A 68,804-nucleotide genomic window follows, 5' to 3' on the forward strand; every position below is an offset into this window, starting at 1 on the left:
ATTATTATCATAATATAACAAAAATAAGTTTAAAGATTTTTAATGCTGTTTGTGCCAGCATTCCTATCCTGTCTAACTTTGAGGTGGCAGGAGTGAAAATGAGTCATCCTCAACATTTGTTGTGTTATGGTCTCAGAATGATGAAGACAGTTGTAGAATAGTTTGATACAAAATAGGATGCTCTACAGGATGATTTCTTTTCTTTGGTAAATATCATGGTTTTCCCAAATGATGTGCAGGTTTTTAGGCATTCTACTGTATTATATCAAATGTCTTGAAAAGTAGTGCATATAGCTGCTGTAACTGGGAAAAAAAAATCTCCCTGAGGTACCATGACTCTGAACCCCCGCCCGTAGGTTTGGTCTGTGCTGCGTATGTTTACAACATCTGGCTCCAGCCCTGGTGAGGTTCATTCACATTTAATGCAATCTCTTCTCATGCTATAAATACTAATTCATCATGTCCCACAAAGCAGCAGAAAGTCTGAAATGCTTAAACGCTCAGAAAGAAGGGAGTGTCCAAGGTTGTAAATTCCATTTTTTTAGGGAATTTAAACGGTCCTCTCAGAGTCTGCTGCCACAATCACCCAAATGACTGAGCCCCATTTCATACAAACACCCACCTATTACCTCCTGAGACGTCAAACAAAACTAATAGCTGGGTGGAAGCCATGTATGAGGAGAAATGATGTGATGGCGGTGTGGTCTGCAGTGTGTAGGTTGATCAGTATCCTTCTAGTGAAACTCCCCCAGGTACAGTATGTGATAGCATTGCCATGGAAACAATATGGCCAGCTGATATTTTTAACCCTAGGGGTCTTTTCCTGACTCCCACACAGCAGCGTTGGGTTCAAGTTGGAGTCAGATATCTTGTTAAAAAACAGACCCAGGACTCACTCTGTATCTGTGGTCAGCTGCATGGCCACATTTTCAGACTCTGTAATTTCATGTGGTCTTTTGTGGACAGGAAACAAGATTTATGGGAGGTACTGATGCCTCATACACACACTAACAGCCTCAAAACTATTCACTTCTACCTCTCACATACTGATACTTATGAAAACACAGAAAAACTAATGTGCAGTATTACAGAGTGTAACAGGACTTAACAACTCTGTATGAAGACAATGAATAATAAACTTTCAACAAAATGTATTGTTTGTCTCACAATGACAAAAATGAACTAAGGACATAAGTTAATGAATAAATAAACCATGTAGTAATCTCCCTAGGACATATCACATCCAATCTTTCATATTACCAAGGCGTGAGGGGAATTATTGTCTCGTTAGCTGCAGGCGCCAATGGGAATTTCCATTAAAAGCAGCTACTTGGACAAAATAAGCTTTGACGCGGCAGCTTTCGCAAGTCATGCGCCAACGTCAGCTGAGGAGCTGTGACACGAGAGCGAGATGAGGGAAGAGAGTGTGAACAAAAATGAGAGTGAGAGAGACAAGACACACAGCAAGAAAAACACCTGCTAGTGGGAGAACTTAGCTCATGTATAAATTAGCAGCTGGGGAGGATTGCTTTCTTCTCACATGAGCGTCTCTCTTGAAGATGTTTGCAGGCACTAGCTGATCTTTGAGCCAGTGGTCCCCAACCTCTTCTGTCTGACATACCCTCACAGCCCCTTACTGATGAACTCAAGTGCCCTTTCATCTACACTATCAGTGAGTTTCCATGTGTGTCCATGTGTATTGATGTGTGTGTATTCGTGTGTATTGTCAAGTTTGTGTTAAGCTGGACATTTCTGTCTACTTTTAGCAATTTCAGCTGTTCATATTGTAGGCTACTTTAAGCTAACTATTTCAGTCATTTATCAATTACTTTTAGCTCTCTCCTGCTCCTCCTCCAACATTACAAGAGATTGGTAAGGGCTACCTCTGCGGTTGAGATAGTAGAACAGACGGAGATGGGCGTTTTAAATGCAGTTTGAATTGTAACAATCTGTTCAGCCACTGTGGAGCTATCAATGTCTAGTCAAGAAAACTGTCTCGCCCACAAGTCTGCCAGTTTCAAAGAGTATAAAGTCAGTAGACTCTAAGCTGTAAGTGGGCAACTTCAACATATTGACCCAGGCAAACATACGTTGAACATTTGACCTGGAAAAAAACATATTGCTGAAAACATACAAGCCTTTGAAAGGTCTCCTCATAGTACAGGTTTTTTTTTTTTTGCTCACTTGCAAAGTTTTTATTCACTCCCAAATGCAAGAGTGGCAGGCAGGTGTAAAAGCTGATGCAATATGTGTACAGCCTGTACACACACCAAGGAAACTGCAGAAGTGCTCCCCGAGATACAAGTACATATGGTTGGGAATGCTCTGAGGAAAGGCCTTGATGTCCTCTTTGTGTCAAACACACACACACAACTTTAGATTATTTACAGGCTTCAACAGAACGTAGGTTGTACCAACTTCACTTTTTAATGGTTAAATAGGAGTTCTCATGCAGCACAGTGTCTGGCTGTCTCACATAATTACAGATACTCATTAGAGAGAACCAGTGGTGCCTTAAATGTCCTGACAAAGCAGCTGCACCAGAAAATTCAGCTTCAGATGTCCACATGCAGTGTTTCTCAAGACTATATGGATTTAACAACCCCAAGATGAGTCTGGGGCCTTTTAGTGTCTCTTGAGTAGCCCTGGGTATGCTGCTTGATTTAACACAATTTCGGGTTCTGCTTTTAAGAAAATTTGTTTGTTAGTAAGTCGTTCTGAAATTACGTCTGGAGGAGATAAAAAAAATTCAAGGTCGAGACTTTGAATAAACCAGATAATCCTCTCTGCCACATGCCTCACGAAGTCATACTGCCCAGTTGGTTCAACTGAAGCAGCTCCACAATAATATGCTTGAAGAAATGATTTTTGTGAAACACGAGGTAAAACAGGTACAACTGCAGATGTAGCAGATTCAATTTTAAATTCACCCACATTGTTTAATAGTGTGTGTGAATCGAAACATGCTTTAAATACCATCTATGTGGGATAAATCCATTAGTAGCCCAACACCAAAAAGCCGCTGTGAAGACCCAAGGGTGATATTACATTAAAGAGGGATCACATTGACGAGCAGTTACTTAATGAGAGGCTTTCATCTGGAGACACGAGGCCCATTTGTTGAAGAGCATGGGTTTCATACATCGAGGTGAACTCTTGATCATATCTTTATACTGTGCTGGAACATTAATGCAGTAAGATAATGATTCTATATTTAAGCCATACAAGCATGTTTGTCAAAATTAATCATGATGCATGTCCTATTTACTGAACAGACTTACCTTACCTTCTGCCTGATGTCACCCTGATCCATCTCCCCCTGCAGACTGTCTCATTATGGAAGCTAGTGTATTTTTCTAATCACATGAACAGACTTGAATCAGTTTCACACTGCATTTTAAAACATACCTAACAAGGGAGCCACTCAATTTGGCAGCAAATTTTAGGATTTTTAAGCAATACTGCCCTCTTGTGTTTACGTAAATTCCTGCTTTCATATCATTTCACACTTGTTCTATACAATCTGAACCCTCTCAATACAAGCTATCACCTTGTCAGGACAGGGCAAAATGAAGTTGCGTGTCATGGGATATCAGAAACAAAAGCGTAACAATAATGATGCGTGATGCTGCAAATAATTGACAAAGTCTCCTTGTCAGTAATTAAAGAATGCCGTCTGCATCATGCTCATTACAACACACGATCCTTGACTGCCCCCCAGCTTTCTCAGAAATACACAAGAGACAAAGTACCTTAATATATTGGCGGAAGCTCACCTTACAGCCCAGTCGCCAGAGGAAAAATATCGGCAATGTACATTTCTGCAAACCACAAATATGTCACATTTTGACATTTCATACGGATCTTCTATAGTGATTTAGTACATGAGCTGACTTTGTCATCAGGAGGTGGAGGGGATGGTAGATGGCGTGACACCTTGGCGACACACCTGCCAAGCTGCAGATCACCTTTCGAGACAAACAACAAAACCGATAGCGAGTCATTGCTGTGTTTCCAGTGGATTTTTAGCCACCAAACATGGGTGATTTTAGCAAGTTGTTGCTGCTTTTCCAGCTGGGCTTGTGCCCCCCAAACCTGGGTATTATAAGTCAAAACATGATCTTTTCCTCACTATAACCAAGTGTATTTTGTGCCTAAACCTCACCACACGTTCACCACAGTGTATCCACCACATAATGTATACATGGTTTGCAGAAACGTACAATGCCAACATTTTTTCTGATGATTGGGTTGTGCCTATCTATTGCAAAGTGAAAAGAAATTTCATCACACCAGATGTAATAGAGATATTTATTTATTGTAAACTTTTGGAAAGGCAGGGCTGAGTGAATACATCAAACTGAACCTTGTGGCAAGCAGTTACATTTTCAAGTAAATCAACATTGGGAGCCACGTTACTGCATCTTTTGCGATCAGGAGATTGGACCTGGAATCACAACGGCCAAATCATTGTCAAACTTCACTATGACTCAACTATTCTCTGTTCAGCACTCCTGTCAATAAACATCATTACTATAATCCATGGCCTTTTTGGGGGATGGAAAGCAATGTGGAGAAGTCGGCCTTGTAATTCTCTTGTATAGTAAGTCTTTAAACACTGGAATGTGGTCGGAAATTTTGAAGCATGCAAAACACAAAATGTAGAGAGTGGTTGTAAAGAGTCGATTTTAAATATCTTATCACACTAACACACACATACACACACACACACACACGCATGAGCTGATGGATAAAGTGACAAAACTTGGGAAGACAGGAGAGAGAGCAGCAGAACCTTTACACATTCACACCCACTGATCAAACACCGACCTGCTCAGATGTGCAAACATTACAAAAACTGTGCATCCAAGCATTTGGCCCTGAAAGGCAAACCAACATCTGTCAATGTGAATATTCAATGCTAATGTTTGTATGAGTTCTAACCAGGCTGTGAAGCTAATACCTTTGCATTCAGTTTTTTGAGTGTGAATCGTTTCTGACAAAGACAAACAAATGTACAGTTTACTAGATTATATACACTATTTACAGACTGTTCAGTCTAATAAAAGCATCAATGTTATTGCAAACCTCTCATATCACAATCCCTATCACGACTGACACCAAGTTCATTTCAATCAGCAAGCAACCAAAAAATAGCTATACATGTAACTCACTACGGCTCGCTACGGCTTACCCTCATTTGTTATATAAATATAGATTTATTACTTTGCAAAAAACTTGCAAATAAACAAATTAAGCAAATTAGCAATTTTGGTACAAAATTAAATATTTTTCTATTTTATTCCCGAGAGGAGAATTTCACAGTGGAATGAAAACGCAAAAAATAAATGTTTGCTAAGGTAAGCCTTCACACTTTTTTCTTTGCCACCAAAATATAACTTTTTTTTTCATTTGGGACCCATTAAAGGGATAGTCCACCCCAAAATTAAAGAATACATATTTTTCCTCTACCTGTAGTGCTATTAATCAATTGTAGATTGTTTTGGTGTGAGTTGCAGAGTGTTGGAGATACCTGCCATAGAGACATCTGCTCATGAATGAGAGGCTTGTGACATCATGTGAAGTAAACATTAATGGCATCCTCCTTGGCTGAGCTATAAGGTTAGCTAGCTCAGTGGTGCTAGGTGAGCTAGCAGTAGATGTAAGTGTCCTTCTGCATGGTGATACAGTTTGTGAGTGTAGTTTGTTAGAGAGAAACTAGTTCTACACGAAACTGCTCTGCGGATTATCTTAAGCAACCAGGTCATGACTTCTGGAAAGAGACATTGCTGTTAAATTTTTCAAACGTATTTTTTTGGCGCTTTGAGCACCACAAGGCAAGTGCCATCTAGTTCCATCATATGGGAGAGAACGCAGACATCTCTACGGCCAATACCTCAAGCACTCTGCAACTCACACCAAAACAATCTAGATCGATAAACAGCACTACAGCTAAGAGGGAAAATATGTCATTTTGATTTTGGGTTGAACTGTCCCTTTAGGATACAGAACCAGGACACATTTTCAATAGATTAAATACCAAGTGGGTAAGCCTAATGCTGTGACAGGTCATTTCAATAGATTAAATACCAAGTGGGTAAGCCTAATGCTGTGACAGGTCAAAATAGCTCTATATGTACCATGGGGTGAAGAAGGTTGGACCAGGGTGTCCCGAGGATCACCGTGGTTTGAGCAGCACTCTGTACATGGCGAAGCCCAGCACTGCAAACACCGTGGCCCCGACACTTGCTCTGAGCCAGAACGTCGAGCTCTTCAGGTCTGTTTGGCTTACATGTCTGCTGAACAGAGAGAAGCAGAAACCGAGAGGTAAATACAGAGACAGGGTGAAGGGAAGGACAGTAAAGAGATAAAGAGACGAGGTGTTGCTGAGAAGGATGATGTCAAAATAAATAACATGTACGTAAAGAAAATAAGAATGAAATGACAGAACAGGGGTGCAGCCTTGAAACATCGATATATATGCTGGAGAAAAAGTCAGTCAAACAGATGAGGGACATGACGGATTGTAGTTATGACATGAGAAGACAGGAACAGAAATCAGCTTTGACATCTCTGTTAGATGAGACGGCTGAGCTTCAGTGACATGAGCAAAGAAGACAGCAACAAGGAAGTTGACACCGACTGAATGACAATGGGACTCAGATCAAAACAGAAAAGTACATGCTTTCAATTCAACTGTAGTATAGACGCTCACAAGCAATATAAAAGAAGGCGGACAGAAAATGAAGATATCAGAATGGTTTCTTAGATGGAAAATGACAAACTCAAAGGACTCTGACAGCATCAAACAAGAGGACAGGAAAAAAAATATAGCGGGAAATTATGATGGAGAAAATGCGAGTGACTGGTTATCTAATTTCAGGGAAACTGTTGGCTAAAGATATAGTTTTGCAAAGAAAATGAGGAGAAATGAACGGGAAAAGCTTGAGGCAATGACGTCGACAAAGTGAAGCGATCAGAGGTAAAGACAGGGTTGTAAAAGACGTAAAGAGAACCTTCGGAGTACAACAGCGTAGAGTTTGGCCCTGACCGTCTGCAGCAGCTCAGAGTTGAGGAAGTTCTGACACATGCAGAAGGTGCACCGGTTACAAGTGCACATACAGCGCAGCCGGGCGTGGCTGAGGAGAGATATGGGGAAGACAAACACCAACACCACAGTTTATATATCAAACACCCAAAGATGAGGAAAGGTAGAGCTAAAAGATGCCACCACCATGAAAGGAGTAGCTTGTGGCTCATCACCTGAGAGCCAGAATCCATAAATGACAATAAAATAGATAAGCCTTACTAAAATGAGATGCAATGGGCTTATTTAACTATTTGGAAGAAGGAATGAGGTGCACTTTAACTTTAACTTATTATTGTTGTGATCCTGTCAGAAATCATATGTATTACAGCCCCTTTAAACAGTAACTCCAACTAGGAATATAAGTAATTTTCACAAATCGAAAATACTCTCCTCCTGCAGGAGGTTGTAACAAATATTTGTTTAGACTGAAACACAACTGAATCTTAGAATAGTAGTTGACTAGGCTGTGGATTATACACATGTAACTATGTAACCGTGTGGTGTTCAGAGAGGCTCTGTGTGTCGACAGCGACACTGCAACCTGACTGACTGCAGGAGTGTGAGCCTCTGGGAGAGATCAACGCAACTGCTCAGCAGGGAAACCCGCCTACCCACAGTGCAAAACACTGTGGCATCAGACTTGAAAGCAACAAATCCAGAAGGCAGTGAAGTGCATTAATGTGGACTGAAGTACATGGTGTGTGACACTGGCACTGACACTGACACTGCAGAGAGCAGGAGCAACCCCAAGGGAGCAGGTTTATCCTGAGGCATGGAGTAAAGGCACAGACATCACACGCAGTAAAGCTTTAAATTCAAACTGTAAAATGATAAATAAGGTGGACTGCAAAGTCAAACAAGATATCACATCTACCGGTTTCAGACAGGGTTTCCTGACAATTATGACCAAGCTGCAGAATTGAATCTCACAATGTACAGGAAACACTAATTAAAACTGACTATTAAATGACTATTAAATGATTAAAAGACAACTCTGTCTGTTTAAGAGCAGCAAACAAGCACTCAGTGACTGAGCAGCTTCATCACCTCAGGCCATACGAACAAAAACAAATGTTCAGATGATCTGTCACTGAAAATTTACAGGACCGACTGGCTAGTGCAATTTTCCACAGACCCAGGGGGCTTAAAAAATGTATCATGTGAAGACATAGGCAATTATAAAACACAGGCCCTCTGTAATCTTTTGAACAAAATTGCAATGCAGCTGCAGTTACCATACTGCAACTCCTTTTTTTACACTCTTAGGGAGCAAAAATGAAAAGTCATCATGTGGTAAATGATGATTTGCACTAACCATCATATCCTAACATTACAGTTTTTCATTAGCTGGTAGGTTTACCAACAAGACAAAGCTGCCTAAAACCAATACAGTAAAACACTGAAGTCCTGCAATAAATCCTACCTTGATGAAAGATATACTTTTCAGTTTTTATTAAAACTGTTGTTTATATCAATGAGGGTATGGTTACTAATAGGGGTGGGAGAAGAAATCGATACAGCAGAGTATCGCGATATTTTTGTGTGGCAATACTGTATCGTCACACAGCGCTAAGTGTCAATTTTTTATTATTTAAATAATCAATATGATAAATACATTATTGATTAAACTTTTGGTAGCCTACTAGAATAATGTATTCCAATGCTTTTTCAGTCCAACAGGTGCAGTTTGCGGGTGTGATAAAAATTTCAGCTCCAAATACACTAGTTGGATCCATTTAAATGGCTTGTTAGTAATACAGTAAAATCAGTAAACTCTGCCACCATTTGCATCACCTAGTGTGCAAAAAACAACAAGTGCATGTTTAACAAATCTACAGCAAGTGTCTCCATACTTACGGGTACATGGCCATAGTAGTAAGTTTGGTGTAGATGTCTCTGCTGGGTGCTGCTGCTGTGTTACAGGTGAAGGACTGGGGAGGTGGCATCTTATGCCTCCTACAGAACTCCAGCGGACTGCAGCCGTACATCTGTTTAATCTCTGGTAGATCTGACTTTGCCGCTATCATCATACATGGAATCTTGCTGTCCATGAAGTATTGCTGAGGATGGAAAGAGAGGGCGATGAATGATCGAGGTGAAGATTAGAGATGTGTGCGATTAGTAGACCATCCCTAAGTAAAATGTTATTTGTCTTTTGATATAATGTACACACCTTGAAGACTTTGGCGCAGTATTCAAAGGAGTACGGGTTGCTGACATCATAGACCAAGCAGACAATGTCACAGGCCAGATCAGCATCAGACAGGTAGTCGAAGTCAGGGAACACTTCATGAAGCTGAGAGGAGAGGAGGAGAGGAGGGGAGACAGTTAGAAGAACACTGCTAAGTTTCAATATTAGTCACCAGTGAGATAATGTATCACTGTAGTCAGCTCTGGTGGCCTGGTTTACTACAGACATTAGGTGACATTTTCTGGCATTTATGGATGGTGAAAGAACTGCAGGGAGAGTTTGTCTGGCTTTAGTCTTGCCACTTTATTCTCTCTACTTCTGGAGGCAGAACTGTAGCTCAGCAATAACAGCTGAGAGTGGATATAGTTTGACCAGCAGGACTTCTTATTAAGATACACACAGGATATGGATTAGTCTCCTGTTGGGGATGTTCAACAAAGAGAAGCACATGCTGCTGTTTTAATGATGCAGCAGCATCATGAGCAGCTATAAAGACTGAACCACACAGGAGCATCTGTACTCCAGTTGTTACAGAAACCAAGTCACTGTGCTGCAGGGTGTTTCAGTGTGGACGCCAGCACAGAGGGAGTGCCAACAGAAAAAAGTGCACTTGATGTGTTAAGTGCTTGAGTAAACGAACACTATGTTTAAACAGCGCTAGCGACGTAACACTATTTCAACTATTATGGTTGATTTGCTAAACATATCTGGCTTGAAGAAGTGTTAATATGGGGTTCTATACAACTAGCCATATTTCAGTTATGTGTTTCAACACAGTTGGCTTTGCATTTGCTGTTATAGGTAAGCAGTGCAATGCGAATGCTTTTATCAAGTAAGTAGAAATGCTTGCTTGAGAGGAGAAGTGGGTGAACGTGATAAGAAGCTTATATAAACAGCAAGGTAAGCACAGCCAACGTCAGGCTGGGCTGGCTGGCCTGTCACAGCTGACCTCATAATAGTGATGCAAAGAAATAAAAAAATATGTCTTTTAATAAACAGAATAAAATTATTACATAAAACTTAAATGAACTTCTTTTAGCACTGGAAAAGCTACATTATACACAAGTCGTGATTTAAAAAAAAAAAAGTAGTATTATCAGAGTTTTTGTAACTCACAAGAAGGTATTTCTCCTGTCCGTAAACATAGGTTGTGCTGATGGCATAGTAGGATCTGTGCTCCTCTCTAATTGTTTTTTGGCGCTAAGAGGAGAGAAGAGAGGAAACATCATGTAAAAGCAGATCAGGACATGAAACTGACTGTAAACTATAAATGCATGCAGTAATGAGAAACAGTTTGTCAGTTGATACTATCCAATATTTGCAAGAGATACTATACAGTACAAGTGTAATCTGTTTCATTTAAATCTGCAACACACTGTGAAATTGTGAGGGCAAAGTGTATTCATCATTGCTGGTGCTGATTTCTGTTTACCATGAGGTTTCGACCCAGGAAGGCTTGGAGGAAGCCGCTCTTGCCGCTGCCAATGTCTCCGAAGACATTACAGCGGAAGACGCTGCGCTGGGTCTGCTTCTTCTGCAGGTCAATCTTCTTATCTCTGGTCACTGCAGGGGGGGAACCACACACACACACAGGCATCAGAGGATCAGTTCAGACTGCGGCTCAACACAACACATGCCTGCAGTCAGTCGGCAGTAGCATTCAGAGTCAGCTGTTGCTTTAACCGTCCAATAGTTGCTGTTATGATGGTGTTGATTTACTTTTGTGATTACTGTCACAGTGACTGTAGGGTAAAATAGTTCAATGACACATACGAGGATGAGCTAATGATACTGAATAATGCTCATGTTTAAACATTATGATGTATGAATGTATATGACAAGAACATATTGTCATTTTTGTGGGAGTGCAATCAACTTTTACATGTGTACAGATTTACAACTGAATAACAAAAAGAAGATGCGATTGTGTGATTCACCTGTAATTCCTGCTGCTTGGGACTCCTGCTCAGCAATTATTGAGTAACCAAGGTAACCCAAATACTCCAGGCATCGTTGGACATCCAGATACGTTGTTAACCTGAACAGACATAGGTTAAAGGCAAAAGAAATATGTACACGCAGACAGGGAGATACTTGTACATTGGTGTTTTCCTAACAAAAATGACGAAAATAGTTAATAAACTACAAAAAAAAATGTTGAAGGCCAATATTTGCAGAATTCTAAGTAAGTTTGATACCTAGCCCTAGTAATGGTGGCACAAGTTTTATGTCTTTAGACAAATGAAACAACTGATGGCATCTTTGCACCATCTTTTCAGCCCATTCAGCTCAGTAGCTACATGTGAGACACAGTATCTTTTTAATACCACCACCAAAGGACACCAAAGTGAGAAATGTCCCGATTCCACACATACTGGCATTAACTTAAAGCTTCTGTAAGCTACATTCAAAGTATTAATACAGCAGCAAACCACAATTTGCTTTGAGAAGATATAGTGGAGTAATGACCTCCCATGCCTCTCTTTGTTGTAATCTGAGCTTCTCTGTGGTTTGTTGAGGTAAGCCGGTCCAGCCCTACACGCATATTAGTGCATATGTCTATCCCACTAGCTACCTCATCAGCGCTGCTTTGCACTGCGCTCATACTGCGGATACCACTGATATCAGTACGGCAGCGCTGTGAAAGCGTAGTGCCCATCTGTTTCCCCCGTGGTTCACACAGTTAGCTCTGTCAGCACAGATATTTAGCACTGTGTATGGAGTTAGCACTGTTCGCAGCTAGGCACCGGCTTAGCTACCTCCATGTTGAAAACAGTGTCCACATGACTCATACTCTCTGAATGTGACATAGAGCCCCTTTAAAGGAGCTCTATGTTTAGAAGTACAAAGACACGACGATTAGCTAGCTAGCAGGATACACACACAAGGACTAACGTGCACTAGCGACTGAGCTGGATACCACAAAATAAGAACAGAAAAGCTCAGATAACAACACACACAGGGGGAGCATGATATCGTTCTCTGTTCAGCACGCCATTACTCCTCTATATCTTTACATAGCACAAAGTAGTTTGCTGCTATATTAACGCTCTGAATGTCACATACAGAGCCTTTAACTAATCGTCACTTACGTCCACTGGGAGAGATATCCCTGGTAGGTGATCCAGCCCTGGTCATTAGTGCAAACTGTGTTATTGACATCTGGACCCCAGGGCATGTACGGAAAAACATCAAACAGGTCCCCCGTCTCCTCTGGTGACAAGGCACAGTCACGGTCCTGAGACACACAAAGGTTGGTTACTGTTCAGGACGGTGAACTATGGCAAAATGTGGAAAATGGTGTTCAAGGCAGGAAATATTTCAGATGGGATACAAAAGATGAGATTAACTGATGCATTTCTAGCTGAGAAAACAAACATGACTGAAGCACTCATTCACTGTTGGACAGTAATCACAGCAACAGGAAGGAGATTATGGTGCAAGCTGCCACTTTCACTCTTTGACTTTCATTGTAACCTCACGGCTAATTCTCCTGTCAATCCTTCCACTGTGACAAGACGTTAGATCACGCCTCAGCAGGTGGTCAGCATTGGCTGTAGGAGTGTATTTTGGTTTTGTGTGGTGTCCCCGTACTGAGCAGCTTTCGGTAAAAGCCTTTACAGGGCAGAGGCTAAAGTAAATACAGAACAGGATTGTACCTTGTCATGTTTGTCAAAGACGCTCTGGAGGAAGAGGTAGGCATTGTGGTTGAGCTCCGTGGTGCAGCATGGAGGAACTTTCAACCTAGAGGTGGTGAATATTTCAAAGTAAATGTTGCAGTCAATGGGCAGAATGCAGGATTAACACAGAAAACATTACTGCAAAAGATGCAGTAGGAGCATAAATGTTACACTTCACATAGGAAAGTGGCTCAGTAGTCAATAACTAGAGTGTTATATCAAGTGCTGAATCCAGAATTTAATTTAAGGGCTCAACAACCCTGACAGCTAAGGCAACAAAAGTGAAAGACAGATGTTGCTACACCATCATGATTGTTTAAATTGAATCAAAAATGGAACACTGTCTTTGAGAAAAATACAGCATTACCCTAAAATGAGGTGTCTCGCATCTCTAAACACAGTGAGGGAAATTATGATGCTTTCAATAAAGGGATGCACACAGGATGGAGTAGGTGGTGGGTGTCTAAAAAATGAAGACTGAGACTCACGGAGGGAAGAGGTAGTCCTGATTTAACTCCAGGTCGTCGTCGTACCCAAACCTCCTCAGCACTGTCCACGTTGTTTCATGGCGACCTCGTTGGATGAACAGAGTGTGGAGGAACAGGAAGCCTGGAGAGGAAAATCACAGTCAGGAGTAGTGTGCAACAAGATTTTTTTCTATGTTAAGATAAGGAGGCGGCCAGTCCATCTGTTCCTACCTTTCAGAGTGAGTCCATTGTCACACACTCCGTCACTCAAATTCTTCCTCACCACATTTTTTACATCCTCCAACGCCTGAGACTCTAGCGGGGTGTTGAAGCAAGTCCTCTGTAGGCAGTCAGACAGAAACATCTTTGTTTGTTTTTGTAGCCAAAAAAAAAGGCCCTGTGAGGATTGTACTTTGTATTAAACCCACTGTTAACTTTCTCAGCTACATCGATTATCACCTGACTTACCTGGAAGAAGTTGAGCTCATTGTCATTGAGAATCCCATCATTGTCCAGGTCAGACACTTTAAAGATTCGAGTCAGGGCTTTGACACAAAGTGGCTTCATCTGGGAATCAAAAAGGCAAAAACAAAAGTGACTTCAACACAATTGATGTGATAATTCACCTTCTGAAAATTCTGTAAACCCCAATAGTGACATACTTCATTTTTAGACTGAACTGTGGGCTTACAACAACCAAAACATTCAAATACTACATGAGATGTCTCTGTAAAATGTAAATTCATAGATGTAAAACAAGCCGGCAACCACTGCATCGCACAAACAGTGCTGCAGAATTCACACTGTATATTTCCGCCCTTACATCTTTTTTCTCTGGACAGTAGAGAGGACCTGTGGGGTGCAGGACTGCCTTTTGAGCGTAGTAGAACAACTCTGAGATGTTCTTCAGGTTCTTCGCTGAACACTATAAACAAACAAAATAAAATAATATGAAAAAGAAGAAGTGAGTTTGATCATGTGTATATTGTTTTTTTCAGTACATTCTTATTGCATATAATAACCTTAACGCCTTTGCAACCTTGTGAAAATACAGTGTCCCAGCAAAGTAGGGCTGTCCCTGTTTACGTAGCTGTCTGTGTGTGTGTGTTTGTGTGTGTATGTCTGTATATACTGTAAAGTGTGTGTGGGAGCTAAGTCAGGGCCAGACAAGGTATTATCACACAGGATCCGTCTGAGCGACACGCCTGGTTTAATTAACCAGTCTAGAAAAAACACACTGAGTGAAGCTCATGGTTGGTGTCACGTATCAAATCCTCTTGTACAATTGTTGTGCTTCCTGCTTGTGAATACTGTATATAGTTAACATGTGCAAAATATAACGTCCATCATAGAAACTTTAAAAGAGGGCAGCGATAGCAACACTATTGACAAAAGGGTCAATTAGGGTTAATGTATACGAACTCAGAGAAAAATCAATATTATTGACAAGATTATCTAAAGGCTGCAGGCTTTCACAGTTTGGCAGCTCACCAAGTTTAAAATCACATTGTTGAGACCTGACAAATAGATATATCGTATAGGAGAGGCATGTGTTCAGTTTGGCTGATCGTGAGGATCATAAACCTAAAGGCTGTAGTGAGCTTTCTATAAATGACAAGAACATATTCTTTATTTAGTCCATCTGCTTTTTGTAGATATTCTGTTCCTATATTGTTCTATGTAAACAGTTGAAATAAATTGAATGCACATGAACTTAAAGGGACAGTTCAGCCCCAAATTTAGAAAACGTGTTTTTCCTCTCACCTGTAGTGCTATTCATTAATCTAGATTGTTTTGGTGTGAGTTGCTGAGTGTTCGAGATATCGGCCGTAAAGATGTTTGCCTTCTCTTCAATATAATGAAACTAGATGGCACTTAGCTTGGGTTGCTTAAAGAGCTGAAAAAAATACATTTGAAAAACTCAACAATGTCTCTTTCCAGACAGAGACAGTAGCCCCTTTTTAAACAGGAATTGTGCAAATTTGCAGGAAAGCCCAATCAGTCTTTTTTCAGCATTGGCAGTATAAAAACAAAATCGGGGAGTGCGGCAAAATGCCGCCTACCTACTTTTGTTTATACAGAATGCACCTTTTTCGGGGCAATGGGGGGCGTGAGCAAGTAACAAAACGTGTAGCTCAGCGTGTGACATAAACAGTGACGTGGGAGGGAAGCCGCGGCTGGTCAGTCCTTCCGCGATTCTCTCGTAAGTCGGCCCGTTCCTCACCGTTCCCTTCACCTGACGGTTAATGGCCTCTTCCTTTACGAGGGCAAGGAGGACACGCAATTCCTTGTCTCCCCAGTTGCTCATCTTTACTGTGTCTGTCAGGTTTGCGTTTCTCTCTTGCTACTAGCTGCTCGCTAATTCCTGCTATCAGCTGTTTCCTGTTTATCCACCGCCAGTGGGTCACACGTGCGCCGTCATCAACAGCTCCTCCCACACGTCATCAACAGCCCCTCTCGTTGCGGAAGGCCGCCTCGGCCTTTTTAAACTAAAAGGGTTCCACCAATATGACTACCCTACAAGGTGGAAAATTGGGCACCTCAGAACAACTCGTCAATCCAGCTCTGTGTGTCTAAACGCTCGCAGCTGGCCGGCAAAACGGCCCAACATTTGCGGAAAATCTGGCAGTGTAAAAGAGGCTAGTGAATACTCAAAATAATCTGCAGACTTTGTTGTGAGCAGTTTCATATAAGAACCAGTTTCTCTCTAAGTGTGCATCTACTGCCAGCTCACCCAGCGTCACTGAGCTAGCTAGCTTTACAGCTCTGCCGAGGAGAACGCCATTAATGTTTCCATCTCATGTTGTCACCAGCACAAGCCCTTGTCCATGAGTAGATGTGCGCTTTCTTCTGTGCAGTGATACAGTTTGTGGGTGTAGATCGGTTGAGAGAAAATAGTTCCTACATGAAACTGCTCACAACAAGGTCTGTGGATTATCTTGAGTAACTGTGTTGTGATTTCTGGAAAGAGACACTGATGTCAAGCTTCGGTCAAATACATTTTGGGGTGCCATCTAGTTCCATTATATTGGAAAGAAGGCAGACATCTCTGCAGCCGATACCTCCAACTCTCGACAACTCACACCAAAACAATCTAGATTGATAAATAGCACCACAGGTAAGAGAACAAATTAGTATTTTTGATTTGGGGGTGAACTGTCCCTTTAAGCGTCTCCAATGGGCTGATCAAACCCTTAAAAGCACAGCAAATGAAACAAATAAAGTCTGGATATAAACCTAAAAACACTCCTGTTCCTCTTGGCTCCTAAGAGTGTCCACCCAACAGTTATTGTTGAAAAAACTTCTTCCCCTCTTTGTTTTGTTTTATGATAACAGAAGAAGAAATTGATTTCCATTTGTGTTTATGTCTCTTCTGACCTTGTGTACTGAGCAACACCTCTGTGTCTGCCCGCTGTCTGAATCAATAGCAGCATTGCTACTGCATTACTTGAATATGGAAGTATTTATCAGGCAAATCCAAACAGACCATCACTCACACACGATTAACTTTATGGTTTTACTGTTCGGATACAGTAGAAACTGTAAACAGAGCGGTCGCTTTCTCACCTCCACACAAGTCTCTATTTCACTGTGCCTGTTCATGATGGGCAGTATGGTCTCCATGCTGCTGTGTTCCACCAGGTCTGACTTGTTCCCCACCAGGATCAGAGGAACCCTGGACACACCAACAGCACACACAGACAGTGTTGTATCAATACTAATAAGAACTTAACTTTAACAGATGTAACATTAAGACTGAAGCAAAGGAGTACTTTTCTTTTTATTCTTTTTATATATTTTAGTGTCTTCCCTTCCATAAAAGCAGTGACTCATTTCAGAGTGAAAACCTAACAATACAAAGGGCTGAATCTGCTGACGTGAAATGCTGCATTTCCCATGCAGCGCCCTGCTTACAGAGAAGCATTTGTGAGACTTTTTCCACCCTGTGACTGTAGGTCAGGGTTTCAAACACTAGCAGAAAAATTCCATGATTGGCCTCTGGCTACAGAAAATGGTCTTTTGAAAGACTTTCCATTGGGCTGATCATGCATTAGGAGCCTGCTGTGCTCAAATACAGGTTGAGAAAGAGGCACCTTCTTTGCCCTATATTTCACCATCCAAAACTGAGCGGACAAAGAAAACTCTGCACTATTTTTAAACAAGTTCGCACCTGCTGTCCTTGTCTGTGTTCTCAGTAATGAGGGGGATCCAGTGGCTCGTCACCTGTGGAAAGCAAAAGGTAGAAAAGATAGAAATGCGAAACATCATCACCATTCTGAGAGACAGCTTCTAATTTCATGCGTCACAGCCTCACAAGTTTTACTGTTTAACTGCAACACAAACAAATTATGGAAATGGCGGCCACAGAGGAGGCTCACCTTTTCTATGGACTTCTTGTTGTTGACAGAGTAGACAATGCAAATCACATTTGCCTATGGGAGAGACCAACACAGACGCCCATTAGGCTTTTACTTGAACTCAGCACTTCTGTCTAAGTAAACAGGAAAGCATAATGTAGTGACTGACCTTGGAGATCTCCTGAAACAACTGCTCATCTGTCTGCTCGGCCTCTGTGGGGGAAAAACAGGTGTGCTACAGTTAAAACCAGGAGAGTGTTCTTCTTTCTTTGTTGCCAGGCAGAAACAGGTGAAGACAGGACTTTGTATAGTTATGATTTTATAACAAACGTCACCGCAATTTAATGCAGTTAAATCTAAAAACAAAGAAACAGTCATGTGCTTTAAGTACCTGAATAGTCCACAATATGTGTGGGAACTCTCTCTGGTGTCACATCTGCAGGTATGGTGATTTCCTCAGCTCGGTAGGGAACCTAGGATGAAAACAAACAATACAGTCTTCAATAACACACAGTGAAACTCAGCTAAACTCCACAAAAGGCAGACATTGAGCATGAGACAGAAAGGCATCATCAAGGCTTCCACCATCTGAATTAATAATCAATATCCATACCACATTTGGGAACTCCTCGCTGACCAGGGACATGATGAGAGAGGTCTTCCCCACTTTGGCTGTCGAGGGAGAAAGAGAGAAGAGAGTTAAAATAAGACTGATTGTTCTGTTGACCTTAGCAAACACTCCGCCACATTTGCTTGCAAACCCATTACAATTCACATTAATATTTAAACTGTGGCGACATCACTTATTAATTTTACATGAAAATAACTGTCACTGAGCTTAACAAGCAACTCAGGCCATGTGACTGGGGCACAGATTTCCACTACAACAAAAAAACCACAGGGCAATTTTAATGGGTGTGTACGATCTATGAATTATAGCTTTTATATGGGCTGTGTTTTAAACTACTGGGCTTCTCCATAACTTACTCTAACTGAGGAGGAGACCTTTAATACAAACTTTATTCCTAACTGTTCTGTTAATTGTGAGAAAACAACATAACTCCCAGAATAAGCTGGACTTCCTGTGGAGACATTCCCACAGTGTGAAGAAGGAAGAGTCTGGGAAATAAAATTAACCGTCTGTCTGGAGTTTACTTCTGTAAATTCCATGATATTCCACTAGATCAATGACCAGAGGAAACTGTAATAGTCACCTGACAGAGGTTTTTCCCCCCTGTAAAATGCTACAAATGCTATATATTACATTAAAAGGTATCTGCAGATTGTAGTGATTTCAGTGTACTGGTTAACATGGAAAACATGGGACAGTCAGCTTACAATATCTGTCTATAGGTTGAGACCTTAAAATGGATTTAAAGTGAGCACCTTTTTCTAGTCTATGTGCAACATGCAATGAAATCAATATATATATATGTACTGTTTTAAAAAGCTGCAGCAGATGCAGGGTATTTTTAATTTTATTTTTACAAGAGTGTCCTGACCACTGGGATATACAGCATATCACTGCAGACAGACCATTTAAAACAGCATAACACAAAACAAAATCATAGGTGAAATGTAAAGGACTGACTGAACAGCATGATGGTGAGACAGTGGTGTGACTGTCAGCATCACATGCCCAGCTGGTAGCATCAGTGCAGAGGGAACACTAAGGGCTGACACTGCAAACAACCACCACTGACCAACACACTGTAAATGTAAATGTATAATAGCTTTACTTACGCTCCCCCACTAACAATATCCTCACGTCCTTGCGCATCCTCTCCGGCGTCGACAAACTCGGTAATGTGTCTTGTGTGAAACATTTATGCTCCTGTCTGGATGAAGGATACAGCCAGGCAGCTCTCCTCGGCCTGGCTCGCTTGCTAACGGCTACGTTCGCATGTCAGCTCCGGTTTACGCTGGTTCAAAACAGACGGTTGTATTACACCGTTAGAGAACTGAGGGACCTGTCTGATATCCGGGATACTGACAAGGTGTTTTTATTAAACTACACCTGCGAGGCTCAGTCAGTCTGTGCTCCTGCTGCTGCTGCTGAGTTCAGCCCAGGTGGTTAGCTAATCTTCACACAAACTTGACTGTTATGTGACCGTTAGTGGGCGCTCGCGGGCTACTCTCCGTCACGCGCCTCCTGACTGTGAGGGCGAGCAAAGATCGTATATTATTAACTGAATCACGCGCCCATCCACTCGTCCCGCAAGTGAGAGCTCATGCAGTGTTTCAAAAGTAAGAATATAATGACAAATTAAGATTTAAAATTAGAGATAAAGGAAGTACTCGTATATTTTATTTTGGTAAAGATTTCACATCAGTAAATGTGCAAAAATATTCACAGCTAAATGTGTTTTTATTAAATACTATACAATTCTAGTGATTAAAAGGGGAGTATGCAAGTAGCCTATAAAGTAGGATGATTTTTAGCTAAATACTCGAGTATGGCAAGAATACTTCAAAACTATACTTGAGTACAGTACTTGAGTAAACGTACTTAGTTACTTTTCACCTCTGCTTAAAATACAGACCGAGCTCTCAATCTTTTTCACTAGCGCGATGACATTTCTGGTACCAGGAATATGGCGCAGAGTGAGACATCTTCCCGTTTTCCCCAGCTCAACAGCGCCCTTCAACCTGCTGTCAATCAGTCTATGCTGTCAACACGCGCCACAGGCAAAGATACATATTATAACAGCGGAAACCATATGTTTTGCATAGTGAGTGTATGAAGCGCACATTTATTTCAACATGTAACCATAACATGAACGGAAATGGTAAAGGCCCATCTACTAGGCATGCTCTTAAGATGAAGTATGGCTGTATCATGCAGGCGTTGCTTTTATCTTTAGCTACAGTTTCATGTGCTTTACAGTATTAACATAATTGATCACAATTAATGTGTGTGGATGTGGGGGCCTGTGGCAGATGTCTGTTTGGCGTGGTTGGTAATCCACCTTTGCCTATCACCATAACCTGATCATGAAGGCATCCAGAGGCACATCTGCCATGCCTAATATAATCCTCAACTGTCATGTGTGATTTGAAGAGGAATATAGGGCACATACCTCTAGAATTTGTAAAACACTTAAAGCATGACTCAATTGCGTACTCAATTTATTAGAATTATGAAAAGCTTTTAGTTTCACATGACTATTTACACAGCAAAAAAAGTGTGTGGAAAAAAAAGAACCTCTTATGTTCACAATGTGCAAATTGAGTAAAACATAATATACAAAAAACTGCAAAACAATTGCAAATTAAACATAAACCATTTTTGTCTTATTCTTACCTTATTTCAAATAAATACAATATTTGTGTGTTCATAATGTTTTGCAAAGGATTCTTTGCAGTGGTGTCATTGTGGCAACGAAGATGCAATAAATTCAAGATGTGCAGCAACGTCCCAGCTGTAGCAGAAACTTCTCCGAGGTGTGACAACGTGACAAAGGAGGTGTAATCACAGACACTGTAGTCTGTGCAGAGTGTTATAGTGGATCATTTGTCTGTGGTGTCGAGCAGTTCTGCCAGCAAAATAAAGAGTTTGTCTCCATTTCTTTCTTCAATCCCTGCTGACAGGTTCAAGAGCATCTTTTGACAGTAAGGCTGTCAGTGTGTTATGTCCCAAAACAATACTCAGTGCATCCTGAGCTCCTGCAAACCAGCAGGAAGCGCTGCTCCAGTCATTTCCCCCTTCTCAGGTTGGCTTCATCTACATCAAAGACAGAAAGAACAACATTCACTTTCACATCACATCTGATAAACACAGGAAGACATAGCTGCACTGTATCAGTTGTATCTTACTGGCGTAGTCCTCTGGGGTCATGGGTTGAGCGATGACCTTTCTGAAGGCCTCCAGCCACTCCCTCTGCTCCTGCTCCTGCTCACACATAAACACATACTGCCTCTCCGGAGTGTGCAGCGTGATGCCATTGTGCCACCGGCCTCCCCTCGAGCTACGCCCGCTGCTCTCTGAAGCAGAGTAGCTGTGGCTCTCTGTGCCGATGAAGACAGCCTTCAGTTCTGTAGCATCCTGATGGTAAAACAAACAGCGAAGAGATACACTTCAAAAGGATGTTTTGGATTTATTTATTCATCTATTTACACAATCACTTTTAAAACACCATGTAGACGTTGTGGTACTATCTGTTCATTACCAGTGGATTTTTAAAATATAGAAGCTTTCTGTTCATCGAGCAAAGTGTGAACCACCTCTTCTTAAATGGCTCCCGAAGCTGAAACCACACAGATGCAAAGACAGGCAGAGAGAGAAAACCTTAACTTCCTTTGTCAGATATAATAAATGAAATAAATCAAATTACTTTTGTAATAAACTCAGATAGCTGACAAACCGTTGGGCCAGTTTTCTCCATGTACCCTTCCTTCAGGCAATGTTTCGTTAGCTGAGGTATTAACTGTGCAAAGAGACACAGGTAACAGCGTTAACTGAGAATAAGTTGCAGTTTAAGACTTTCACTTTCATGAAATTTTGTCTCACGTCATTATCCCGAAGAGTAGGATGCTTCTTCTGGAGGTATGCCAGGCGTGTTGCCCGAATAGCATTGAACAAGGACACAATTGCCTATAAGACATCAGATACAGGAGAGCACATCAGAAATATATAAACTGCACGCATGCATGTAAACAGTCTGGATAGGCTGAAAAGGAGAGAGCTTTAAAAACCAGGATGGTTGAATATAGTACCTGTACTAGCAGGTAGCAGGTTTGTGGAGATTTTCTGATGGGACATTTTGGGTTATATGTACATTTTAAAGATCCTTCTGTACACCATCTTACACCTGTATTCAGTCACGGAAGAAGTACTTAGATATTTTTGGTGTAAAAGTAACAAGTACAAGTACTGCATTCAAACTCGTACTTAAAGGGACAGTTGACTGCAAAATCAAAATACATATTTTTCCCTTTCACATGCAGTGCTATTTATCAGTCTAGATTTTTTTTTTTTGGTGTGAGTTGTCAAGTGTTGAAGACATCAACATTTCTCGTTTATGATGGAACTAGATGTCACTTGGCTTCTGGGGCTCCAAGCGCCAAAAAACTCAACAGCAATGTCTCTTTCCAGAAATCATGACCTGGTTACTCAAGATATTCCACAGACCTTGTTGTGAGCAGTTTCATGTGGGAGCTATTTTTTTCAACCAAACTACACCCGCTAACTGTATCACTGCACAAAAGGAAGCATGCATCTACTCATGGACGAGAGGCTCGTGCTTGTGACAGATGTAAAATTTGATGGCATCCTAATCATCTGAGCTGTAATGTTAGCTAGCTCAGTGATGCTAGGTGAGCTAGCAGTAGATGCACACTTCCTTCTGCACAGTGATACAGTTGGCAGGTGTAGTTTGGTAGAAACAAAGTAATTCCTACATGAAAAATGATTATCTTGAGTAACCGGGTCATGATTTCTGGAAAGAGACATTGCTGTTGAGTTTTTCAAATGTATGTTTTTGGCGCTTTGAGCACCACAAGCCGAGTGCCATCTAGTTCCATTATATTGGAGTGAAGACAGACATCTCTATGGCAGATATCGCCAACACTCGGCACCTCACACCAAAACAATCTAGATTGATAAATACCACCACAGGTAAGAATAAAAATATGTTTTGCTTTGTTTATTTTATTTTGGGGTAAACTGTCCCTTTCAGTAAAAGTAGGTATTAGCATCCAGATATACTGCACTTAAAGTACAAAAAGTAAAAATACTCATTGTGCAGTATGTCTCATTTTAGAAAAAATATATGTTACTGGTTATTGATGCATTCCTTTATATACTGCTGGGAAGTTTAATCTGTACCTATACATCATCATTTAGAAATTAATGATATTATGTATTAATAATCTGAATCTGTAAAGTAACTAAAGCTGTCAGATAAATGTAGCGGAGTGTTAAGTATAATATTTCCCTCTGAGCTGTCGTATAGTTGAAGTATAAGGTTACATAACGTGCCAGACCAGACATCTTGGCCTATCTGATAAAAGCAGAAATAAAATAGCACCATGGCACTGGAGCTCACCTGTCCTTTCTCGTGGTAAACAAACAGATTCCTCGTGCGTTCCTCGTGCACATATGAGATCTGCAGACCGTGATTGTGACCGATCTTCTCCGGCTGGAAAACTGCGTTCAGGTCCTTCATGGAGATGACAGCTTTGGGAAGCTTGGACTTGGTTTTAATGAGAGAATTCAGGAAGGATTTCAAAAGATTAGAAACAAAAAGTACTTGACTATAACCCAATAAAACATTGATGATGAGGCAAAACTCACATCCTCTTTAATATAGTATCTGAGGGTGAAGTCTTTCCGGGACAGCAGGAAGATCCTCTTTAAAAACTGCTTGTTGTCTTTGCCCTTCTTCCATAGTGTTGACTCAAACTGGTCTAAGTTATGCATCAAATAAATAAAAGAGATGAAGAGCAACTAAACTTGTTATATGACTTAATATTAAAAAAACAAAACAAATATCTTTAGACATGTTTATGTTAGTATAATGGCAGGATAATTACCTGAGCAATAAGCTTGCTGGAAGTAGTTGTTTTCTCCTGTGAATTCTCTTCTTTCATACTTCGCACGGATCCACTGATCCTTAAGAACACTACAACAAAACAAAGCACTCATTACTGTTTCCCTATGGATGACAGACAAGTGTTTATTCATTAATGAATGAGTTATTCATACTGCCTGTAATAATAGCTCCTCTTTGGAACCAAACTCCCACTGTTTGTTCCTCTTTCTGTACCTCCCCACACTCATTCACTAAACACAGCAACTTCACTTTTCACTTCCACTGTGCCAGTGAGGTGAATGGATGGCGAATGTGGTGACGGTCACTCACATGCAGTCTGTTTGTTGTGGCCGGTAAAAGAAGGCAGGGACACACTTCTCATAAATGGCTTTAGCCGCAGAATTTCCCCTCTCCCGCATGAACTGAAAACACAATATGTGAGATTTAACAGGACATTTCTTCCCTGGCATTTCATTTTTTTTAGATCCATGTCCCGCAGAGTAGGGCTGCTCAATTTGCAACATACAAATAAATGTATATACACATTGTTGGTGTCTCAGTATTAAAGGGTAACTTTGGTATTTCCAACTTGGACCCTATTTTCCCATTTTTTGTATCTAAGTGAGTAGTAGGAACACCAGTTTTCGAAATTAGCCTAGTATTGGGTGACAGGGCTGCAGCAGCAAAACCACCTGCAATATAATCCCTGGGGGCAATTGAACATCTTCAATTTATGTCCACTAAAAGTGCTTGTTTTTGCCACTGACAGGCTCAGACTGTTATTTTCAGTGTCTGACAACATTATGGAAAGGATCCTGACAGAGACACACCTTTTTATAAAAGAGTATGATCCTTTTATTTAACCATAAACACACCCATTAAAGCTATTGTCTAACCCACCAGACTCCATTTAAATAAACAGTTATTTTAGCACTGTAAGACACACTTCATTCAAAGTCGACAGACGCAAAATTAAACTCACAACAGTTGTCTTGGTTTATCTCGTCACTATTCCAATTAAATTACTGTTTATTTAAATGGAGTCTGGTGTGTTTGGCGATGGAGATTTTGGGTCTGTTTCTGGTTAAATAAAAGGATCTAATGCTTTTATAAATTATCTCTGTAGGGATCCTTCCCATAATGTTGTCAGACACTATAATAACAGTATAACAACCTGAGCCTGTTAGTGGCAAAAACAAGCACGTTTAGTGGACATAAATTGATGATGCTCAATTGCCCACAGAGATTACATTGAAGTAGCTTTCACTGCAGCTGGTTGCGGCCCTCTCTTATAATCACTAATTTTAAAAATTGTTGTCCCCATTTATCACTTTGATACAAAAACATGGGAAAATAGAGTTCAAGTTGAAAAATGCCAAAGTCACCCTTTAAGTGGGGCGTGCTAATTTTCAGTATGTAAAAATGTCAGTTGAATAAATAATATATAAAAAAAGTTATTAGCAATCCAATTACAAACTTATACCTCTACTAGTGAATCATCCCAGAGATCCAGACGTATGGATTTGACTCTGCTGACAGCAGGTATATTACGATGCATCCCTGAACAGTTCAGGCACAGAAAGATACCCAGAGTGTAGGAGGCCCAGTCAGGCTCTGTGAGCGAAAACAATATATAAATCATAATGTTTACACTGTAAGAAGGAACTAAATAAAGTGCAAGCTCTAGCTGTGTGAGCAGCAAACACAGACCACGCTACAATAAAGTGTAAGTGACAATAACAGCTTCTTTAATAGGCTGATGTGCACAACAAACCTGTGGATAAATTTAAGTATTTAATTTGTTGTTTGTCTTTTTCTCTCACACAGATTATTAACTCCTCGTCACTGATGGCAACAACGTGTTAGAGGGAACAATGAAGTCATACCACAGAATATACAGTAGCCACCACTTCCCCTTAAGATAGTTTATATAAAACGTGACTTGGCTATCTATAATATATGACTTTAGAGATAGTTCGGTTAACAAACAACATCACATGGCCCGATGAAGCAGGTTGCTGTTTATCATTCTTTTAACTTTGATAAAGAAGGCACATTGACTCACTCACACAGAAATCAGGTATGACAGCCTTCGACAAAGCGTGTATTGTTGGTAATCAGTCAAACAATGGTATCAGTCATACTAAAATTAATATATTATGCTTTTCAGTCCTTGTCAGTGTACTCACCAGGAGCTCCACAGTCAGCACACAAGTTGTTACCCGGCTGTCGCACCAAATCGAGCAGGATTTTGTTATTTCTCTCCAGATTGGCCATAGGTGAAGGTGATATGTTTCAGTCAGAGTGACAGTCGAGTCCCAGCAGAAGAGCTACTGGGTATTAACTCCATATTGGTCCCACACATTGGATGGCACAGAGCTGCTCTGCTCAGTAGCAGGTGAAAAACATAATTTCTTCTCAGGCCAGTGGCCCAGCATTTCCTCTTACCAGCACAGCATCATGAAGTTTATTGTTCTGCATACAAGCGCAGAGGTCCAGAAATAACAGAGAAAGGAAGTGAAACAAACGTCACCATAAAACAGGGTGATTGAGTTACAGTATGAGATGGATAGACCTATATGTAGCCTGAACTGTGAGTCTGACTGGTGTGGGGGAGGCGTTATCATATTAGGACAGGTACACTGTAAACATCTGAAACACCTTTCATTTAAAAATATTCAATTTAACTTATTTCAATTAATGTATTCAATTCGTCCAAATGGAGCGTAGACTTAACAGAAACATCTCTTTATAATAAAAGGCATTTTAGATAAATATATTGAAAGATTATCTAAACATTTTAATACAACTTCTGACAACCTGGACTAAATTTTAATGTTTACTTATTAAGTATGTGAGGTTTTAAAGGTTCTACACATTTCTGAGTGTTTACACTCATTATGCTGTACTTGACTGACACGTGAATCTCCCGCCTTTCCCACTAAAATTACCACTAAATTCACCTTTGCTTTAAAAATATTATAGGTATTTTGATGATCTCATATAATTCCCTTATCAGCCAAACCCAATGAACACACCTGTGTGTGTGAGTGTGCAGGGCCCTTAAATACAAACCCATGAAAACAGTCTCATTGCGAAAATTTACTTTAGAAATGTGACAATGTATTGACCTTATGCAGCCCGCCACCATATATAGCTTGTTCCACCTCCGGTTTTGTATCTTAACTTCTGGTTGCCATTGCTGGCTGTTCCTGATTGAGATATATGTCTCAAACGTGAGAACACACATCCACATTTTTGCAGAGGTCATATGGCCTGACTCTACATAATGTAACCTATTCCCACTCCCAGTGTGGACAGGAAGGCAAAAATAATGGAGTCTGAGCACTTCCTGTTTGTTGAAACGCATGAGGTCAATACAGAGGGATGAAAGATAAGTGTATTTACATTGAAGTTAAAAGCTGCACTGACATATTCAAGCCACCTGGCGGCAGAATGACAGCAGCACAATCTGATAGATAGTGCCTTGAGCTTGACACACACTCTTATTTACCAGTTTATCTAGGTACCTAGGTAAAAAGCTAATGCAATCTACAACTCTGAAAAAAAAAACACTCTTCCGTGAGGGTTACTGAAACTGTAACAGAGTTGTTGACACTGAGAGCTTGGTAAAACTGCTGTCTCCTCTTATACACCCTGGGAATGGAATAAGCTTCAAAATGTTGTTACCTTTAAAGCACTCCCTTCCTTGAACACTTTTAAATGTCTTTTTAAAAAAGTGCTCTGAAGGAAACATGTTGATGCCTTATATAGTCCTCAACCTAAGTGGAATGTGTATAGATGTCTCTGGTATGGCTTGCATGTCCCTTTTCTTTCCTACTTTCTCTGTGTTGCTTTTATGTATTGTATGAGTTTCACTGTGTAACATATACATATTTTTTTTTTTAAATGAAACTGATTATGTTGACTCTGCCACCTTCTGACCAGAACTCCCTAAAGTAGAGGCTAGATAAGGCTAATAACACTTAATAAAGAATAAAAGATAGATAAAGGACAAATACAGGGTAAGTAAAATAAAAGATAAAAATAAAAAAGACTCATTAAAATCAAAATGCCCTTAAATGTACCAAATAATAGTTATGTTATGTTTGCATTTATTTATTTCCAATTTATTTTTAAATGTATTTATTCATTTTTTGATGACACTGATTGATCATAAACAATATGAAATATTCCGACTAAGGATCACAGTAATCTGATACCACGTAAGTGAGCGCACTGACTGTACCTCAGAAACAGAACACACTCCTGTACGGTAGGTGGCGGTGTTCACCTTTGACGTCGGTTCCCAATCCGTCAGTCAACACAAAGAAGAAGAAGCACTCCGGAACCAATGGCAGTGGTGTTGTTGGTGTTCCGCCGGCGGATTGAAAACGTCGGACAACAAGCTGAGGGCAAAGTTGTCCAACCTGTATGATGTTGTAGCTAAAACAAACGATTATTTATCTTAATTAACGATGATGTGGGTGGCCAGGCGGTTTCTGTCTACGGTGGCCCAGAGAAGTCAGTGTTTTATTGAAATGTTTTGTGTTTTACTGTTTGAATTTGAGCTCGCAGACTAGCTGCGGTAACGCTAAGCTAACAAACTTGGCTATGTTTCTTCGCTAACTTAAACTGTTTCAGGGTATATTAGTATTTCCACAGTTTTAGACATTAACTTGAATTAACACAGCCTTTGAGTCTGACATTTGAAAAGTGTACAGTAACTGACACGATGACTTTCTCTTCTCATGTGTTGTGGAGAATCAACTCGCAGTAGGTTTTATTTCATCCACACACAGGCTGATTTGACCACTCATCCGTCTATTATCTCTCCTGCAGGTCAGTATGCGGGACAGTCTGGTTTATTCCGCCGCCCACAGCACGGCTGCCTCCCTGACCTGGAGCTGCGGTATCTCCAGTGCACATGCTGCTGGCGGAGCAGGGTTCCCGTGGCAGGCTTTGAGACCCTGAACGCCACCATCTCCTCCACCTCCACCCCTGAGCACTGCAAAGAGGACACCAGATCCCTGGATGAGTGCTACACCTCCGAGCAACGAGACACCATTCTCCAGCTGCTCAACAACGCCACACCGTCAGAGCTGGCCGGCGTCAAGCTCCTGAGAGGCCGCAAGTCTATCAACATTGTGGAGTACAGGACTAAAAACGGGCCCTTTAAAACTCTGGAGAGTGTGGTCAATGTGCCGCTGCTGAAGCACAAAAGTGCTGTGGTAGTGTTCAACTCCATCCTCAACCCGGTGAAGAAGGAGAGGAAAGTGAGGATTCAGTTGGCCAAGTTTATCAGACCAGAGGTTGACAAGTCATGGCTGGAGGTGAGGTCCTTGTCCCTTTTCCACACACCTGCCCTCTTCTTTATGTGAGAAAATACTCATTGTAGACATGAACTTAAAGGTCCAGTGTGTAAGATTTAGTGGCATGTAGCAGTGAGGATTGCAGACTGTGACCAGCTGAAACTTCTCCATGTAAGAATTCCTTCAGTTTTGTTCAGGAGTTTTTTTTTTTTTTACCAGCAGCCAACCTATCCACAGAGGTCTCTTCCTCTCCAAAACAAACCGACCAGGTGATTAAAACTGGTAAAAACACTGGATAAAGCAGTTTCACATTACAAATCAGTGTTTCTCATACACCATTTGCATGCTGTAGCTGGGCAGCTCACCCAGCAACTGCTAATGTGTGCTCACCTGTTTTCTGATCCAGACATGCAGGAGGTTTTTACTGGGAGCTGAATTATCTGCAGAGGTCTCTTCCTCTCCAGATTAAACAGACCAGGTGATTGAAACCACCAAAAACACCGAAAAATTGCAGTTTCGCGTGAAAAAATAAGTCTTTCCCATGCTCTCGTAGCAGAGGGGCTAATAACTCCAGTGGCCAACTTGCAAACATGAATGATCCTAAATAGAGCCAGTGTTTGGTGTGTCCGTTCTGGGCTACTGTAGAAACATGGTAGAGCAACATTGTGTTTTCCATAGAAGAGGACCTAGCTATGTAGATATAAACAACTCATTTTAAGGTAACGAAAACACAACAATTCTTATTTTCAGGTAATTATACACTAAAGGAAACACACTTATTATTTTATAATCCATTTCTGCCAGTAAGTCCCCCTAAATTCTACACAGTGAACCTTTCAATTTGTTGGCTAAGCAGAGTCTTTCTGTGTTTGCAAACATCCACCCTGGCTCTCTGGTCTGTTATATTTAGGCTATACTGTATAAGGTTTGGACTGAGGGTTTGGGTCTGCATGAGATGCCTTAAAAGGTACAGTTATAAGTTATTATTGAGATACAGATAAAACACATGCAGCAGAGCTATCCTGACCTTAGTCCCTCCCTAGTATGGCTTAACTTGGTGCCAGAATTAATTGCATTGATTGCTAACACCTATTATGCCTCTCAAACTGTATGTCCCATGTTTGTAACTCCATCCATGGTCCCCTGATACAATAACTGCACTGCACCCACCACTGGCCCGCCTGATGAAAATAATTAGAGGCTTACTGTCTGTAAGAGGATTTGGTGCACTTATTTTTGAAGCTAGTGCCAAGGCAGTTGTATCCTGTGAAACTAGACAACCTAAAGCATCCATTGGCACCAACCATATCCATATAACTTGTTGAGAAGTGAGGCTAAATAACGCTCCAAAAGGCTAAATTTTGGCGAGGGAATAACTAGCATTGCCTTTTAAAAAAGGGTCCCTTGAACTCTCACCTCAAGATGTCTGAATGAAAATGGGTTCTACATGTACCCATGAGGATTGTTGGGGAACTAAAAATGTTAACTGTGCCAGTGTTAGTCTTGCACATCACATAACTAGTAATATTAACAGTGAGGTAAGAAATAAGGTATATCAGTATGCAATTCCTTAACTCTCCATATTGACGTAGTTTTCCACTAGCCTATATACTCCAACAGCATAATAGAATTCCTAAACATTAATTTATGGCTTTTGGTTTTGGTGTGCCACCCCAAGATTGTCAGTGGCCCCATCTGGCCAGCCCATGAAGATTTTCTTGCAGCGCCACTTCCCCATATGTCACTTGAGTTAACTTTCTTGACAAAGCTCAGCATGAACCATAGAAGATATTATACAGCTGTTTCCACGTTATGTAGTACTGTAAGGCGGATAGCCGGCACTGACCTTTGACATCCTGGCTGCAACAGATCCAATGTTTGTCTCATCTCATTTCAGATGTCACACAAAATGTCAAAATAGAAAGTAGGATAATTCACTGTGACAGCCTGTCATCATTCTGTATGTGTCTACTCAGGATGCCAGCTCAATTGTGTCAATAGTGTGTGGGACTAATAAAATTGCCTGGGCTCATGTGGACCGTGGGATGATGGTGCTGGAATGGCAGCAGCTGGAGTGTCCTAATTTCCTGAGGGGGACATACTTGGCTTCTGCTTACTTGAATGATGTGAGTATGACTACCAGTGTCCATGGTATTACTGAAAATGACACAGTAGCTATTTGAATGAGTCTTCACAGTGAAACTTTTCAACACCTATTATTTGTTTTTGTTTTGTTATTAACATCTGTGTGGAACTCAAGGTATGAGCCGATACAGAACAGCACAGTTTGTAATTTTTCTTTTCTGTCATTAGGTCTCCGCGGTCCTGGCACACCTCCCATCAGCGGACTTCTACATCATTGAGAAGTCCTCCATCTCAGTCCAGAATACGGCTCTTTTCCCCATCATGGCCCACATGAGGGCTGTGGAGGCCATGCTGTTTGCTCTGCTCGAGCCAAGAAACTCACCACCTGATTCCAACATTCCTCCCAGGTGGGAAAAAGGGATTACAAATCAGTAATCACTTTTTAAATGTACCTGGCCTTTGATATATGGTTGTGGGTTATTTGTGGCTGCTGCTTGAAGAAACCACAGCAGTTCATGAAATGACATCACAAAATATCCTTTGTTTGTTTCCTGCTTCCTCTGCAGAGTTCTGAACATGATGCGTACTGCTGTGGGACGTCACTTTGGACTCATGGTGGGCGAGTCGCGGACCAGCGGGGCACAGACAGTGCGACAGCTGATGACCGAGTCGGTGACACAGAAGCTTCCCAGGATAAACTTCCCCCCGGAGCTGCTGCTGAAGCACAGCAATTCTTTCCAGATGGGCAGCAGGAGAGGAGGGGAGGAACTCTGCGATGCTCTGCTTCAGGCAGTGGCTTTTTACGAGCTGCTCAGTGAAGCTTCCGGTTAACCACCACATGGACCCACCTCATGGCCACGTGATAAATAACATCCATTAAAGCAAACCTCTTGAGCCTTTTTGGACTTTTACCAAACAGTTACCCCTTGAACAGATTTGGTGGCGGTTAATGGTACATTTAAGTATTAAATATTTTTATTGTTACAAAACCACTCTAATACTGGTTTTTTGGGATGCTGACCAGGAGTCTTGCTGCACGGCTTTGTTATTTTTGCTGTCGACTGTCTACCATCTTCCTGCTGTCTAGGGATTTTCACTCCTCTCGGTTTGTGTTAAGGGTTCATGTACTACACCAACAGGGCTGGGCAATGTATCCATAATCAATATGGTGAACGTACCAGACTGTTTTAGCTGTTATATTATTTGCCTTTACCCACTGTCCACATTCATTACTGATGATTATTTTTTTAAAAAATCTCATCCTGTAATTATTTTGTGAACGCACCGATAGCCAACCTTACAATGTTGTCGTAATATTGATGTTGAGGTTGAGGCCCTACTATGCAATGAAAACACTGTACTGATCTCACCAGCAACCGCACCAGTACCTGAACAATCACAGTGATTTACATTCTATAAAAATGAGCAACGCAATTTACAAAAATAGAATGTTTTAATTTACTTTTCATGGTTGCACTTACATGTAAATAAAACGCATCTCATCTGCATTCAGTTGATTTGACTGACAGTATTTAGGTAGAGATAGTGTTCAGGTGAAATGAACGCACAGTAAAATAAATATTGACTGGAGTAAAGTGAGGTAGTAAGGTTCTTTTCTCTATGAGAAATCTTCTGCCAGGAGCTGAATGGTCGACTTTGAGAGGCCCAGGTGTTTGCTGCTGAGGTAGTTCAGGCACCTAATGTGGGGGATACATTATTTGAATTTTGCCTGCAAATATTGAGTATTATTTGGATGTACAGAATTACAGCAAATGCAGCTGATATCGCAAACACTCAGCAAGTCACACCAAAACAATCGACATTGACAAATAACACTACAGGTAAGAGGAAAAATATGTATTTTTGATTTTGGGGTAATCTGTCCCTTTAAATCTGTATTGTGTCTGGCTCACCTGACTGGCTCCTCATTTTTTTGCTGCTCTTTCTGAAAGCGACAGATGTAGCGGAGGATTGGCATGTAGTCGACACTAACAGCTCGTCTGTTCCCCAGAAGCCTGAAGGATTCACTGTTGAGCACCATCCTGCTCAGTTCATACCTCCTCTGGGATGCACTGGAGGGAAAGCCATGAGAATGAGGTGGTGAAAAACAGACATTTGTCCCATGCCAGACTGAAACAATAGACAGTAAACTATCCGAATATTCAGAAGCTGTGATGGAAGTAAACTTACCTTGCTGGACACAAAGGTTGAAAACTAAAGCTGAGACTCTGTCTTCTGGAAGAGGAGGGTGGCGTCAGTCTCTCCGCCAGCTTCTCCCATCTTGCATCTCCAAGTTCCTGTCTATATTTCTGGGCTTCTGTCCACGCCTCGGACACTCGCTGACAGCACCTGTGACACCCCAAGCCCTCAACTGCAGCCTGGATATCCAACAGCTTCTCCTGGTTCCAAATCCTGTCCACCTCCTCGTCCTCGCTGATCTCATCCAACAAACCATCCTTTATCTCAGCTCCTGTCCAGACAAACGCCTCAGGTCTGCACGAGCCTGAAACAAGCGGCGCTGCAGCTGTTGGTATTGTGGAATCAAGGTACGACATGAGGTCAAAGAAGTCTGTCAAGGCATCCAAACAGTCTGTTGCCACTTTGGCTGCATTTTGTTCACTCTTGTCTCTTGAACTAGAGGAACTATTTGATGATAATGATGTTCTTTGAGGGGTTTTTGTCGAACCACAAGATGGTGTGGTGTGAGACACTGCTGGGATATATTTTTTCCTTCTGCTAAGTCTGGAGATATTTCTCACAGATATGCTGTTGGTGGCTGACACGTTTGGACTGACATATCCTTCCTGCTGCTGGACATGAAGGTTGAGGTCAGTGTGTGCCAGCTCACTCTGCAACCCAGAACAAGTCCCTTTGTCAAGGAGGTGGACTGAAGTCCCCTTGGCCCCGACAGGTAGAAGAAGCTCCAGGTTAGAGTACAGAAGAGGAGCACCTCCTCTCCAGCTCTCAGCGAGGATCCTCAGGAGCTTCATCATGTCTATTTCAGACCAGAACTGACACTAAAGATTTAAAGTATTGACAAATGTTCATTTATTCTTTGATACAAAGCTAATTGAGTTGAAATACATGAGGTAAAGATATCAATACTTGCCTTTAGCAGATTTTGCAGGTGATTTAGGGTCACTGGGTGGAGACCAAGCATGCTAGCAGTGCAGCCTGGGACACAACGAGAAAGTTGGGAGTCTACATTGTCTCCTCTTTCAGTAACACTCGAGTCTAGATAAAGAAAAGGAGAAACTTCCAGCACATCTGTTGTTTTTGAAAACAAATTCTTTATCTCGAAGGAGGTCTGATTGTGATTTACACAGAGCAACTTACACTGCACAAAAGTAGGCTGGAGTGAGCCTCCACTCTGAGATGCCCGCCCTCCACCCTGAGATGCCCGCCCTCCACCGCTGTGCACCCAGAGCTGCAGCTGAAGCAGACAGCGTCGGATATCACCTGTGGATAGCGTGAGGAGGCTGCTGACATCATCCATGTCCAGTCGCACGCTCTCAGCCAAACCCACCAGCTGCAGGTAGCTACAGATGTTCACCTTGGAATAGATGGTGTAAGTTAATGACAAATTGGGTCATTCTTGCTCATTAGGGCTGAGACGATACGTTTATTCGATCAAAATACTTTCGTTTCTAATTTGATATGTATTGCGATTGAGTTTATATACATTATATATAAGTTTTTAACATGAGACCATGGGAAAAAGCTGTAAACCTAGGGCAACACTGTAGCTGCCACAATATCAATGTTGACTGCCACTTACTGATTTTCTTTTTAGTATTTAAAATGGGTAAAATCTTATTCCATTGTAGAGCTGCACGCAGCGCATTGATTCATTCGGCTTCTCGCCCCACTCTCACTCACTCTCTGTTTGTCAGGCCACAAATAAGACTAGCACGTGGTCCCTCCACCTCACTCCCCGCCACTAAAAGACAATTCCCTGGGAGAAGAGTCGGTTGAAGGTCCGGAGATGGACTTGGTAGCTATGGCTATGGCAACTACAATTCAACCAGTGGCAGCAGGCAGGTTTGATCTGTGACAGCAACAGAAAATTTGTTGATCTGGTGGAGAGTTTACGCTCGACCAGCTAATTTCAAGTTGCTATTCAAGCAGCTGAATGTCCGTGTCCTCTGACTGTCGGCCATTTTCTGCGTTCTCGCTTCAGCTTTGATTTTCTTGAAAGGGACGTGATGTCACATTACTTACAGATTACCACAATAATCGCAACAACTTCTATCCACCTCTGCGTTTGAACTGTATCAATTCAGGCAAATTAAAAATTCGATAAAGAAACATTGCCATACTTAAGTAATCTTTTTTTCCCCCCGCAGCCCTACTGCTCATATTTGCTCTGATGATTCTGCATGTGTTGGAAGCCTTTATAGTTCACCAAGCAGCCAGCAGAGGGTTTTTTTTGTCACAAACACACAAAAAAAGTGTGAGCTTCTTCAGTAAACGTATGCATTTCACACTGAAGTTGTACTAGGGTGTAGAGATTAAAAAAAAAAAAAAAAAAAACTTACCGCTGATGGGATTTTGAAAACAATTTCCTCCAAGCTGCAGTTGAATCTCTCTTTGAACGAGGGATCTAAGGAAGACATTTATTTTTGCATCATAGCTTGTTCTCAAATCTTTTCCAAAATTACACAGCGTGTGCGTTTACCATTGGTGGTCAGAACGACCGGCCTCTTAGTGGTCGTCATGAAAGTCTTGATTGCTGCTAGGAAACCAACATCATCATCAAATATGACATCAACCTGTGGGGGCAGACAGTTGCAACGGGATCAAACCAGACCAAACTCGGTTCATGCGCCGCCTCATATCCATTAAATTATATGTCTTACGGCGTGGGGTTACCAGATGGTTTACCTCTTCAAACAGAATGAGTGATGTGGCTGTCTTTTTGTTCTGTGGCACTGTTTGATCAGAGCCTGGTGATGGGTTGCCCAATTTCTTGCTGACTGGTTTTTCAGATGGCGATGCAGACGGACCGCCAAAGTGTAAGTGATCCGCTTTGGCCTTCATTTTAAAGTAGTTGGCCAAAGTGACCGCAGCTGGATTCACTTTTCCTTTACGGCTGTATTTCTGTGCCTCTCTCTTTTTTGAGGTAGAGGTAACATTTTTGGGGCGCATGGTTTTTCCTGTGAAAGAAAAGAATAAAAATGCCTGTAAAATATGTGAATATGGCATTGAGACCTACAATATGGTCCTCAGATGTACACTTAAACACTACACAATCCTGACACCATACTGTTTTTCACTTCTTCACAATCTAGTATGTAAGTAGCCAGTACAAGATTTTTTATGATTATTTGGATTTTAGAAATGTCTTCATCATTTACGTCCTACCAGGTAAAGTCTCAGATTTCGGAGTGCAGCTGTTGATGTTATAGTTGTTGAAGTAAGCTGGTTTCAGTGGGTCCTTTCCTGATATCTCCACTAGGTGGGACTGGGTAGCTTCCTTCAGCTGGGACAGAACATGGCGTCCGCTGCGCTGTGAGGAGCAGTTCACCTCAAATACCTTTGATTGAAAAGGAAAAGGAAAAATAAAGGATAATTCCTGTTATTTAAGTGGGATGTCTGGATGATTATTTGCTGTGAAAGCAGTCTAGAATCTGGTTAAACTCATGATTTGGTCCTCCGGTAAGCGCCACAAAATACTGTAACATTTGCCAAGTGATCCATTTTTGACCACCAGTTTCAAATTTGACTTACATTTACAATTAGCAGTGTCATAATTGTTGATTTTTGCAACTACTGCCAGATGGCCACATAATTTATTTCAAACTCTTGATCTACTTTGAGGCCAAATAGTCAGGATACATAATTTCAATGAGCTACAGAGCAGTGTATTTAAAGATGTTAATACGGCTGTATCAGCTTCTGGGAGCATGAATTCAAAGATATAGGTCCAATTCCAACCTTGAAGCCAAGCTCCTGAGCGCAGGCATACACTGCAGCAGTCTTGCCCACACCTGGAGGTCCTGTGATCAGCATGGTGTTACACAACGGCTCCTTTCTGTCTCCCTCTGCCCCAGCCTCACCCTGGAAGTCTCCACAGTCCCATGAGTCTGCACAGGAAGTAGATACTTTTCCCATGAAAGATGGAAATTTCTGGGAAATCCTGAGTCATTAAATGTCATGTGGATACTCAAAAAACATAAGCAGACTTGTAAAAAAAATTTTGGTCATGGCTCATGAAACCGCATTAAGATGTTGACCCTGAGCTGAGATACAAGAGAAAATGTTAAGTGTGACAAATGCCAGCTCTTACCACTGCTGTTTTCTTCTTGTTTCCTCTCCTCTATTTTTCTCCTCTCGTCACAGCCAGCTCTCAGTTTCCATTTCTTCAACCAACTGCATGTTAGAGAATAACCAAAATAAAAGAATATGTTCACACGGATATCAAGTCCAATATATCAGTGAAAGTATGAGAGAACTAAATATGTAAAGCTAACCTTTGCAGTTTGTTCACAGAGGCAGAGTTGCCAGTTACTTCACTTGAATGCAGAGGACTGTACTTGTCTGTCCAGAGAACATCCTCGAAACTGGAATCTAGACAAAAGAGAGGGGAAAATGTTACTTTCCTGCAATGTAAATGACAGAAAAAATGTCATAAAACTATCACCATATGACAAGTTTACCTCTCTGGATGATGTCAGAAGTTGTGGTTGACTTGTTCTGAGATTCTGTGTGATTGATCAACCCAGAGTTCAGATCACAGTTGTCCACCAGGCCTGCTGGGCTCTCACATAGCTGCCTCAGTCTGTAAGTACGACTTAGCTTGTTGCTTCTGAGCTGCTTCTTGACCGTCAGGACAGTGTCCTCCTGAGCACCTTGTGCTGACATGAGACAGTGTCCCATACCAACAGTACCATCTGCAGAGAGACTGGACCTCAGACGTTTGGGCATCCTCTCAAAGCTTTCACTGTCCCATTTCCTTTTCTCTTTTAAATGGTTCTGTTGGGAGCTTAGATTTTCTGTTTTGAAAAGGAGAGAGATGCTTAATGAATTAATAATAAATGAAAATAAAGGACATTCAGAATAATAACTCAGTCTCACCTGTTGGTCCAAAATCCTGCTGCCTTTCACTTGCTTTCCTCTGCAAAGTGTTGAACACTGTTAGGGCTGGAAATGCTGGGTTGGCTGTTTGGATTTCCTCCAGACAGCTGTGCAGAGCTGAGGGGGACAGCTGTCCTCTCCAGGACCTCCTCCTCTCTGTCAGGTGAGAAACTGTTGATACATGCTGCTGACTTTTCACCAGCTGCACACCTTCAGTCTGAGGAGGGAGCTCTGCTTCCTGCTGCTTCTCCACAGGCTGATGTAGCTTCCCATCACTGCTCCGTTTCCTCTTGCCATGCTGTGTTGCATGAAGGAAAATTGGTGCAATTTTAATGTCTCTTGTGCATAAAGTCGTCCTCTGTACCTGAAGTGGTTTGACTTTGGTGGAGGTGCCTGCAGCAGCAACAGCTGTGTCTCCTCCTGGAGATGTTTCATCACTGGAGCAGCTCGACTCTGACACCACCAATGTTATCACGTCAACGGTTCGCGGGTGGTCTTTGCTCGGACATGAAGCATCTTTCACACATTTCTTGCCCCGGCTGAGTTTGTTTCGCATCATAAAGGACTCCGCAGTGAGAGACTTTTAGCTTTGGCGCTTGCTTGTCACACATAATGAGGCAGTAACCTCATTTTTGCGACGGTAGCTTCGGCGAGAAGCGTAAATTTTCTCTTACACCGACCAAGCTACCAAACCTTGCATATTAGGTGAATTAATTAAAGTATGCAAATGTGAACGCTACAAACAAACACAACAAACTTCTGCCCTTCACTCTTCAACAGTCGGTGTTTTGAAACTGTGAAATGACGTTTAAACTGTGCGCGAGAAGGTTGTGTAGCCGAAGATCGTGTATAACAGACAAATCACACTGAAGCACTCGTGAAGTGCAGCGAGTGAACCGAACTGATTCAGATGTAGCAAAAGTCGTTAAAACTACCTCTCAAATAAGCGTTAACGTCGTTAATAAATGCTGACGGCATTAAAAAATAACTGTAATGTTAATGGAGGATATATTTTCCTCTACATTCGTCACTCCAACACTAATTTTCTTTTTCCCCCAGAATCAAATGCGGAGTGGTACCTCTTCCTGTTGTCAGCTGGTTTTGAGTGTCTTCCTAGATCGTGTATTTTGCCGTCTCCTAACCTGGTCCTAACTCACAGAGAGCAACTTGCTGTGTTGTCTAAAATGCATTTTATTGAAAAGCACAGCCCTCCAAAAGCACACTTCTTTTTTCGGTAGATGACTAGCCACCAGACAAATTAAAAATAAGTTAAACTAGGTGTGTGCCAGCGCTTGCATTTAGTAAAATTGAGTAAATGATGAGCATGTTCTCTTGACTGTCCACAGATCCTTCCCATCAGCCAGAGGGCCCTGTCAGTAAAGACATGTCCCGCAACAAACAAGTGACTTTTTTTTTTTGCCAAGAATCATAATAGTCCTCTTATGACAGCTACTCTTTATCTACACATAAAATGTTTTGATACTAGCAAGAGGACTGAGGGAGACAGACTGTGCTTTATATTGCTACAGATGCAGTGTGAAGTCTGAGAGAGGAAACATTTCCTGACAGACTCCTATGAGCAAAGGAGCTTCATAATTAACCAGTTTAAAAAAATAATGATAAAATAAAAGGAGATACACAACTGAGGAAGACTCTTAGAAGCAAAAGAGTATTGAGTATTTCCTTCTTTTAGATCAGGGTGTCAAACATACAGGTCAGAACTGGCCCACCCCAAGGGTCCAATACAGTCCACTGGATGACTCAACACACCTAATATTGATGCACTTGTGAAGGCTGAGAGCTGTCAGGTTTCAGGAACAAGCTAAACAGCGAGTTATCATTTCATGTAAAATGCTGCTTCAGAGGCTTTTCCAACCTGAACAGAATACAGCTCCCTGAAATAACCATGAATACGTCTTGAGGTCATATTTAAAGACTGGTAATGCACCTTAACGTTGGTTGCCACCCGCCATAAAACATCATATTTAAAGATATTGAACACTGTGCAAAATATTGTCAATCTGCAGCTCCAACACAAAGAATCTGTATCAGACCTCTATCTTAAAACAACATTAGTGAAACCCTTTTGCTAAAGCACTGACAGAACTTTTGATTTGTAACTGGTTTGTGAGGCAGGGGATAACTTACCCTGCATCTTCAATGGCTTCCACTTTACTTTGATGTGGTGATGCCAGCGTTACTACACAGGAGTGGAAATGTAAAGAAAAATACACATGTAGAGACAGTAGTAACGGACTGAACGTGGAAAAACTGGAAAGAAAGGGAACATTTGGAGGTGTTGTTATTTATAGGTTATTATGCAACGATTTTACTGGTCTGGTCCTCTTGACATTAAGTTGGACTGTATGTGTTGCTTGAACTAGAATGAGTTTGACACCCCTGCTTTAGAATGAATGCAGACTGGAGTCTGCAAAGACTATATTTCTGATGACATTTTATGTAACTGGGAAATTTGCAAGGTCTGCACTCTCGTTAATCCTATTTCTCTTGGTATTCACTGGAGACATGCAAAGTTTCATTTAGCATGTACTTCATAGTCAGTGTTGCCTCGTGTGAACATTTGTATTAAAACAGGTCTGGTCTTGAGAGCTTGTTAGGACTGGACCTCAGCCAGTGATGCACCTTTACAGTTTATTTACATTGCAATAGAACTGACTAATACGTCACAAAACTAAAGCAAAATTCAGTTATTAAATTCAGTAATTCATTTTGAGTAACTTGAGCTTGATCATTAATTCTTTACCTTGAAAAAAACAGATGAAAAATATCGTCTCACTAACTTGCCTGTTCTCGAGTACAACTCTAAGAGGTATGGACTCGAGTCAGACTTAGATCACAAATTTGATGACTTTAGACTATAGAAAAAGTATATTTAAAACGTGTGCAACAAATAAATTCATTTCCCTTCATTTTCCTGAGTCAACTAGTGTTAACACTGTTCATTCCCTGGAAGTCGAAACCTTATTCCCCGGAAGTCGAAACCTTATTCCCCTGATCCACTTTGCTGGAACCAATCTGCGTCCAGTCAAGTTGCAGGAGTGAACCACGAGGAACTAACGTTGTTTCTGAGTGCCACTTAGAAAAAGTGATACCAAAGATAATTTCTTTCATGTACAAAAACAGACAGATATGCAACAATTTCCAAATTTGTAAGACATTTGAAGCTGCACCAAGAATAAGTCAAGGCTAATATTAACACAGTTAGAAGGCTTTTGCTTAGCTAATGTTAGCTTAACAGCTAACAAAGTTTTTTTTAAAGCAAACTTGCTTCAACAAATAAATACAAATTTTAAAAAGCATCTATAACTTTTCCAATTTAATACATTATTAATGTTGTTGAAATGGCATTACATTTGGTGAAGAGCGCATTATGACTTGTTTATGACTCGCTAACGGTTAGGACTTGGAACTCGCCTGTCTTGTCTTGAGACGTTAAGACTTACTTAGGACTTGCAAAACAATAACTTGGTCCCACCTCTGAAAACTGTCTAAAGCAAACTCAATCTGGTGATGAGGGCAGTAACATACGGTCAAAAGCTCCTGAAAAACTGAGTAAGCAGCTTTGAGGAAAGAAAACTGTTTTTCTGGTTTGGATTTTTCTCAACCTAAATGACGTGTAAAATAAGATGCAGCTGACCATGTCTGTAAGAAGAAACAGCTATGCTACTGAAAAACTAAATATTTCATTCCACATGCAATATATTTGTAACTTTTTGTTGCATTAATTGTTTATATATAATTTATAAACCGAGGTTGTAGCCTGAAGGGAATGGTATAACTCAGGCTGGGTTATTCTTCAAGTGGACCCGCTGGGCAGAGACCATGACGGAGAGAGTTGTAATGATGGCTAATGTCCAGAATTGCTAAAACATTACAGCCGTGCTTAAAGGTCAAATGTATTTTATTTCTTTAAATATAAAAATCCCCTTAGCCAGAGTGTACAGTTCACAATTTTTCACAGGGTGTTCTGACAATAATGGTGAATATGTCTCCCTTTTTCCATGAATATCAGAGGGAGGAAAAATATGTTGTCAATTTGGTTGTCCACGAGGAAAGTCCTGATGAAACAATGAGTGGTGATAATGATCACCTACTCATGTGCACGCTAGAAAACACAACTACTGCTGCTGCTAAAAAAAAAAATAAAAAATAAAAAATAAAAAAAAAAAACAGTTATGGAATGAAGAAAAGAAAAGATGCTAAATAATATACAGAACTAAGAGACTGATGAAAGTATTCCCCTTTGGCATAAACTGCACCTAAAAAAACTTGGACCTGAAAACCAACCATCCAATAAACAGCATATTGCTTTGAGATAAGAACTGCAATCTGTTCAATACTGGATTCAGAAGGAAAACAGCTAAACATCTGATGTGATTACATGTAAACACATTTCTGTCAATCAGCTACTGACGCTCAGAACACTGTGATTTCAACATGTTCAAACCTCAACGTGAAAAGACACCACAGGTGATCAGAAAACTGTTGACTTGCTGTGCACTCTGCTGGATACATGGGGTGATGTGCTGCTGGTTGTTTCAGTAAATCTGAGGAGAAAGAAAAAAAATCTGAAAAGTTGCTTTCCCTGGCTTTCCTTGAGTTATTATCAATGTAGACCAAAAGGCTTAGGGGTGATAGAGTAAGAGTTTCAGCATGGACCCAAATCTGAATTTATTCTCTTGTCCAGGATCCAAGGCTTACAGTATATAACTATTGTCATGGCAACCTACCAGCGAAACCCACAATCCATGTTGGGGTCCTAACACAAGCTTTACAGGCTTTATATACTCTAGACATTGATGCCAATAGTGTCGATTCTTACCGTAACTGTATGACCCTTCAAATTAAACGTCATTCACAACAGTGAAATCAAACCCACTAAAGTTTCTCCACTGATGACAGCGGAAAAGCTGCATTTAACATTTGGCGCAGCATGATTTTAAAAAAGAAAAGAAAAAAAGGACAATTTCAAGGTAAGCTTTCTAAATACAAACACCAAGTGCTAAAATAATCAGCTAAAAAGATAAGTTCTCAACAAGGTTATTGTGTACGTGTACAAATAATCAAGAGTGACATTATTACCAGTACAGTTTTAACTGTAGTCTTGATACAGTTGTCTAGAACATGGACACAACAGAGGCAGTCGTGCCACATCAGAAGACTCGGTTTGTTCACTCTCTCACCCCAACACAGATACTTCAGCGGCTCCTACAAAATGCATATTTAGTAGGTTCAACTTACATCATCCAGTCCTCAAATTCCTGGTTTGTGTGGTAGTGGGTGATTCACTTTTATATTGTTCATATTTGGTTCAGTTCTCAAGTTTCAAAACTTGTTTACCTTGTATACTGGTCTGCTTGAGGTCAGATCCTCAGCTGACCAGTTCTCCCACCTATCTAAGCACCAAAGGGTTGGTAATGTTCATTGAAGAAAAAAATAAAATAAAATAATAAAAAAAAAACCCCACAACAATCATTGTTCCGTCCATCCATCCATCCAACATCAGTCCGTTAGTGCGCTTTTTGTCCTCTTGCCCAGTTTCCCTCCAGTGGAGGTGACGGCATTGCCGTTGCAGGCTCCTGTTGATACCAGAGTCTGGTCCTGCTGCTCCTCCACAGTGTCCGGGAGCTCTTCTTGGATCTGTCGCAGACGGGCCATGGCGCGGTCGATGGTGGCCGTGCTCACCAGGTTGAAGTCGTGCATGCTGACTAGATGCAGGAGGAAGTTACGGCAGAGGTTGCGGCGGATGATGTGAGCACCGCTGTCCTCTGCGAAGAGCATGATGGCCTGATTCATCTGGTTGTCTGCTATGAAACTGCAGGAAAATAAAGAACAGAAGAGCTTAGTTTCTAACGGGAAAACCTAATTTTTCAGATTATTTTGATACCACATGAATGCAACACAAGGCTGCAAAGGTAACTGGGACGTCTGCTAATTGCCCCTCAAAAAACAACAACACATCGCTGATGAGTGAATCAATGCAATACAATAAAATGAATACTCTATCTTTATGTATGTAAACTTATATATGATGACGTGAGATGTCTTGAAGAGATGTTTTGTGGGAGGAGCAGCACTAACTCTCGAACATTCATGTACTATAATAGAAAATTACACCATATTTTGCAAAAAGTCTCAAAAGTCTAAATGTGATACATTTACATGTATTAACTCAAAGAAGCTGATACTGTGAAAAGAATCCTTTCGCCCATAACTTTTCCCACGTACCCATGCTTCATGACGTGCAGGTTCCACAGCTTCATCACTTCTTTCTCTCCCTCGTTGACATCTGTGAACTCATCCAGTTGCTGTAAGCAAAGCACAAAAATTTACAAATGATGACACAATTATGGTGATGCAATACAAACACATATTAGCTGGTAAAAACACCACAACACTGAGGATGGGCCGACTAAATACCTTAATACCTGATAACAGATTTTAATAAAAGTTTCCTCTTGAGAGCAGCGGAACAATTTTAATGATGATCAATTTAGTTCAGGTATTTTCTGCTGACCCTGAGAGTAAAATTACTGTTACTGTTAGCACGTAATGCTGGCAGGTTCCGGAAATCAATACTGAAGTGATAAAAATGTTGCGTGCGGCTGTAAGAGCAAGCTGAAGAAATGTTCTGTCTTGGCAATAGTTTCTGCTCCGAGCACCTTTAAGTTATTTATGGGGAGCGGGGCTGACCCAAATGCTTTTACTCTTTGTTGCCATGGTAATCCAACACCAAAAATCAGTACTCCAAAAGCTTGATTTTTTTCCCACCCTCTCCAGATTTTAGTCCCTGGGCTCCACAGAAACACTCACACACCACCACTTTTATCCCGTTTAAAATATTGTGAGAGTCTGATTGCGATAGTTTCCTGGCCTCAGTCAAGGTTCCTACACAATTTTTCCCTTGATTGATTCCATTACTGCGTTCACAGTACTTGCATCAGTGGAGAAAATACAATTGTTTTAACAGATAAAAAGCATTGTTGTCACTCTGAATCAATGATAATCGCTGATAACCAACTACAAATGATGCAGCTTTCCGGTCAAAATGCTGTGCTTCCAGCCAATCTCACGTATGTATCTCCTTAAAGCGAAACACACTTCAACAACACCACAAACTACGTCACTCATTACCACACACTTCACAGAATCAATCGATGCCTCTCATTATATAACATGAAGACAAAGAAAAGCTCTGAATACAGTAAAACATTCAAGTATAACAGAAGTGTAAAAACCAAGCCGAGACGATTCTGTGTTTGCTTCAGTAAGTGGGAATAATGGTGTGTTCCATGTACCACGGAAGTTGAAAATCGGAGCCGGGAATGATGGAAAACCTAGATGTTGTTAGCAATTGTAAGCAATACCAGTTGATAAAAAAGCATTATGGTGTATTTTACGCGTACAAACACCATCGCAACATGTCCACAAATAGAAGTTGGTTTTAATGAGACACAAATAAGACAGAAGTGCTAATAAACAGCATATAACTACTGCTTTCACTACTGCTGATGCACAGGACAGCCACTTTGGATTTTCAAGTCAGGGTTGGGGAGGTTCCTCCGACTTTCCAGATCAAAAATCTGACTTCAGGGGGCATTTCAGTTGCAATTTCCGACAAGGATCTCAGAAATTTTTACTTCACACCATAACTAGAGAAACTGACCTCTAAATGGATCATTGTGATTTTCTAAAGTGGGGCTGTATGAGGTACGTAATCACAGTGAGTGTATTACCTACAGTGGTGACTGTGACCTTGGTGTTCTGAAGGATTTGTTTGGATTAACCAAAGTGACACAATAAAGTAATTGATCGAGGCAGTGGTAGACCAGCAACTCCCGTGTTCTGCGAGATATAATTAATGTTTTTTTTCAGAGGAGTATGGGGGCTTTGAAGAGGGCATAGATAACAGCTTCAGTTCCCTGTTGGAAGGCGCTGTCTGACATTAAGGTTAAGTGGTAAAAATATTCTAAATATAGAGTGCACTTAAACTGATATTGATTTTTTTACGTGGCTAAAATATGTTTTGCTGTTGCCCCTGTCCACAGCAGTACATTACTTGGCCTCCATGGCAGTATTCTTGTCTGCTTCTCCAAAGTGAGGGCATGCCGACCGCCACCTACTATAAGTAAACACAGCTATTGATAAGTACCTCATACAACCCCACTTCAAAGAGATCCCAACTATCCCTTTAAGGGTGTCTCTGTAAGTGGTGTGACAGTTCAAGTCAACAGTGAAGCCAGACACAAAACACAACACAATGAACAATGGCTTCTCACCGTGGCAGTCTTCTCTCTGAGCCACTCTGGATCTCTCTCGTCCTCACTGTCCTCTTCCATCTCCTGGGGCCGCAGGGGCATGCAGCTGTCACTGTGGAAGTAGAGACGGTTGTGTCCACTGACATAGGTCCTCTGCTGCTCCAACTCTCCGTCCTCAGACTCCAGGAACTCTGACAGACTTGGTTTGGTCCTCTTGGGCCTGGTGGAAGCAGGGGAGAAAACAAATCATGTTGGAATCAAGGCGCAAAAAAATGGTAGTGCACCTTTATCAGAACTTCATATCTTGCCTTTTTATGCTTTCGTTTACCACACTTTTTGTCTTTAATTACCTCACCAGTGTGAGAAACCTGCTGACTGAAAGAAGCGGATCTATTTAGGTTCTTGCCAAGTGTCAAAAACTGTATTTGTTCTAATCTGTTTTAACGCAGCTCACCGCTCTCAAACAGTTCATTAAAGTTAATTCAATTGATTACCAACTCATCACTAAACCAGATGGAATGAAAAGCAAATTAAATTCAAAATAAGTTAATTAAATTGTCGGGCATGATTTGACTTTGAGTGTGAACGCTGGCTTTGAACAGAGGTCGCGAGTTTACCTGCAAACCAGTATATGAGTTACAGCAGTCCTCTTAACTGGGCCGTTGCGGCTGAAAGCAAAGCCTGGCTGGCTGTGGATGTCCTGAGGGTTTCCGACATACGACCCGTCGTAGCACTCATTGATGGACACGTCTATCCTTGCTCCTTTGGGGTGAGGCTGCAGATTCACAAGAGGAGGAAAAAATAAATGAAAAATAATGAGGAATTCTACAGGATATTGTGCTGAGCAAAAACAGAAGGCCTGATGACTGACTGGCAGTAACTTATGGTTAGAGGCAAGATTTCTCAAATTGGATGCCACATTATGCTTTAGGTAGAAGTGCCTGTTCAATCAGAGAAACTGAGGGTTCTCTACAAACACCAGGAGCTATGTAAGAGAGAGGGTAGAGAAGGAAATAACGGTGGAGAACAAGAAGCAACCTCCTGCAATTAAAGAGTAAGCTGGAACAGACACTGGTTGCCCTTTGTGGTTTGACACATGATTTGCACTGCAACACCTCAAAAGCTGAACCATTTAACATTTATCTTTTTGCACTGGGCAACAAAAACACAGCCACATCACAGGTCTCCCCTGAAAGACCTGAAAGCTACAAGTCACTTTATTCCTTTGAAGTCCCAACTAAAGACAAAAAGCAAAATGTATTTCTCCTACTAACAAGTGCGGTTTGTGGAGCTACAGACAGACAGCTTTGGCATCAGTGTGATGTAACACTGATGCCTTTTTTATTCATTTAATTTATTTCTTAGTTTACTAAACTAGCAAAGTGTAAACACAGAATATTGTCCCTCAGTGTGTGCAGTGATGTCTGTCTGACAGTTGCTTTCCAGAGATCGTCAAAGAAGCTTCAGAGTAAACTAATCAGCATTTGTCAACCAAGCTGTCCATGTTAGTTACAGAGTTGTGGTGATTGAGATATGGCGTTACATACACGCACACCCAATGGGGACCAGAGCTCCCACACAGGAACTTAAGTGATTTTATGTTTGCAGACATAGGCAACATTCACATTGTAAGCCTTTGTGCTCAATTCAGATTAATTGCTCAGATCCGATTCTTTTGCTTGGCAGTCACATTATTATTATTTATTCTCTTAAAGATTTATTTGGGGCATTTTGCTTTTAATTGATAGGACAGATAGAGGGAAGAGAGGGAAGAGAGGGAATGACAAGCAGCAAAGGGCCACAGGCTGTAGTCGAGCCCAGGCCGCTGTGGCAACAGCCTTGTACATGGGGCGCCTGCTCTCTCCACTAAGCCACCGACGCCCCGTCCCATTATTGTCACACTATTTTTTAAATTGTGGTCACAGTCCTGAATGGACTCACCTGGAACAAAGTAGTACAAAGTAAACATGGGGGCCACTGATGTCAGTGTTCATTAATAAGTTGCTGTGTAGTGAAAACTGGCAAATTCTTGATCAGGTGATAACAAGGACAAGGACAAAGAGACAATTTTTTTTTGTGGAGCAATGGCTGCTACTTCTTTACAGAGGTTTGTGTGAGTCTGAGTAGGAGCCAGAAGTGGTGAGATTGTGACATGAATGGCTTCACTCAAACAGGACTCAGGATGTCATGGGCTAATTTTAACTACATCTGTCAGCGACTTAAACATTGCTTGTAAGGAAGTCATGTCATGTGACTGGCCCAACCACACACGCAATTAAGAGGCTTTAATTACAAACAGTCAGTTCCTTACCACATAGTTGAAGATGAAGCGGGAGTGAGAGAGTTTGAGGTGTTTGAGCAGGCTGTAGAGTTTGCTGCAGTTCAGGGTACACCAGGGACAGTGAAGATCGTCCCGTGCCTCTGTTTGCTGCCGCGTGTTATTGTTGTACAAAAACTAAACACAGACAGATGACATTAGTTACAACGTAAACCAGAGAAGGTCGACCTTCAGCAGATCTAAATGGATGATTCAATTCATAATTTGGTACACACACCCTGAGGACTGAGTGCCCAACAGGGTCAAAACAGTACAGTTTCAGCTATATTCATGAACCGTATACTTTCCTTGATGAACAATTACAAACCAGTTAACTTATTAAAATGTAAGTTATTCCAAACTTTTCAAAAGCATTGTGCTTTTCAGCTTCGTCACCAAAACACTTACAAATCAGTTGCCCAGGCCCAGTGCAGTTCTTACTGTGGTGTGGTATACCTGATAAAATATACGTAGCTTCTGCCGCGGCTCACACTGGACCTGCTCTTTCCTCGTCTGAATGTCTGTGCTGACTGACTCTTTCACTGCTGTCAGGAACAGATGGAAAGGTTAATCACCAAATCAGAAATTTGATTTAATACATTCAAAGTGTATTTGAGAAAATGTAGTGTCCTTTCCCCCATAACAGGAAGATTTAAACACCAAGCACACATATGCATGAACATGCCCACCACTATTCCATATTCATGTAAACAGCATATGCCGCTTGGATATTCTGAATAAGGCCTTATTACAAATGTAGCATTTTAAAATTAAGACATGTTCCAGTATTAGTCAGGTTTTGGGAGTTTTTGGACATGTATGTGACACATTTGGAATATGCGCCTCAGTTGGAGTTTTTAACCGCAGTTTGCAAAACATGGCCTCTTGCCTGTGTAAAGTGTGCGTCTCCATGGTGCACTGTACACAAACCAAGTAGCCAACACTTTGCAAGGCTGTGGGGTAGAGATGCATGCCCAAAAAAAAGCCCACATTTCTGGTCGGTGGGAGAAATACACCTGCTTTTAAACATTATGAAAGACTTGGATCATTTTTTTGTGCATGTAAATGTAGTAGCTGTTGCTAAAGCCACTTTTGGATATTTATTTTCACACATGGAATATCAACATTGCTGGTTTCATCTGCCTGTTAAAGTAATGGCTTTTTGGCATTTAAACATAGGTCTCTATTATGTAAATCTCCTATAATGGTTCTGTTCAAAAGATGACCAAATCTTCACAGGTAGAGCAGCAGTACATGATGGATTCTTTGCTCCTGTAACAGTCAGAATGTAACAAGGGAGAAGAAGAGTGTTTACAAGTCTCTCATAGGTTGCATCAGTGTTGAATTTTCAAACTTATTTTGCAGTCGAATTAACACTTTTCTGTGGCTTGATTAATGATGATCAGGAGTGCTGAAGGAAGACTCGGCACCACTTCTCACTTGCCTGTGCAACCCTGTAGACAGACTGATATAACATCTACATGCATTTCTTCATTAATTAGAAAGAACATACAGAATTCAGCCGCCTGCTTCTCACTGCCTAAACAGAGTTAAAAATGACAAGATGTTAGGTAATGACTGATGGGATTCCCCTTTGCTCATATGCAGTATGCAAACATTTTGCTTGACACTCACACATACTTATGACTTCTTTAGAAACATAACTCAGGGCCTTATTCAAAAGAGCGACATGTTAAGTTGCCAGAACATTCAAGGAGTGAAGTGACTGTCTCAAAAGGACTAAACAGCTATGACTCACAGGGCGCCTTTTGCCAGATTCACAAATACACCATCACAAATAGACCATCCCACACCAGTGACACAAAATCTAAAATCATGCTCCATTCAGACTTTTGCTCAGAGAATCTGGCATGTGATGAATAAATGATCATCAGTTCTTTGCTCAGTGTCAATTATGAACACTTTTACAGTACTTTAATAAAGCAGAAGGTGGAACTGTTAAATATTTATGTCCCCTCCCAATCCTTCATCATCTATAGACGTTTTCTGCCTCCTGCTCTTAAATGTAACGTAGGATTAAATATAATTCAAGATGTTATGAGGGATGTTATGAGGGATTTTTGTTTCTGTACTTACTCATGAGGGCAGCTCTGTGATTGCTGGTCCTAGTCTCCATGGGGCTGGAGCTGTCGGAATTGCGTGTAGCAAGGGGTTTTGCCACAGGGGCAGTGGACTTTCCACTAGCATCACCTGTCCAACGCAGCATGAACTGCAATGTGGGTCCCTGAGAAAATGTCTCAAATGGTGGCAGTCTCTGTGGGACAGTCATACAGAGTTACAGTCAGTGGTGTGAAGAGGACAACCAATTCTAAAGATAGGAAAGGGAGCCTACGAGGCGACGCTTCATGCCGACACATTTACAACCCCTCCCCTACCTTTCCATCAAGAATGGTTTCCCACGTGGCTCGCTTCTTGCTGACAGGGCTGTCCTCCATCCCTTGCATCGACACCTCATATTCCCCATCCAGCAGCTGCAATCTCCTGCGTAGAACAAATCAAGATCAGTGATTTTAAAATACAGTCACACGAACGAAAGAAGCGATTTTAAAACCTGAATGGAAACCTTACCTATTCTTATCAAAGACAGTCATCTGTGCAACAAAGGTCTCTGTGGTCTCCCCTTCATCTCTATGAGATGAACTTCTCTTCTTCCTACTAGGAGTATCTGTTACATCTTTGCACACACAAAAAGATGGCGAGAAATTTCATACACAACTAAGATCCATTCAGTTACAGTTAACATTTTTTTTTACATGATGTGCCCAGAGAGAGACTGGCTCATTGGGACCCCCAGCTTGCTGTGGCCCAATTCTGAGCATCATAAGCCCCTTTCAAACATGCACTGTTTATCTAGACATTACTCGGGGGAAGCTGTATATGAGAACGCAAATGTCTGAATCAGCTGGACCAGACATTAATCTGACTTTACCCTGCCAGCTCCCTAGTATAAAGTCTTTGTAATGTTTGACTGAGCCCTGTGACTAGAGCAAACCATTGTTCGGAGAATTCAAATTAAGTGTGTGGGCGTGTTGATGACATTTCTATCATGCAAGTGGCGTGAAACCAAAAGAATACAAATATCTGGGGGTGAAAAGGGTCATTTACACAAAGCAGTTATGAAAAGGTCTAACCCAGGGGTCTGCAACCTTTGCCATTAAAAGAGCCATTTTTGACAAAAAATAATTTGAAAAAATCTGTGTGGAGCCGCAAACAAAAAATAATTTGAAAAAATCTGTGTGGAGCCGCAAAACATGTTTGAGCCTTATAATCAAGGTAAACAGCCTATTAAGTCTAAATTAGCGTATACTTATGGTCTAAATAAGCATTTGTTAATATGTTTTACCACAAGGTGGACACTGTGCAGGGCACTATTAATAATTATCTGGTACTTAAATTTTGCAGAGCTGGCAGTGAGAGCAAACAAATCTGTCCACGCACTACTACATTCTCTATTTTATTCAATTTACTTTTTTGGATTTGGCATCCATAGCTAACCAGCCACTGCTATCGAGGTTCAGCAACATTTGGATTCATAGAATGAATTTCCATAGACTTCTTTTCTCAAAGGCTCAAGGAGCCACTGGACAGGGGCTAAAGAGCCACATGTGGCTCCGGAGCCACAGGTTGCCTACCCCTGGTCTAACCGAAGAGATGACAAAATTCTGTCCGTAAGGGCCATCACCGAATGATGAACAGGCTTATGAACATAACTCTGTGATTTCCGCAGCATACTTTTTGCATCATGTTCTCCCTCCTCTACACTCACCTAAACTACAGACAATATTTCCAGTGGGTGAGTGGAACGCAAAAGGTATTGATGTGGATTTCCTACCAATGTTCTCGTTGGCCTCTCCGTTGACTAGACCATTAGTATCCCTCCTCCCTGTGCGTGACACCCTGAAAAGGAGCGAGTAGGACTTGACCATGTGGCTGTTGCTGGGCTCAAACTCGTTGCTGGAGACCAGTAAGGAAGGGTAGGAGCCAGGCTTGGTTTGGTTACTGTCAGGATTCAAAGGCACCTGCTTTTTACCTGTAGGCACTTGCTTTATCGGACAGCTGACATCCTGAGGGAAAAATAACTTCATTTAGCGAACACAATCAATAGTAGGTGACATGAAATGACTTGCTGCTAAAGTGAGAGACTGTCTTGATAATATTTTACTTTACCTTGCGTTTTTTATGGCAGACTTTGACAAGTAGCACCTCTAAGGACACGGAATTTTGTTCATTTTCTGAATTCTGAGATGGCTTTTCTGTATGGCAGCAAAAAGTTTTGTGTCAATCAACATATAGTAAAGCACACATGATTTTTATTGTTATCTCTATGCAAGTCTAATGCTCTGTTGGTAGACAAAACATCTTCCGTGATGTCGAGGAGAAGTGTCCGCTCCTACACTCAGTAGTCAGTGGGTGTTTACATTTTCTTCCTTTAGGCTAACCGCTTGCTTTACCACAAATCTTTTAGCATTCTCGTGCTTACTAACTGTGGTTGGGTGTCATGGCAACAGCGTACTTGAAATGAATGTGTATACATGCAAACCTACATCCTAGTTTTGAGTTTTATTATAGTCTTGATCTTATTCAGGTTGTTTACATTGAACACTAGAAACCTGAACATGATTTTAACAGTATCCAGGTTTCTGATCATCTGTGTCCCCCTGTGTGTGTCCTGACTTCTTACCATCTCTGAATAATCAGAAACCTGAATAAGGTGTTGCCGTGACACAGTATCCTGGTTTCTATCAGAGTACTCAAGACAGCACATCCAACACAGAATAAGGGCTTAACTAGGATACTCCACAGACCTGATCATAACCAGGATACTAGTGTGCATGTAAATAAAGTGGCCTGATGTCGGTCAGAGCATGACTATAAAATAAAAAACAAACTTCTTTACTCAGCCAATTCTTTATGCATTAGTATTTTTCTTATAAACGGATATACTGAACACAAGCACTTGAGTAAAATCTGCTCACCATCCTTATGGAAGAACCCAGTGAAGGTTAACTGTAGATGTGAAGACAAACTGAAAGACAAACAGAAAAATGCACAGGTGAAACTGGGTTACATCAAGTGCTCCAACGACAATGGTATATGAATGGTAATTAATTATGTCAATACAGTTTCTCTGGTATTTACATCCCCAGAAACTATCCAGTGATAAAAAAGGGGCATATCAACTAATGCAGAGCTGCGTTACCTTGGAGAATCCTGCTCTCCCTTCATCCTCTCGACTGTCTGCAACATATCATCCACTTTGAATGTTTTCCTGAAGGAAAGATCACAGGTCACACAGGTTCAAAATCAATTTGTTAAAACTGTGACAGAACATAAATGAGATTGCAAACATATCAGGTATGAATCATGTTTTATAACTCTGTTGGTGCATCAAGACACATCGTCGGATTTCATACCTTTTGGCATTTGTTCGGCCATTTCTGTGAGACATGAAGGTGAGCGTCCTGTGCAAAAATATGGGCTGAAAAGAGAAAAAAGGACAAATTAATCACTCTCATTTTAAGTGTGCTGGCTAATCAATACAACGGAAATATATGTATAGTAGTTTACTTACTGCAATCAAATTCCTTGTGCGGAGAAATCTGTATATCTGAGTTGGTTCTGGAAACAGAAAAAGGGATCATTATAATGTTTACTCTGGAAACCATCACATTACCCTATCACTATGTTTTCTGGATAACTACCCCACAAATATTTTAAACATGTTCCAAGTAAAAGAGGAGTGCAGTTGTTCTGCTTCACGAGACAGGCCCCTCCATCAGTCTGCTGTCACTCCATTTCACTGTGTCAGCATCTGAGAAATTAATCCATACTACTGCTAACACATGCCAAAAGAAGGGCTGTTAACAGGTGGTGGTTAGTTGGGCAAAATATCCACCAGCCAAAGAAAAACTGAAGACATTAAACAATACATGTGTTTTTATTAACATGAAATCTGTTTAGTTAAAACAAACAATATCTGGAGCTCCCTGTTGAGTATAAACTAGGGAGGCCTGTCAGCCAAAAGCAATTATTGGAAACAAAATAAGTATCAGAAAAGTTCAGCGGGTAGCTACAGGCATTCTGAGAGCATGGAAAAGTTCTTCTCGTGATACCAAAACAGAAAGGTTGCATTGTAAAGTGACGAGTGGTGAAATCTCACTTTCAAAGGCCTGTAGGAACAGCTCATGGTCGGCCTGAATCTGCTCCATCTTCGGCTTCTTCACAGAGTTCATCACTGCTGATGAGGCGGGGTACACGGCGCCGTTAGCTTTGCAACTCGCCCCACTCATAATATGACCTGAGTTCTGCGAGTGAAGCAACGGCACCTGTTAACAAATTAATTATCACAGTACAAATGGGGGGAATACAACATGTTAGCTTAGCCAGTAGGCAGATACTCGCGTTAGCAGTCGAGCTAGCTAGCTCAGCTAAAAGCACAATGCTAACATGTTAGTGAGCTTGGTATTTCAGCGTAGTATCCGTTCGTTTGTTCAGACTTCGATTAACAAAAACCATAAAAACGGCATGTGATAGATATCGGGCATAAATAAAGGCAACCCACCCTGGCCGATGGCATTAATTTGTTAGCCTCGCTGCCTCCAGCACAAGCCTGGCAGACTCAACAGCAGAAACCCATGAAGATGAAGAGGAGGCGACGAGACGCTGGCTAGTTAGTTAGCTAGCAATGCTAGCATGGTTTACTAGAAAACAAACCACCGTATGCCTGAGGTTCTCCCGCATTCAGCTGCCTCAAATACCGTTTGATATCGTTGCTGGTTGGAGTATTTTGGATCAAATTATTGATTATCTATCTCAAATTTATTGTCGGTGTGGTTTCCTTCAATTTGTACTGAACAACAGAGCAGTAGTCAGTTATCAGCCAATAGGAGACGGACTGAGAGAATGCAGCGCTGTGATTGGCTGTTAACCTCCGGAGATGACATACAACCCGCTCTCGCTTTCTGCGATTTTGCGGGAAATCGAGTTTATCAGACTTCTCATCAAGACAGCTCAATTTATCATGCATGCTGTGGATTTTCTCTGTTTGATTGTACGCCGTGAAATGAATGAATTTCATGGTAAAAAAAAAGAAAATAGAACGACAGTCTACATTAAAGTCATCTACAATACACAGTAAAGAGCTTAAAGTTATTTTTTAGGGTAATAATACAACTTTGATCTCACTTTGTGGTATTACTATGAAGGCAAGGGCATTATTATCCTGGCAATATATATAAAATTCATATATATCATCAACATTATCTTTTTAAATAATATTGGCATTCATAGTATGTGGTATTTAGGGATTGTTCATTACTTATCAGAGGAGAGGGTGGCTGGTTTGTGACTTTTCTTTTTGTTTGCTTGTTTGTTTCAACCCTCCCTGAAGCTACAAATATTTTTCCTTGATCCTCCCTGACTGGCAGAAAATGCATGACCCTCCCTCCACCACAAATTAGTTGTTACTTACCCTTTGATGCTTGAAAGTAAAAAGTGAAAAGCTGAAGACGAAGTCCTGGAGTTGAAAAAAGCCTTGGGTTTTCACTCTTGTCATGCATGCTGGTTAGTTATTGTAAATGGTTTATTTTTAGCCAAATGTTAAATGAGACTAGTTGAGCTCAGATTCTCTGATGGAAGTGTTCATGACATATGATGTGACCAAGGATTCTTGGAAATGTGAAAATCCAACAATAATTCCTGTTATTACAGTTTCTGGCTATCATAAATGGGGCAACTTTGGCAATTTTTAAAGAAAAACGATAGGTTTGGAAGGCATATTGAATATTGGCAGTAAAATGAATTTAAATTTAAATTATTTTACATGCCTCCCCGTTTTTGCACATAAGTGATGAACTGTGCCTTACTGCTTCAAATTAGTCAGACATGCATCATATATTGTAGGGACTGTATTTATAAATATATGTGCCCAAAAGCAAATTGAAAAACACAATTCCCTCCCCCAAAAAATATTTGAAGTGCCTCCCCTATTTTGCACCACACCTTCTCCGCTCACAAGCAACTAACAGTCTCTTACAATCGCATTTCTCATTGAGACTGAACTTCACAGAAGCATACATAGCAGACTGTACCTGCAACAGCAGCAGACTACAGTATGGTACATGGTAACAGAAAACAGAAAGACAGAAAATAATAACGTATATGAGGAAAGAATTTGTCATCAAGTTGTTCACATATGTCAGCAGCGACTTATGAATATCTTAATTTTCCAAAACAGTGATTCAGTACAATTTAAAATTAATTTCCTTACATGTGTGGCATTTGGTTGTTTTCAAATGTTTTCCCAAAATCTATTAAAATTTCCCCATCAGCAATTTTGTATTTACTTTTAGGTATTTGACAAATACTTTTGTTATTTAATGCCACTTAAAAGCCGTATGTGACTCCTAACATCAGTGGATTAGCAGGTTTGAATTTATTTTGCCATCACTCAGACCATACACTGTTGAAGACTCAGACACATTTCATCGTGTTTCCACACGGAACTTTTTACAGACGGAACCGGAAGTGCGGCGAATCATAACTTCCACACATGTGTGGGGGAGAAAGATGCCTCATTGCTTATAGTCAAATTATATTCTAATAAAAGGTCGACATAAATAACTCTAATTCAACTAAACAAAAGTCGGACCTGAACCCGTTACGTGTGCGCGGACAAGATGGCGGAGATCGTTCAGCATCGCATCGAGGAGAGAATCCCTGAGCTGGAGCAGCTGGAGAGAGTGGGACTGTTCACCAAGAAAGAAGTCAAGTAAGACGACATGTCACTTACCGAGGGTTTCCAGTTGTGTTCATCCAACAGAAAAACACATCAATATACAAAGGGCATCATTTTGATAAGATCGTGCTGCCGCCCACCTGAGAAATGTGTTTGTGGGCAACAGTCCACAGTAATGTGGAGAGATGACAGAGAGAAAAATCTTCTTACTCTGTAGTTGACCACACTAGTGCAGAGGAAATATTGGTGGATTTAAACCCTAAAATACACATGGCGTGTACAGTAAAGTGACATGACAGAATCAAATCCTGGAGCTGCTCCACAGGTGCTGAGTAGTGAAATAACATAGCCAAAATAGGACACTGTAGTCTAAATAAAGATTGTGAAACCCTTTTGAGCTACATTTTTTGTAAGGAAGGTGCCATATAAATAAAGATTATTATTATTATTATTGTTGTTGTTTCAGATCCATAATCAAGAGAGCCACAGCTCTGGAATACAAGCTCCACAGGCTGATTGTAAACAAAGACGACTTCATTGCATACATCCAGGTAGGATGCCTTTACTGTCATCATTGTAAAACAAAGGAGAAATTAAAGTTGTTTTTAAAACACTAACGTCAAAATTGTTTTTGATTCTAGTATGAAATCAACATTTTAGAGCTCGTTAAGAAGAGAAGAGCGGTAAGTGGTGTGTTTTTGGATTTATGTAGTGTTAATGTTCACTTCAGATAGGATTCATTTTAAGGTAGACATTTTTTTGAAATTTTCGTGTTGAGCTTTTTTAACACAAATTCAAAAGAAATTAATTTACTTTCACATAATCATCACAATGTTTGAGTGTGTCTAACTTTGCTTTGGCAGCACATACATTACCAGTTCAAAAGAGAGGAGATTGAGTACCCCATCATCCATAGAATAAACAGTGTCTTCAGAAGAGCAACAAAAAAATGGAAGGTAATGTCACCATCACAATTCTTTAAAATCATTAGACTATTATTCGCGTTCATTTATTATGTTATTCGCTTATTTTTCCATCACTATTTACTTTAAAATCAAATATGTAGCCCAATGTGATACAATTTATAGTTAGTTTAAACTGGCTGAATCATTGTAAGCATAACTGAGTGAACACTCGTGTCTTCTTTTGTCACAGGATGATGTGCAGCTGTGGCTCTCACATGTTGCTTTCTGTAAGAAATGGGTACGTGATCTCATTATTTGCTTTAAGTACAACTCAGACCAAATGCGGCATCTTCTCATGCTAAAAATAATCGTCTCCTTTCTCTCATCAGGCCACCAAAGGCCAGATCAGTAAGGTGTTCTCAGCCATGCTTGCTATACACCCCGACAAACCAGGTACAGAGGGTTGTGTTTTACAGTCTGTTGTAACAAAGCAATTATTATCTGTCATTAATAGTGACCATGTGCTTCTCTGTCTTTAAGCCCTGTGGATCATGGCAGCCAAGAGTGAGCTGGAGGATAGAAGTTCCTCTGAAAGTGCCAGACACCTGTTTCTGAGGGCTCTGCGCTTCCACCCAAACAACAAGAAAGTCTACCAGGAGGTAACAGAAGCTAAATATATGTTGTTGTTTTTTATCCAAGGTTATTGCCTCTATTTTTAAACAATGAAAACCTGTACAGAGAGATGTTGTTCACTGGTGTGCTTGAGTGAAATATAGTGACAAGAGTCAGTAGCTGCTGTTGAAAGAGTGATGCACGTGCACGTGTATTTGTCAGATATTCCTACCTTACTATCTCCCATGACTTCTGTGTCAGTATTTTCGTATGGAGCTGCTGCATTGTGAGAAACTGAGGAAGCAGAGGGAGGAGCTGGAGAAAGCCGAGATGGACCTGGTTAGTGTGTCACAAATTGACAATGGAAAAAAGAATAGTCAACATATACACACACACACACACACACACACACACAGAAGCTCTCACTTTAACACTCTGCTCTTCACTCCTACCAGGGGGAATATGAGTTTTCTCCAGAGATCCTGAGTGGCAAACTGGCTGAGGTTGTGTACAGAGATGCTACAGGGAAAATCAAAGGTAAGTCTTAAAGTGATGCATTTTATCTCCTCATTTAAACAAGAATTTAGTCAGTTAATGTTTATTTTGAGTTTTGAGTAAGAAAACTGATGCTGTGAAGAAGGCCTACATTGTCAAATCTTTTTTTTTTTGCACTTGGCAAGTATGTCACACAAAACGCCTCATTAAACCACAAACTAGATATCGATTCTAAAAATTTGTAACAGTTTCAGTACTAATATTCCGAAGTATCGATACACCAGTGCCAGCTGCGCTTTGTCGCTGTCTCTTATTGTTATCATGCACTACAGTCATTCTGCTGTTCTCCGCTACTAACCATAAAAGAAAAGTTGCCATTGTCATGTTACATCTTTGTTTTTTTATCTTTCAGTAAAGCTTTTACATTTTAGGCCCTATGTCAGTTTTCCCCTGTGGTATCTAAATGTTATTGAATGTGTTAGAAAGTCCAGTATCGTCACAACACTAAGACAGGTTAGCCGTTTCCCTCATTTTCATTGTTTTATGCTAAGCTAAACTACACAGCTGCTGGTCGTAGGTTAATATTTATGATACAGATATTGTCAAGTCATGTCAATTTTATTTATAGAGCCCAATGTGACAGATTTGCCTCAATCTGTACAGCATACGACACCCTCTGTCCTTAGACTCTCGGTAAGGTAAGGGTAAAACTCCCCCTTAAAAAAGGGGGGAAACCCTTGAGTGGTATCTTTTCATCAAACTCTTGCCAAAAAGCAGATAAGCGTTCTTCCCAAAATGTCCAACTATTCCTTTAGCAGCAGAAACTCCCAGATCTGGGGCCTCATTTATAAAAGAGTGCTTAGGATTCATACTAAAAGTTGACGTGTGGCCAAAAGCTGAAAATGGCATGCGCCAAAAAATAATCTGATTTATAAAACCGTGCGCACGCACACTTGCACGCAATGTTCTCTTTTTTCACCCAGATCTGCCTCATATTCCGCCCTCTACACGCCCTAGTTCAACCATAAATGGTCATGCAAATCACCTCATGAATGCGATCTGCATATAAATAAGCCGGCATGCGAGTGTTGTGTGAGTCATGGCGACGGGTGAGAAACGAACCAAAAAACGGAATTTCTCTGAGACTGAGCTAGAGACCCTTTAACGGGAGGTGGAGGACTGAAGAAAGATTTTATTTGGTGGCCACAGCAGCGGGATCACTAATAAAAGAAAGCGAAAAACAAGTGGCAACACATCAGCGCTGCTGATGTTGTCAGCTATGTCTGTGGGACTGCACGACAGTGACAGAACAAAAAAAAAGTGGTCTGATCTAAAGGTAGACCAAATATTTCTACTCATTTACCAACATGTAGTTAATGTGTTGCTTTTAAATTTGAGGATGTTTGACATTGATGTGCGACATAAAGAATCACTAAAGGTGGAGGCAAAAAGGAGTATGTGCCAGTGCCATCTTGCGCAATTACGCACGAGGGTCACCGCAGTATTTATATGTTTATGGCAATTAGTCTGATCAGACACCCGGCCTGAATTACAGCATGAACCAGTGGTATCCCGGTCCCAAAATACAACGTGTAATTTGAAATACAATTCAAAGATGAAAGTGTAATAGGCAAACACGTTTCTTCATGCCGGTTTTGTCATGAACAGCACATGTCTAAGTAGGGCTGATGAAATGAGTGTAACGGTTGTGCTTAATGGCTGTATTTCGAGACATGATAAATGCACTGGAAATATTTAGCTAAATATATTCCTTGCAGTCGCGCCATCCTCTCCCCCTCCTGTGCTCACAGAGTGGACAATGAGACGTTAGAGGCAGTGCGGATTAAATACGTATTTAGAAAGAATTTCAGTTCAGGATTTGAGTTGGATTTTACAACGTTTTTATGAAACAATTATCACTCACTCCAAGCGCAAAATAAGGCTGCTGGATTTAATTTCAATGATAACGTGGATCTAAGGTGGATATAGCGTGACATTAAATGTGTGTGAGACATCAATAAAAATCTCCACTTCTCCACCTCGCCGTCTGCGTCGCCACTTCCCAGTGTCTTCCAAAATGTGCGCACGCATGACTCAGAGTTTGCTTACAGGTGCACACATTCTCCCGCCAAGTTTATTTTTATAAATCACAACCTTTGCGTGGTAAGTGGCGTATGCCACTTTCAAGCCCTGTTTTGTGCGTAAGCAAGCTTTATAAATGAGGCCCCTGGTCACTTCATGTCTTATGTCACTGATCTTTTTGTCCCACAGAGGCCGAGTTTGTCGTCTCACTTTTGAACATAGCAGCTATCTTTGACTTCACCAAAGAACTCCAGGACTTCATCCTGCAAGAGTAAGTCACCACATAGCTCACCCACACTCACACGCATTCCTGAACTCAAACAGAACTCCATCACTAAGCATGAACATGCCCACTCCCCCACCCTCGTATCGCAGCCTACAGGCGAACTACACAGAAGACAGCTTGACGTGGGATTTCATGGCTAAGAGGGAGCTGGAGGCTCCGGGGGCAGGGGAGGAGCTGCACACAGCCAAAGGCCGGGCCTCAGATATCAACCGCAGAGAGGAGCGCTGCTGCCAGGTGTATGAGGAGGGAGTCAAGAGCCTTGACACGGGTAGGTGCTCATACACACACACACACAGAGCAAATAGACACGGTAGTTGGGCTACTTTCCAAACGGCATGATCACCTGTAGAGACTGAAGCTTGATGGATTGTTATAATCAACATTTTACAACAGGGATCTGTGGATTTTATGACGTATAGAACTTAGCTAAAGTATTAAAAGCAGTAAAAATTAAAATTACAGTGAAGGTTTTATGACTATACAGTGACACATTTCTTCCCACTGCCTGTGCTTTAGAATGAGGAGATATTTAGTTTTAAAATATGAAAAACTTACATTTTGTTGCAGTGTGGTCGAAGCTATATTACCTAACCAAATTTATTTCATTTCAGTTATTAATTTACTTCCCTTAATTTATTGTGGACATACTGTCAATGTCATCTCCATTGTTGAATTTGCCGCAAGTTTGGTTTTGTTACTTTTTTTGGTCAAAAAGTCAGATCCAGGAAGCTTAAAAAGTTTTAAACATCTTAAAGGGACAGTTCACCCCAAAATCAAAAATATATATTTTTCCTCTTACCTGTAGTGCTGTGTGTCAGCCTAGATTGTTTTGGTGTGAATTGTCAAGTGTTGGGAGATACCGGCCGAAGAAATGTCTGCCTTCTCTCTAATATGATTAAACTACGTAGATGGCGCTTGACTTGTGGTGCTCAAATTTTTATTTAGGGGTCAGCTGTCACTTTAAATTTGCCCCTCTGAAATCTACGGATGTCTTGTATTAATTCCCTGCCAACTTGATGTGTCAGTATAGTAACCCTTTCTGTTACCTGCGCTCTAGAGCCCATGTGGACTTGCTATGCAGCCTTCTGCCTGGAAAGGCTGAAGAGGAAGACCAACGTCCAAGAGCTGAAGGAAAAGGTAAGTGACCGTCCACTGAAAACTCTCAGTGGCTTCAGTGTTTTGGGAGGTGGGTGTTGAAGGGGTAAATCCTGACAGGCGTGTGTGTTGTCCGTGTCACAGAGGCAGGAGAGGCTGCTGGGAGTGCTGCAGCGCGCCCACGACTCCTCACTGCTGAAGGAGGATTATTATAAGAACTGGGTAAGATAATGGCTTCATTAAATGTGCAAATGGAATCATAGGGGCCCTTAAGCCGTAATGGTTCAGTCTCCATTCATTTGCATAATGACTTGTCAAATGTCTGCTCACAAAAAGCATTTCTTTGCTTGCATTAGTTAAGCTTTAGTTTGAGTTTAAGTTGAAGTTTTTTAGTGCTGGTCAAAGTCTTGGGAGGCCAACAAGCATCTCTTTGTCAGTCTCAGTCTGCTCCTCAAAATGCACGTAACTGTACCGTGCTCAAAACATAAGGTGTGATCTGAAGCTGGTTATCAGTAGTCACTTGAAAACCCTGGCATAACAAAATGAAACCAGGCTGCTGTCTCCAGTGATGTCCAAGCTCCGAAACAGCTGATGAGAATAAAATGTTTGAAAAGAGGATGTCCTGGTGGCCTTGTGGTTAAAGGCTCATACTATGCAGCCATCTTGGTTTTGACTCTAGCCAAGGACCTTTTTATGCCCCACATTTCCTGTTACTCTCTATTGTTTACCATCTAATTAAGGCATTAAAGATGTCCATAAAATAACACAGAGCAGCCTCTTGCTGCCAAAATCATGTTACAAAAACTGTGTCGAATAAACAAGTTACTTATGAGTCAGTGTGACTGTTATTTACAAGTCCTATTTAACTTTTAATATGGCAGCGTGAACCTAAATAAGTCAGATAAGCAGAGCTGAAGTAATAATAAAAAAAAAAGATGGAAAATGGAGGGAATCTGCTCCTGATTTAACTTTCTCTTTGATTGTCAAATAAAAGTTGCAGACCCTGCTCTCATCCGGAGATACTGAGGGAGCGGCCAGCGTTGCTATGGCAGCAACGCAGCGCTACAGCCAATCAGTATCAGTGTGGAGCCTGAGTCTGCAGACACTGATGCAGCTGGGGAGTGAAGACGTGGGCAGGCTATTCCAGGAGGCTCTCACACACGTTAGTCCCAAGGTACACAGAATACACACACACACACACACACACACCCTCAACATAATTTGTTCTCAACCACATCAAGTTTGGTAATCTTCTCTGCTTACACTGAGCACATACACCACATCAGTCGTGCCCACTGTACTAGTATAATTGTTCTCTTAGGCGAGTGGAGGCACTTGGACACACACACAGACGGACACACACACACACACACACACACTAGCCACCAGCACTGCTGTATAAGTGGGCCATCTCCTTGGCCCAATTACCCTCTATTTCATTTTATTAAATTTCCTCAAATGGCTTCCTCTGTCCCTTCTATACATGAGGAGAGCTGAAGATGTATAAAAAAAGACCTAATTTAAGCAGGCACTTAAAGGAATACTTCACCCACAAAATGACCGTTTGTATCAGTTACCCTGTGATACCTTGAATTAGTAAAGAAAACTTTGTGTTTCTCGCATGCCTCCACAGTGAATGAGAAATCCAAAAACTGAGAAAATTCTTAATGAATTGAAGTCATATTGGGAGCTGCGTTTAACAACAGCAAAACTCTCACAACTTGTGCAGTATAAAACCTATGAAAACCTTACTATTTAAAACGTTTTTATATAAAAAGTCTAATGTGCGGATGAGTAGTGCACCTGGGCAAGCATGTGGGTTTGAACTCTGTTGAATGGAATTCACAAGCAGAGTTCAAATGCACGCACTTGCCTGGGCGCATTACTTGCAAGTTATTAAAATAGTTAGGTTTAGTGAAAATGCATGTTTGGGAAGTACTGAGCAAACAACTGGATAAATGAGACTTGGATTATACCGTACGAGTTGTGTGAGAGTTTGTAAACAGATGCTTTGATTTAGTTTTGCTGCAGTTAAACGTGACTCCCCTTTACTTTAATTTATCAAGAATATTCACCGTTTTCAGATTCTTTGTTCACCGTGGAGGCGAGAATTCACGAATTCAAGGTAACACAGGGAGAGTAATTGATATTCAAATGGTCATTTTGTGGGAGAAGTATTCCTTTAAGCAACCTTCAGTTATAAACGCAACATGAGATGTGTAATTTGTGTCATTATTCACAGTCAGAATCACATCAGCTCAATTTAACTTGACAGGTAAATGAGCAGGATTACTGTTGAACTCTGCACTCTAAATATAATTATAAGCTTTGGATGCAAAGTGAACTAGAAATCCCTCAGATATTTGGAGGTAGTCACAGTCATCATCATTAAGCTAGCTTAGATGATTTTCTCATGTTGTTACCTAATATCTGAACTTTTATATGAAACTAAAAAAACGGTAAGCAACAGTTTTCTCTCCTTAGATTTGTGTTGCTTTAAATAATCACTACACGAGGTACTCACTACACATAAACTTGGATCCAATACAAGATTTAAAAAAGATATTTGATACCTCTTTGCATACCATGGTAAAAAGAGAATAAGTCCTTGGCACACACAATAGGAAAAAAGAATATTTTTAGAAAATAACAACCTGCGCACAGTGCTGCTACAGAAAAAGTCACTGAACACACGGCCTCTAGTTATGTGGTGGGTCCATTGTTAGAGAGAATGCTGTAACAGCCACAGGTTGAGTTCATTTTCTCTTGTGCAGCTTTTGGTTAAAAATCTCGTTGTGGATCTGTTTTCTTTTGGGGGGTTTTTTCCAGCTTTGTTACTTTCGATACTATCAAATGTACAGTTAATGGAGATCAGATCATTTTAAATACATGGTGTCAAACAAAGCAACAAAGTACTGATACTTTTCACAGCCTTAGCTCTGGCATCCTTCACATAGCTGCACTGTACATCACAGTAATGTAGGATGCTGTGTGTCTGTGGATACTCATGCTCTGAATCAGTCACAGGCCTTTACAGTAATGCGTAGAAAGCTGGTGATTGTTTCACAAGACTGTGGCCCTGAGAAGTAGCTGTGTGAGGAGGATTACTACATGCTGCTCATTAGGCAAAGTCTTTTCTCTGGAGATAAACACTCTTCTTAAGCGTTGGGAAACAGTATAAACCCTCAGGGTATGTCGAACAATAAAATGTTTCCATAACTGCAGGCACAGAAGGTGAGATAAATGAATGTAGTCCAGCATGATGTTTTATTCTCATGGACTTTCTAAAGGCATATTGACCTGTTGGAGGAACTGCTAGCTTAGAACAGAAGAAGGCGTCACTCAGGTGCTAAGCTAGGATTTATTACTAATTTTAAAGTGTCTGCATATAGTGGGACAACATTGTAGCTTAGTCTTTGAGAATGGGTCTGGTTTAAGCTTGGCTTATTTGGACGAAAAGAAGATGAAGATATTAAACGACACTGGCATCACTGACCTCCACCCAGTGCTACAGGAAGCAAGTGGACTACCTGCTGAGCTAAAATCCTCTCTGTCTTGTCTTGACAGGAGAGTCTACCACTTTGGCAGCTGCAGATCCAGTGGAGCGTGGCCAACCAGAGTCCGGAAGAGACGGAAGCTGTCTTCAAGGTAGTACACCTGAATCCACCACATGCAGTTTCAGTCAGCTACTGCACAGTGAAACATTCAGCACATAGTTTACACTGGAACGTTTTTTGGCTTGGCTGGAGAAGTAGTTCTTAGTAGCTTTGATTGTAGAAAACTGGTGATGTCATTTGGAGCCAGAGTCTGGGCAGTAGTTTTTCGGGAAGTGGAGCTGCGGTATTGAGTTCCTTCCATCCGTACAACTGCCCCACCCAATCGCGAGCAGCTCCATTGATTGCTAGCAAATCGTCAATCATACTATCAATCATGACGTCACTGCCACTTTTGATAGCATCGATAACTAACTAAATCCAAATTTATCTGAAATATTAACACTTGAACATACATCAGCATGATAAGAATTGACAGAAACCATCTGACAAAAATTTTAATGGTACTTCTGTCTTTTAGTTTGGCCCATGTCCCATGTGCTAACACAGAGGAGGGGCGGGGTTTTAATGACGTATACTGCAGTCAGCCACCAGAGGGTGATAAAGATGTTCTGATTTCACTTTTAAGGGGCTGTCACGTCATCCATCTTTCAGTCATTGTGAAAACCTTTGCAGAAATCCCATAATCTTTCTGGTCAGTAATATGAAGTACTGTGTAGAGATAAACTGAAATCAGAAAAAGCAGGTTTTGTCAATGCTTCCAGGCGAATAACTATAGATGAATAACCCCTTACGACTGCAGTGTTTTGGCCTCCAAAATGAGACTGTCTTGCAGACGGTTTGTTCTCTTGTTTGTTCCCAGAGAGGTCTGATGTCTGCAGTAGCGGCTGTTGCCATGGAGATGAAAGAGAGCTTCCTTGATTGGTCGTACTGCACCGGAGGCTACAAGAAAGCTAGAAGGACCTTTACAAGGTAAAAACTAATCACTTTGTCTGCCGATGTTGTCGTTAATTTAAGTGATAAATACGACAAAACAGAATGCAAATTTAATGGGTCCCAGAACACTGTGGCAAAATGCAAAAATAAACTCCAGAGAAGTCTATCCTGTGACAAACCTGTGGATTTTAAGCTAGGAAAACTTTTTTTTCCCTTCTGTAGCTTACAGGAAAACCGTCCCTTGTCCAAGGCCTTTTTCACCAAAATGATTGAGATCGAGAAGGAACAGGTATGTATAGCCACTGCGTGTATTTAATATGTGAAAGCTCTAATGTAACTGCATCTCAGTCTTTAGATTTAAGGTGGAGAACAGATAATCTTGATAATAGTTTGGACTCTGAACTGCCGTTTGATTGACACATTGTTACAGCTGTTTCAGAAGACTTTTATCTCTGCCAGAAAGAAGAAACAGATGGTGGACTTTGATATTATTTGTATTACTGATGAGGTGAGACAATCCTGAATAGTGATAACAACGTTGTTTGTTCTTCCAGGAGACTCTGAAGATGAACAATCTAAGGGACTACTATGAGAGGGCCCTGCAGGAGTTTGGTACCTCAGACGATGGTGAGCAAAAAATGCCTTAAAGGAATACTTCATCCCCCCCAAATGAATTTGAATTTTTTTTTCTC

At 41.0% G+C, this 68,804-nt stretch overlaps 6 protein-coding genes across 13 annotated transcripts in view; 2 read left to right on the forward strand and 4 right to left on the reverse strand.

Moving 5' to 3' along the window:
- Window positions 1–6,078: 6,078 nt before the first annotated feature.
- On the reverse strand, window positions 6,079–19,894 carry rhot1b (ras homolog family member T1). Of its 5 annotated transcripts, none has more exons than XM_050045246.1 (20): window positions 19,530–19,894; window positions 18,400–18,458; window positions 18,178–18,259; window positions 17,956–17,999; window positions 17,808–17,861; window positions 17,600–17,652; window positions 16,996–17,104; window positions 14,252–14,353; window positions 13,897–13,995; window positions 13,660–13,768; window positions 13,450–13,570; window positions 12,941–13,025; window positions 12,374–12,519; window positions 11,219–11,319; window positions 10,714–10,844; window positions 10,398–10,481; window positions 9,264–9,386; window positions 8,948–9,150; window positions 7,052–7,139; window positions 6,079–6,296 (listed from the first exon to the last, which is right to left on the reverse strand). In XM_050045246.1, the coding sequence occupies exons 1-20, from the start codon at window positions 19,564–19,566 to the stop codon at window positions 6,120–6,122; spliced, it is 2,007 nt and encodes a 668-aa protein (XP_049901203.1). In that variant the 5' UTR covers window positions 19,567–19,894; the 3' UTR covers window positions 6,079–6,119. The 5 variants fall into 5 exon arrangements, with proteins under 5 accessions (XP_049901203.1, XP_049901205.1, XP_049901204.1 ...); XM_050045248.1 differs by having other exon boundaries at window positions 7,017–7,139; XM_050045247.1 differs by having other exon boundaries at window positions 6,079–6,299; window positions 7,017–7,139.
- Window positions 19,895–20,949: 1,055 nt separating this feature from the next.
- LOC126390379 (arf-GAP with dual PH domain-containing protein 2-like) lies at window positions 20,950–26,784 on the reverse strand. Its single transcript, XM_050044654.1, has 11 exons — window positions 26,509–26,784; window positions 25,803–25,933; window positions 24,650–24,741; window positions 24,321–24,409; window positions 24,082–24,194; window positions 23,834–23,980; window positions 22,297–22,380; window positions 22,151–22,213; window positions 21,956–22,033; window positions 21,603–21,831; window positions 20,950–21,510 (listed from the first exon to the last, which is right to left on the reverse strand). The coding sequence occupies exons 1-11, from the start codon at window positions 26,594–26,596 to the stop codon at window positions 21,482–21,484; spliced, it is 1,143 nt and encodes a 380-aa protein (XP_049900611.1). The 5' UTR covers window positions 26,597–26,784; the 3' UTR covers window positions 20,950–21,481.
- A 1,899-nt stretch (window positions 26,785–28,683) lies between these two features.
- On the forward strand, window positions 28,684–33,223 carry tefm (transcription elongation factor, mitochondrial). Its single transcript, XM_050045172.1, has 5 exons — window positions 28,684–28,843; window positions 29,162–29,652; window positions 31,608–31,757; window positions 31,945–32,123; window positions 32,283–33,223. Exons 1-5 carry the CDS (start codon window positions 28,798–28,800, stop codon window positions 32,545–32,547), a joined length of 1,131 nt encoding a protein of 376 aa, XP_049901129.1. The 5' UTR covers window positions 28,684–28,797; the 3' UTR covers window positions 32,548–33,223.
- Window positions 33,224–33,277: 54 nt separating this feature from the next.
- Window positions 33,278–39,589, reverse strand: atad5b (ATPase family AAA domain containing 5b). The gene is made up of 14 exons (XM_050045171.1): window positions 38,794–39,589; window positions 38,376–38,711; window positions 38,190–38,286; window positions 38,006–38,088; window positions 37,654–37,802; window positions 37,081–37,252; window positions 36,601–36,872; window positions 36,395–36,488; window positions 36,255–36,319; window positions 35,053–35,269; window positions 34,826–34,950; window positions 33,907–34,733; window positions 33,630–33,788; window positions 33,278–33,413 (listed from the first exon to the last, which is right to left on the reverse strand). Exons 1-14 carry the CDS (start codon window positions 39,350–39,352, stop codon window positions 33,335–33,337), a joined length of 3,234 nt encoding a protein of 1,077 aa, XP_049901128.1. The 5' UTR covers window positions 39,353–39,589; the 3' UTR covers window positions 33,278–33,334.
- A 2,559-nt stretch (window positions 39,590–42,148) lies between these two features.
- suz12b (SUZ12 polycomb repressive complex 2 subunit b) lies at window positions 42,149–56,291 on the reverse strand. Of its 4 annotated transcripts, XR_007569963.1 has the most exons (18): window positions 55,973–56,291; window positions 55,571–55,736; window positions 54,983–55,029; window positions 54,825–54,889; window positions 54,611–54,679; window positions 54,387–54,436; window positions 53,578–53,663; window positions 53,243–53,474; window positions 51,979–52,084; window positions 51,786–51,891; window positions 51,487–51,664; window positions 49,846–49,934; window positions 49,384–49,527; window positions 47,690–47,847; window positions 47,094–47,292; window positions 45,043–45,122; window positions 44,056–44,629; window positions 42,149–43,361 (listed from the first exon to the last, which is right to left on the reverse strand). XR_007569963.1 is itself a non-coding variant. In XM_050044592.1 (17 exons), the coding sequence occupies exons 1-17, from the start codon at window positions 55,985–55,987 to the stop codon at window positions 44,317–44,319; spliced, it is 2,082 nt and encodes a 693-aa protein (XP_049900549.1). In that variant the 5' UTR covers window positions 55,988–56,291; the 3' UTR covers window positions 43,458–44,316. The 4 variants fall into 4 exon arrangements, 3 of the variants coding, with proteins under 3 accessions (XP_049900549.1, XP_049900548.1, XP_049900547.1); XM_050044592.1 differs by lacking the exon at window positions 42,149–43,361 and having other exon boundaries at window positions 43,458–44,629; window positions 55,571–55,715; XM_050044591.1 differs by lacking the exon at window positions 42,149–43,361 and having other exon boundaries at window positions 43,458–44,629; window positions 49,846–49,931.
- A 1,634-nt stretch (window positions 56,292–57,925) lies between these two features.
- The window catches only part of utp6 (UTP6 small subunit processome component), an 11,991-nt gene continuing 1,112 nt past the window's right edge, over window positions 57,926–68,804 (forward strand). Inside the window, exons 1-18 of the mRNA XM_050044925.1 lie at window positions 57,926–58,180; window positions 58,614–58,698; window positions 58,789–58,830; window positions 59,011–59,103; window positions 59,303–59,350; window positions 59,442–59,505; window positions 59,593–59,711; window positions 59,926–60,003; window positions 60,120–60,201; window positions 62,431–62,512; window positions 62,617–62,795; window positions 63,585–63,664; window positions 63,767–63,844; window positions 64,617–64,796; window positions 67,190–67,270; window positions 68,039–68,148; window positions 68,335–68,401; window positions 68,667–68,739. Coding sequence (XP_049900882.1) covers window positions 58,089–58,180; window positions 58,614–58,698; window positions 58,789–58,830; window positions 59,011–59,103; window positions 59,303–59,350; window positions 59,442–59,505; window positions 59,593–59,711; window positions 59,926–60,003; window positions 60,120–60,201; window positions 62,431–62,512; window positions 62,617–62,795; window positions 63,585–63,664; window positions 63,767–63,844; window positions 64,617–64,796; window positions 67,190–67,270; window positions 68,039–68,148; window positions 68,335–68,401; window positions 68,667–68,739 — 1,633 coding nt within the window. The 5' untranslated portion in view covers window positions 57,926–58,088. The remainder of the gene's footprint in view (window positions 58,181–58,613; window positions 58,699–58,788; window positions 58,831–59,010; window positions 59,104–59,302; window positions 59,351–59,441; window positions 59,506–59,592; window positions 59,712–59,925; window positions 60,004–60,119; window positions 60,202–62,430; window positions 62,513–62,616; window positions 62,796–63,584; window positions 63,665–63,766; window positions 63,845–64,616; window positions 64,797–67,189; window positions 67,271–68,038; window positions 68,149–68,334; window positions 68,402–68,666; window positions 68,740–68,804) is intronic.

Source organism: Epinephelus moara, chromosome 5 (assembly GCF_006386435.1).
Source record: "Epinephelus moara isolate mb chromosome 5, YSFRI_EMoa_1.0, whole genome shotgun sequence".
Classification (NCBI taxonomy): domain Eukaryota; kingdom Metazoa; phylum Chordata; class Actinopteri; order Perciformes; family Serranidae; genus Epinephelus; species Epinephelus moara.

Excerpts from the sequence above, each read along its gene's own strand:
- rhot1b (XM_050045246.1), bottom strand. The coding sequence starts at position 19,566 with ATGCGCAAGGACGTGAGGATATTGTTAGTGGGGGAGC. Across the intron at positions 10,845-11,218 it reads CCAAGCAGCAGGAATTACAG|TGACCAGAGATAAGAAGATT; the intron begins GTGAATCACACA and ends CCCCCCCTGCAG. Across the intron at positions 7,140-8,947 it reads ACTACTATGGCCATGTACCC|CCACGCCCGGCTGCGCTGTA; the intron begins GTAAGTATGGAG and ends ATCTCTCCTCAG.
- LOC126390379 (XM_050044654.1), bottom strand. The coding sequence starts at position 26,596 with ATGGCCAATCTGGAGAGAAATAACAAAATCCTGCTCGATTTGGTGCGA. Across the intron at positions 24,742-25,802 it reads GGGATGATTCACTAGTAGAG|TTCATGCGGGAGAGGGGAAA; the intron begins GTATAAGTTTGT and ends TTGTGTTTTCAG. Across the intron at positions 21,832-21,955 it reads TATATTTTAAAAATCCACTG|GATGCTACAGAACTGAAGGC; the intron begins GTAATGAACAGA and ends TTTTACCATCAG.
- tefm (XM_050045172.1), top strand. The coding sequence starts at position 28,798 with ATGATGTGGGTGGCCAGGCGGTTTCTGTCTACGGTGGCCCAGAGAA. Across the intron at positions 28,844-29,161 it reads GTCTACGGTGGCCCAGAGAA|GTCAGTATGCGGGACAGTCT; the intron begins GTCAGTGTTTTA and ends TCTCTCCTGCAG. Across the intron at positions 31,758-31,944 it reads CTTCTGCTTACTTGAATGAT|GTCTCCGCGGTCCTGGCACA; the intron begins GTGAGTATGACT and ends TTCTGTCATTAG.
- atad5b (XM_050045171.1), bottom strand. The coding sequence starts at position 39,352 with ATGATGCGAAACAAACTCAGCCGGGGCAAGAAATGTGTGAAAGATGCT. Across the intron at positions 36,320-36,394 it reads GGTCGTTCTGACCACCAATG|ATCCCTCGTTCAAAGAGAGA; the intron begins GTAAACGCACAC and ends TGTCTTCCTTAG. Across the intron at positions 34,734-34,825 it reads ACCTGCAAAATCTGCTAAAG|TGTCAGTTCTGGTCTGAAAT; the intron begins GCAAGTATTGAT and ends TTAAATCTTTAG.
- suz12b (XM_050044590.1), bottom strand. Across the intron at positions 54,437-54,610 it reads GGAGAGCAGGATTCTCCAAG|TTTGTCTTCACATCTACAGT; the intron begins GTAACGCAGCTC and ends TTTGTCTTTCAG. Across the intron at positions 47,848-49,383 it reads GCTTCATCTTCAACTATGTG|CCTCACCCCAAAGGAGCAAG; the intron begins GTAAGGAACTGA and ends GTGAATCTGCAG.